Here is a 72,089-nt window from a genome sequence, read left to right on the forward strand (position 1 = left end):
CACATAAAAAACAGAATCACTGATAAAGTACATCAGGAATCAAATGCTCATTATATTTCATAAAATTTAATTTATTCTTTGATTGCATTTTTACACTATATTGAAAAACAGAATTGGGTGTTGAGTGTTTGAGAAATCAGGTTTAATTGGAAATGTAAGTGAGCCCATCTACTACTCTGTTTCTGTATTCTGATAACAAAACGTGTAAACATTTGGGGAGGCTCCAGGGATTTTCAGATTTCAAATCTTTTTTCAGAGATGCCTTGAAGCATCTTAAAATAATAAATACTGAAGATCCTTTTGGTTCCAAATGTTTTTAATTTATTCCCATGTTTAGACCAAAGAAACATATTAAAACCTGGCAATTCTTTTACTTCTGACTTTTTAAAACAAAATTTTAAAAGTTTCCATGGTTATGGAAAAGAGCAACAGTGTGGCATTTTACCTTTTGTGGCCATTTTCGAAGTATAACTAGAAACAAAGTTCCATTATTATAAAGAAGATAATGTGTCCAAAACAACAAACAAACAGTTGCTGTTTATCTTGGGGAAAATCAAGTAAAAAATTCTTGAAATATGGCAGTAGCTCTATTTTCATAGTGAGCAGTCCAATTTCTTGTCAGTTTTATTCAGGAATCTTCCAAGAAACTTTCTGGCACTTTATCTCACTCTGATGGAACAAGTGAAAGAAAGCCAGATTTATATACTAAGGTGATTGATCCTCCAAGTTGCATGCAACTTTCTGGCTGATCGATTTATACACCTGGTTTGTTTCTGACACAACTGTCTTCAGAGTAGTTCACCTCTTTTAAATTACCAGCAACTCTTCTGATAACCCATCCAGATGTTCACCAACTATGTAATCCATATCATGTATTACAATACCATAATTATCCTTTGTTCTATGTCTAGTAAATATTTTTACTGGTTTTGTTTTGTTTTTTTTGCCACTCACTTGAACAGTCTGTAGCATTTAAAATGACAAATTTGCATTTAAAATTTGCATGCTGATAGTTATTTTATAAGGCAGGCAAAATCTGGAAGAAAAGTTTGGGCAATCGGCAATCATCTTCCAAATCCCAAGAAGATCAGCAAGCGAAGGAGTGTTTATCAATCCATCTGGAAACCAGTGGCAAGGACCACCCCCCCCCCCCCGACTAGCACATGACAGCCATGAGCTAATGCACCCACCACCAGGCAGAGGGAAGCCGCTGGGGTCATCCCTGTTACAAACCCGTGAAATCTGATGACACGACAGAGTTTATAACCCTGACAGGCAAGGAACCTGAGAAGTCAGTCGAGGGGAGGCAGACAGGGACAGGGGTCCCTCCCTGCTCCACTTTGATCATCCTGTAAATATTTGGTCTAATTTCCGTATGCCGATTCGTTTCTTTCTATACCCAGAGGACAAGAAGACATTTTGCAGTATTAGATCTTGTTCATGGCAAATATCAAAACCTCAGTAATTGATTTAGAATTTAATGTCATATGGAGAAAAGGCTAACTCTCCTCTTGATAATTCTTCTCAATAAAAATAAATTGGCTCATCTCTCTCAGTGTCTGCACTGTTTAGTACTTTATTGCCATAGGATTATTAAAATTTGTTTCGAACCAACCAACCAACATTTTTTTAGTTAGTTTAAGATTTTCTAGGGGCGGGAGGTAGGTTGATTATCTCCTTTTGGTTTTGTTATTTTGTAAAACATTCCATCTTTCCAAAGTCAAGGTAAAAATTTAAAATATTCAGACAACTTTAGCTTCTAATCCTACCCCTGCTCCCTGCATCCTCCCTCTCCAGATAGGTGGTATTTTTATTAGCTTTTGGATTAACCTTCCATTGTTTCTTTTTAAAATAAAAGCAAGTATATGCAAACACACACATGCATACACAAATATGTGTGTACACACACATTCACAAACTGATTATTTCATAAACACTATTCTGAACCCTGCTTTCTTTCAAAAACACATCCTGGGATTCCAGATCCCAGTATATAAAAATATTCTTCATTCTATTTTATAACTGCATCGGCACCACTGTGTGGATGCCTCACAATTTATTCAACCCTTCTTGTCATGATGGATATTTGGGTTGTTTCTTGTATTTTACTGTTACAAATGATGCTGTAATACCCTGTGCTTACATCATTTTTCCTTAATTTCCTGCTAACCAACTCATTTTAAAGAAAAACCAGAGTTCACATATAATCCATGTGATTTGCAATTACCCATCAGGTGTTCCACACAAACCCAGAGGAACCATTTCAGAATTCAATGCAGAGATTTCAAGTGACGCTTCAGAAAGCTTATCCCACTTGAGAAAAACAGAAAAAGTGAACCGAGCACAGAAAAGTAACCAAGTTCTGCGTGGGTTTCCTTACAGGGAAGTAAAACCTGTGAAAGATGTGAGACCCCTAGCAGGCTGAGCCATCTGGTGAACTAACAAGCAGTAAATAACCATTACAGCAACACAGACCTTAGAAAGCCTTGTTGTATTACGACCCTTTATTATCCACCCCCAGCAACAACTGGGAAGTCAAACGGTGGCTTCTCTGAATTCATAAGAACTAGACAGAATGTGTTGAGGAAAAGTTCTGGTGATTTTTAGGACGAGTTTCTAGTAGATCCATTTCATCATCATCATCTCATTTTTACTCACCACCATGTAAAATAGTATTTCAAATAAAATAATGTGAACCCAAAATGCTGATGATGGTTCCATGTTTGGTGCTCTCCAAGAATAAAATTTATGATTTAATTTCAAGCCTTACATGTATTAAAGGGATTGAGATTTTAAAATGTTAAACCACATCCAATAACTTGCTTTTAAAGCAGTAGGAAACCCTGTAAGTTGTTCTTTCCACTCCATTTCTCTCTTTCCTTGATTTTTAATGGTGCATGCTTATCATTCAAGACAATGTACTCTTGTTAAAACGGCCATTGACTAGGTAAGCTGAGGAACCAGGAAAAAAGGCAAGGGAATTAAATTCAGTTTACAGGTGAGCTGAATGGCCGCAGAAAAGGTAGGAGTGTGAAGTCACAAGGCAATAATTCCCATCACAATTTAAGTGACCTTCAGCAAGTTACTTAACATCTTGGTACTTGTTTCCTCATCTGTAAAATGAAAATAACAGTAGTGCCTATCTCGTATGTTTGTTGTGACAGTTAAATGAGTTAATATTTGAAGCATTTCCTCTTAGAACAGAGTAAGTGTTCAATAAACTTTAGCTATTGTCATGTCTAAATTATTACTATGCTTAGACCCATATTGGAAGAGACATTGGTGGGCTCAACTGTAACCTTTATATCTTCCCAACTGTCCACATGATTGAGTGGAGACAACAGTCTTCCAAATTAATGTAGGCGCCTAGATGTCTAAAGAGAAAACCAGAACCTTCCCCAGGAAGTAGTACCAGAACACAACAATGCATGAAAAAAAATGTGCTATAGAATCTCCCAAATTCTCCAATATACAAGATGGCCAGAATTGTATTGAGCTGCAAAATTATTAAACAGTCGTTTGCATAACAGAGAATTCAAATGAAACTATCATAATAAGTTAGCTTTAAAACTTCCAGATTAAGCATCCTCTAGTAATGTATTTTCTGTTTCTGTTCTGTTTTGCTCCCTTCCACAAACCTAATTTAAGTTTTTCTGTTCTGTTTCAGTGTCAGTGCAGTCATAATGTTTATGCTGTTTACATCGGTGCTTTGGTGATACTCTTATTTTTATTTCTTCTTTTCTGGATTGAATGAGCCATGAGGGAAAGAATATTTATTCTGTTCACCACTATTTTCTTCATTCCTATTACCAAGGGCAGCTTTTGAAAAAATTACCTGATATTAACCAATTCAGTTTTGAAAAATGTTTGAGAAAGAAGGTATTGGGAGTTATAAAATAATTAATGTTCAAATATTTTCTTTGACAATTTTTAGTAGTTAGTATCTGTTAATTCCAAATTCCAAATTCATCCTTCCCCCATCCTTTCCCCTTTGGTAGCCGTAAGTTTGCTTTCTATGCCTGTAAGTCTGTTTCTGTTTTGTAAGTTCATTTGTATTCCACATAGAAGTGATATCATATGATATTTCTCTTTCTGTATCTGACTTATTTCACTTAGTATGATAATCTCTAGGTCCATCCATGCTGCTACTAATGGCATTATTCTTTTTTATGGTGGAATAATATTTCATTATACACACACACACTCACACACTCACACACTCACACTACATCTTCTTTATACAATCATCTGTCAAGTTCCACACTTGCTATTCTCTGGCCTTCTTAAGACAGTATCTTTGTCCTTTAAGCTGGATTGCATGCCCGGGCCAGGCTGAGACGAAGCAGGCTGGCAGGATGGAGTACATTTCACCTCCACCTCTTTGCTTCTGGTCATCATGAGGGCTTAGGACTGCAGAGAATTCAGGCAATTGAAACAACCTGCTTTTATTAAGAAAGCCAACAGTTAAGTAACTGTAAAAGTGAATATTACCAGGTCATCTTTTTAAAAATGGAGAAAATAAAGGAAGTAAAAAATTTAGGTCATCTCAGCTCCCTTCCAACATATTTTTTAAAAAGCTTGTTGGACGTTATGACTTAAACTGAAATAGGCATGAGTATTAGATGGTAACAGCCCTCTGCTGTCACTCTCATGCTAACAAAAGACTATTTTAAGTTCCATTATGATGAGAACACAGAGTTTAGACAACCCCAGCTTCTTGCACAATAATACACCTTTTGAATTAAGTTAATAGTCAATTCACGTAAGTTGAATCCTGCAGAAAGCCAAGTCTTCTTACTATTAAAATTCAGTTTTGCCTGCTGTTACTATTCACTTGAATTGAGTTTACCGTTAGACCTTTTATTCTCAAAAGTTTCTTTAGGGAAGTTGTTTTGCTGGCATCAAATACTGTGACTGGAACTATATCAATATGTTATAGGGATGTAATTCATCATCACGTAAAGAGGTATTATTTAAACTCAAGCACTAGAGAGAGAAGAGTTCCAAAGTCATATCCTTTAATCTTGGCAGATAAGAGTTGACCACATGTGTGGTAGAGAATACTGAAGAGTTGGTCAAATGTCTACTGACTGTCCTGATGTAACCTCACTGGTTAAACTTACCTCATTGGTGCAATGGTGCGCATCACAATGCTTTATGGGTAGAGTTTCAGGCTGTCAGCTGTCCATTATAATTTGGAATCATGTTTCCAAGCAGTGTAGACTTAAAATTTTTTTACTCGTATTTTGATGGTATATATACCTTCATGAGATGTATTTTTAAATCTCACTATATTATATAATCAATATTAAACTAGAATTCAGGGTTTTTTTGTCAAGGATGTTTGCATCTATGTTTATGAAGAATATTGGTCTTTTTCTGGCAACGTCTTAATCAGGGTTTGATATCAGAGTCATGCTGGCTTCATGAAATGAATTGGTGAACTCTTTTCTCCAAGAGTTTGTCTAGGATAGGTACTGTTTTCTGCTGCCATGTTTGGTAGAATTCATCAGTGAAGCCATCATGGCCTGAAGTTTCATTGTGGAAATAAATGCTTTTGTTTATGAATTCAATTTCTTTAATAGATATAGGGCTCTTCTGATTTTCCTTTCTTCCTGTCACAATTTTAGTAATTTTTGTCCATTTCTTTGAAGTTGTCAAATTTGTAGCCATAAAGTTGTTTATCCTTCTGTAGAATTGGTATATTATCTATTGCTGCATAAACAAAAACTTAGAAATTTAAAACAAGCATTTAAATCTCACATGGGTTCTTGGATTCTGGGTGAGGCATCCACCCAGTGTAATTAGCTGGGTGGTTCTGTCTCAGCCTTTCTCATGAATTTGCCGTCAAAATATCACCTAAGGCGGTGGTCATCTGGAGGGTTGACTGGGAATGGAGGGTCTGCCTTCAGGGCTGCTCATGCACAAGCCTGACAGATTGATGCTAGTTGCTGGTAGGAGTCCTTGTCACATGAACCTCACCACCAGGTTTCTTATTTGTGGTGCATGACAGCTGACTGCTCTCAGAGTGAGTGAGCTAATAGCTAGAAAAGTGAAAGTCATGGTGTCTTTCAGGCCCAGCCTTGGGAGTCACATTTGGTCATTTTCACAGTGTCTTTTTGGCCCTGCTTGTTATCTCTGTTAATATTGGAGAGAAATGCCTAAAGGAGGCAGGGATAATTAGGGCCGTCCTAGAGGCTGGCTAACACAGATCTATCATTCCCGATATTTATAATACGTGCTCTCTTACTCTGTTTTTTTCCTTCAATGGTCTAGCTAAAGGTATTTTAAGTTTTGTTGATACTTTCAAAGAGCCATCTTTTGGCTTTATTACATTTCTCTACTACTTGTCTGTTTTCTATTTCACTGATTTCTGTTCTGTTATGATTTTGAGGGAGTTTTTTTTTTGTTTTCCTTTAAAGAGTGTTGAGTTTTGTTTGACGGGCAGATAAGTGCTTTTCAGCGGAGAGAAGGAGCAATTGTAGGGCTTACCTCATTTGTTCCGGTTTTGTCAGGGGTCACAGTCCTGTGCTGCCTGTTGTCCAACATCTAAGAGCAGATTTCTTTCTATATTTTTCTCTTTCCCTTCTAGCTTATGGCTAGAGGGTGAGTCCTGTACCAGTTACTCCACCGTGTAGAAGCAAAAGTCCTAAACACACGGTTGAGTTATGGTCTGGCTAAATTAACCAATCTAGTAGTTTGGTTTAACTCTGTATATTCTGAAATTTGAAGATACTCTTTCATGACTTTTTTTTTTAAATCTGTGACACCATGACAAATAAATGTCCCATTGATGTTTGATTGTTAGTTTTTACTTAGTCAGCTCTGTGGCAGCTGGGGGCATGACGGTTGAGCACATCCCTTCAGAGTCAGAGCACTTTGGGGAGTACACCGCAAGGTTACGTGGTAAAGGGCATGGATAGAGCATGTGTGAAGAATTAGAACACGATGGCTATCAATCTACCATCTCAGAGATCAAACTGTTGAAGAAAGAAGATGACAAAATCTAAATTGGCTAAAATTCAATAAAATTCTGCCAACAAGAAAAAGAAATACAAGTGAGAAATTTAATTCAGTTATAGAAAAATAAAGAAAATGTCTTGGACATTTTGATGTGAATACTGAGGAAGATACACCTGTTCCTGCTCCTGTACAGCTGTGTCAATACAGGACATCCATAAAGAGCATGGACTGTCAGATCAGACTGCCTGCTTTCATATCCAAGATCAGCCACTTACTGCTTGTGTGACACGAAGACCTTAAAACATTTAATCTTTTAAGCTACAGTCTCATTATCTACAAAAGGGGACAATAGTTACCTCAATGGACAATGGTGAGAATTAACAGTGATAATGTTTCTAAAGTATAGAAACATTTCCACATATGTGACATCATAAACCAAGGTTCAGCAAACTTTTTATGTAAAGGAGCAGGAAGTAAATATTTTAGACTTTGACAGTCATACGGTTTCTGTTGCAACCATTTAATTCTCCTGTTGTCGTGTGAAAGAAGCCATAGATAAAGTGTAAGTTAGTGGGCATGTCTGTTTTCGAGTAAAACTTCATTTACAAAAATAGTCAGTGGTCCATATTTGGTCCATGGTCCATAATTTCCCAACCACTGCAAACTATAGTTAGTGGATCTATCATCTGTAACTCCATTTTAAATTACTGTACTTCAGAAGCCATGTCCTTATTTTGTTGTGTTTTTATATCTCCTCGCCAGTGCCTGGCATAAAATAGGTGCTTTACTCAAAGATTTTTTAAAAAATAATTATTTATTGAGCCTCTACCAAGCACCAGAGCACCAGTAAAATGCCTACTCATATTCTGATATAGTCTCTGCCTACTCTTGCTTCTCTCCCCAAGGAAGAAAGATGGAAATTCTACCTGAAGAGTTAGAAAGGACTGAGCCCCTTCTAATATAAACAGCCCTGCTAATAAGCTTTATCTTCTTCCAGCATTTAGATCACTTATGTTTCCTTTGCACCTTGCAGAAGCAGTTAACCTACTCCCAGTGCCACCAGGGCATGTTTTCACTCCTCATTATCTGGCCCCATTCTCTGGACAGGACATTACAAGTTTCCTTGCATGATCATTTCACTTTGAACCTAATGGAAGGGTGGGTTCAGTTTCTGATCCTCCAAGTGTTTGAGCCAGGACGGTCTGTGTAACTCTGCTCCATTAATGATGAGGAAAGCAATGTATAATGTTTAATGAAGAGGATATCCTGTCCCTGCCCTGTCCCCCATCCCTGCCTTCACACGCCCATCACACGACTCCGCTAACCTCAACAAATACACCCTGATGGGATTTATGTCCCTAAGGCTCATCCTATCACAAGGTTCTATTAACTTCTTCACCATGCTATTTCAGAGAGCATAGTAGAAAGTAATTTTCATCTTCAGCTCTCTTTACAGATAAAATAAGACAATTATAGTGCCATAAAATGGTCATTTTTGCTCATATTAAGAGACAGGGGGAGTCACTGCAAAACATCAAATTAATTCCATTGCTATCCTGGCCAATAAAGCAAGGATATGTAAACTCATAAATTTTCTGTGCATGTTCCTTTGGGGAAAAAAACGTAGATGGCTACATCACAAGCACTGAAAGCTCTATTCCAGTGTCCGTAATGTGTTTGTGTGTATGCTTGTGTATGAGAGAGGGAGAAGCTATAATATAAACACACTTAAAAACCGCTACATCTTAACCAAGGCAGGGTTGGCACCGCTTAACTGGCTTGGGTCATGTGGTAAAAATGACTACTTAGCCTTGTTTAAAATCAGAGCTTCCTATGTTGGCTGCCGGTGCAGATCCCACCTAGAGAAGCAAAAACAATGACCTGACAGCAGAGACATTAGGGATGGGTGTTGATGAAAAGATTTCCTTGTATTATTTTCATTTGGTTTCCTGCTTGCTTCATCGATGCTTGATAGACTTGGGTGCCAAAAAATAGAGATTAATTTTATGGAGCATCTTGTGAATGTATTTCCTCTAAAACTTGATGATCTTCACCTTAGTGATCTAACAGAGCACGGTCTCCACCGCAATTAGAAACAAATGGCCGGGATGTGCGTAATCACAAAATGCCCCAGGGAAATAGGCTGAGGCAGCTCAGATAAGCTCCCGCCCACCTGCGGTCATTGTCTTCCAAGCTCCAGCGGGATGCCACCCACGGCTGTGCTGGTACTCCTGTTGTCAGCATTCCTGGAGACGGTACTCTTCGTTCCAGTATGTGACTAGGACATATTTCTGCTTCACACTGGTAGCCCCTGTCTTCAAGTTCTGTGCGTTTCTCCCTTGGCCTCATTCTAACACCTGAGCAGCCCCATTCACTCTATACTGGGGTTTCCCAACTGCAGCATTTTTGACATTTGAGCTGCATCATTCTTTGTTGAGTGTAGTGGTGGTTACCCCATGCACTCTAGGCTGTTTAGCAGTGCCCCTGGCCTCCACCCACTAAATGCCAGTAGCTCCTCCCCAAACCCCTGCGTTGTGACAACCAAAAATGTCTCCAGATATTACCAAAGTTCCCCTGGGGGTGCAGGGCACAAAATTACCCCCGATTGAAACTTAGTGCTATATATTAAGTTGATTTTTATACCAGTGGTTTCCACAACCACATAAACTCTGACATAATTTATAATTTATCTTGTCCTTAAATAAGCATCTCTCAATACATCATTTTGAAAATAAGGAATGGAGATCCAAGGCGATGGATTCAATTAGCCAAGGTGACTTAGCTCACTGATGACAAAGCCAAGGCTAGACCTCATTTCATCACAGTGCTGCTTCTCACATGTAAAGAGTATGACACTTCTGCTCTGTGCTACACCAAAACCCATCATTAAGTAGCTATGTTCTAAGAGTTAGGATGAACCCCCACAGAGAATCTTCTCAGTTTCTAAGGTACTCTCAATTTATTGCTATAGTTTTTTAAGAACACATTTGGCACACAATAAAAAATATCGTGACACTTGAGAAGACAACATTTAAAAAAAAAAGCAGAATTAAATGGTAGTAAAAACAGATTCACAGGGAACTAAAATTATTATGCTTTTTGAGTTCCAGTAAATAAAAGACAGGATGAAGAAGCTGGACAGATAAGTGGAAAATATAAAAGAAGACAAGACAGAGTTGAAAAAAATACCAGTAATAGCAAAAGTAAGAAAGCAATACGTGGGTTTAAGAGCAGATTACCCAGAGCTAGAATTAGTGAGCTAAAAGGCATGTCAGAATAAACCATCCAGACGGAAATGCAAAGACACAGAAAGCTGGAAACATAGGAGAGAAGGTGACGGACACAGGGAATGTGGACAGTGGGTCCAACAAATAGAGATGGCAATTCCAGGAGAAAAAGAAAATAGGACAGAAGAAAACTTGAAAATACAGTGGCTAAAATTTCCAAGACTGCTGAAACATAAAAATAAGTTGAAGCAATAGACACATGTACAACAAATATTTTTTAACGTACACAAAGGAATATTATACTAACATTTTTGAAACCAAACATGAAGATAAAATATTAAAAGCAGTTAGAGGAAAAGGGCACTTTACTTTCAAAAGAGCAAGAGATGCGCTAATAGCTGCGTCTCAGAAAACACAGTGGAGACCAGAGGAAAAGATAGTGCTGAAATTACATTATGCCAACCTATAATTTTGTCAGTGGGGATAGCCTTCAAGAAAGAAGATGAAGTAAAGATACACTCAGATTAAAAAAAAAACAAAACAGAATTTATCACCAGCAGAAGTACACTAAAGAAATACTAAAGTGGGTTGATTGGAAAATAAAACTCATAGTTGCAGACAAGGAAATGCAAGAAGGAATACAGAGCAATGCAAAGGATAATTATGTGGAAAATCCAACTGAACACTGATTATATGACACAATAATTATAATATGCTATAGGCTTTTAAATGTATACCATTAAAATACATTAAAAACTGAAAATGTACTATTTGGAAGGAGTTAAATGAAAGCCAAGACATGTCACAGGTCCTGACCTCATCCACAAAAGGGGTAAAAATACAAGTCAAATATGACTTTGATTAATCAAGAGTGCATCCTATCATCTCTAAGTGACCTTAGAAAATAAGAAAACATAACCATGGTGTTTTAACCTAATGAACATGTTAAAAACAAAAACTATTCCCCTCACGCCTCAATCCTCCACCCCCTACCCCATCTCCACCCAAACTCTCCAGTAACTAACGTGTTTCAGAAAAGAAGTTGTGATCAGCTGTTCCAAGTGAGGGCCCTGGTTTGTGTTGATAAAGGTGGAGAAATGACCAAGAGGCTTAACAATCCAGAGTCACTGACGGGAGTTGTCTTAATGGCGTAGGAGGGTGCGGATTTAATGGGAATGAGTTCAGGATAGAAAGGGAGGAGGGAAAAGGGGGACAACACAAACAGACAGCTTTGGGGGGAGATTCTTCAGTAAAAGGGAACAGAACGTGAAAGATAGCTAGGGGTGAAGGCGAGATCAATGCCGAGTTACTTTTTCACTCCGGAGGGTAGTATAGGATGTTTGTGCGCTGGTGGAAATGGTCCAGCAGAGAGAAAACCTAGTTCTGTGGAGAGGGAGGGGAGAGATTTCCGGAGCAATGACTCTGAGAGCAAAGCGATAGAATGCAGTGCACAAGGAACGGGTTGACTTAGGAGGAGACAACTCATCCGTCAAGACAGGAGCAGCAGCTGACGGCTGCAGAGCCGAGTAGGTTGGCGGATGTGGGTGGGACCACGGAGGTTCTTTTCTGGTGGTTTTTATTTTTGCAGTGGTAGAAAAAGAATAAAATAGGATTTCCAGGCAGCATAAAAGATCACTGATGTAAAGTGAGACTAGCCAACCATGCTCCATGTCTTTCTTCAACAGCCTGGATGCAAGTTTAAACGAGAGGGGACTTAAGCAGGTTTGTAATTATTTCAGATGGTGGGGAGGGGAGGGGATGGCTTTATCACATGATTTAAACTGGGCAGGGGTGGAAGTGAGAAGCTCTGAGTGGTGAGGAGGGGGTGAAAAGCTGTTGGAATCAGTAGATTATGGGTCCTGATTAAAAATCACTAGTGTTTGGGTCCTTGAAGTAGAGACCTGGAAGCATCTGAGGTGGTGCTGGGAGACGTAGCTGACGAGAATAGTGGAGCTAGGTCGTGGGCAAAGGAAGTGATCAATCCATCAGTCTTAGAATTGTCAGCTAATACTCATTTAACAGGTTTTCAGATCATTCTAAAGTTCAAACCTGATTGTGCCGTTACTAGAAGTCCTTTAGGCTACTCCTCCCAAGCTCTGAACTAGTTTTCAGGATAAAATTCAGCCTCAGGAGGTTGGCAGTAAAGTTCCTTCATTATCTGGTCTCTTCTTCCTCCTCCAGCATCAGCAATAACCTCCTTCCCCTCCACCCCTTTCCTAGACTGTTAACTCTGGTCAAAGTACATCATGGATGCTACTCTTTCTGAGACATAGCCCCACAGCCACGTCCTGTTAAACTGAGCTTAGACATAAGATCTGAGTTTAAGCACTTAAGCTGCATGTTCACAATTAACAGCTTCCCACCAATCAGAAGCTCTTTGAGGGCACGGAGTTATCAGTTGAACTCCTCCTCTCCTGCTACCACTTCCATTTATTTGTGGGTTAATTTCATTACTAAGTGAATGAATAAATAAATGAATTAACCAATGTGCATCTACTTGAGACAGAAACCAAGCTAAGGATTTAGCCTTGAGATAGCAGTTAGAAATAGAGATAAAACAGTTCTTGCTGGTGAGAGGGAGTCTCTGGTGGTGGGAGTTGGGTGGGGGGGGAGTTGTGGGAAGAAGCTAACTTATCAGTGCATCCCAGTTCTTAAGAACACAGTCAGTAATATGTTAGTAACTAGTAGCCCAGTGGATGCAGTTGGACATTTATCAGTTAATTCCAAAAAGTGAGATATCATTCAAATTTAAAAAGAAGCTAGAAATGGTGTCAGGGTAGATTCTGTATAAATGCCAGCCACCTCTGATAGTTTTGCCTGTAAGGTGACCATTCAGCACCTCTGTTAATTTTTTCCCCAATCTCAAAATGGCTGTAGTACAATCTCAGTTGTTTATATAAAAGAAGTCATTAACGTTTGGCAAGAAACTAGAAACCATGACGTTAGCTCTACCTTTATTTAAATTCTATTAAGCATCTTTGGTTTCTATGTTCAACTGTTTATTGGTATCTAGGTAGTTATTTAATTAGCTACCTGTTTAGTGAAGCCATTTATTACTGCCCAGATAGCCATAATCAAGGGCAAATAAAGTATGAAAAAGATTAAAACCAATTCATCAGCCAAATATGAGCTCCTATACAAAGGAGAGATTTAATTATTTCAGGTCTGGTATTGAGATTAGCCTGATTGACTTTCTGACTTTGAATCAACAACCTATTATCTCATTTTGAGATAACAATCTGGTGAGCAGTGGTCATATCCCTTGTTTTGCAGGCACAGTCAAGGGAAGGTATGTTCATTTACCTACCATCGCACCTGGCAAAACAAATTACTGCAGCAAGATGGAACACACTATAGTTTTCACTCTAAACTTCACTCTACACTAATTTTCTGTGCTGTTTCAGGTCTTAAGAGGACCAGAGTTTGGGATTTTTTGTGATATTTATACAGAAAGTGTTTTTTTTTTTTTTTTTGCATTATGGCATTTACTCCAACGAACACTAATGTTTTGAAAAATGCTGACCTATGAATTGCAGGAGAAAAAGAATTACTTAATTTTCTTGGTTTTTTTTTTTTCCAAAAAATTTTTAAAAGGAGAAGTACAAACTGAAGAATAATTGAAATATTACACATTTTTATAAGACTCAAACTGAAAATATCAAACCCACAGCCAAAATATGTACATTTAAATCATGTACACATTACCAAATGATTTTCAAGTTAATGCAGGTTACCTCCACTTCTTTGGCTCCCCATTCCCATAAGATAAAGCTGCATCCTTACCATAGCATATCTGCCAGAGTTTCTTCTCACCGACCCTTCTCATATCTTCAATCCTGAGGCTTGCAAAATGCTCTGAACCCTCCATATCTTGTAATGTTCCTTCCATGATGAGACTAGTTTCCATTGCATGCAGAATCTGAGTTAACTTCATTTAAGAAGGAGATGTTTTTCCTAAGGAAGAGTCAGCATGGAAGTGCCAGGAATTAGGGAGCAGAAAGGCATGTGGCGGAAGGATTAGCATGTGCTTAAAGTGGAAACCAAAAAGGAAAACTCCAAGGAATTTAGTATGATTTTAGCACATTTTATTTTGTGTGGTTTTAGTTAACCAGAAAATTTGGTACCTAGAAACATAGTGTTATACAAACCAAACTGCATAGTGTGGGCTAAGGCTCTGTACACTCCAAGTGATTTTTTCCCCATATAAAACTTCAGTCTTTTTACCAACTGAAATATAGATGTATCATTAAATGTTCACTCCACAACATCGCTAAATCAGTTGGCTAAGTTAAGTATAAATAATGTCACTCATAGGATGATTGAGTTTTCCCCATAGTAATTTTCAATAAACTATCATACTGAGGTATTAGAAGACCAAGTGGTTGAGCTGACAGTTTTCAATCTCAGGCTTTTATCTTTGGGTAATAGCTTTAGAAATGAAGACTATGCACACATTCTGTCAGGAAAATGAGGGGGCAGATTGATACCTTCACATGGTGTATTTTTATAACCATTGTAACACACTGAACTTAGTTGCTACAAAAGCATAGTAGTTCACCATTTTATATCTTTCTCACCCATTTAAACCATTTTCAAAATTCAAGTAACTGCGTTTCATTCAAAATATATAGTATATGACTATACCAACTCACTGTTTTATTCAAATATCTTTCCTTATGACAACTTAGCAGTTGAGAATGGGCAACTCAAATTTTTTCCTTTAAAACTCTTGAACAAAATTGGAAACTTGGAAAGTTTATTGACATTTTTATTTGATTTTAATTTAAGATAATTTCTTTCATAGTCATTTAAGCTCTCATTTACACTTGAAAGCTGAGAAAGCTGCCCCAAAGTAAATCCTGCAAAGCTCTGATACAGAAGTATTTCAGCTCAGTTCAACTAGGATTTCCTGATTTCGCGTGCTGGACACTGGGAGATTACAAAAGGATTAAGAGCATGGCTCCTACCCTCAAAGGTTAATCTGATTGGGAGGGCACAGCATATACACGTGTGGTTCTGTTTCATACATGCTTATGTGTTGAATACCATACGTGGTGCTGTAACTAATTAATGTAACGGTGTGCTTGAATAGAGGTTCAGTGGACAGGAAGTTATTTAAATCTTAATAGCAAAATAAAAGTGAGTTATGAGCATTGATACCATAAAGCATAAAATAAGATGTTATATTAAAAATGATAAGAGATTAGATGTCAAAACTATAACAAGGCAAGCAAGAAAATGGCACTGCAGCTCCAAAATTCAAGAATGTGCCATGAAAATAAATTTTTATGTATCAACAGGTGAGAGGAAAATTATGGGCACAGCAGTATCATGTATCACTGATGTTGAGATGTGCAAATCTGAAGAAGAAGGATAAGATCTTAACCTTTTGGAGGAAAAAAGTTATTGCAGGAAAGGAAGCTTAGAGGCATGCATTACTTAACTATCCTGTGACCCACTCTCACAAAACCCACTCAAAGTATGAGGCTCCTCTAAAAGAATCCACTGTTTCCACCAGATAAGAGTATCCTATTTCAGCAGCATAGTTTAGATAATTGTGGTATAGCTCACATGGCTGCTTATGAGCTCAGATAGACCAATTCTTGTCCTCAAAACACTTATATCAATTCATATTAACTAATGTGATAATCTGCTTAAAATCCATCCCCACCACAAGATTGTATGATCCTTTAGTGTAGCACCTACCACCACAACTGGTGGGTAGGAATTCAGAAATATTTGTTGAACAAATGAATAGAGAAAGGAAGGCAGGGAAGAAGGAAGCAAGAATCACCCATTCTGTAAAATTTGAAAGACTTCTGCAGGAAGCCCTCTACAGCTTCCCCAGTTGGAAGTGATCTCTCTTCCCTTGTACCTCCATGTCCCTTGTTATCCAGGTCTGCTTTTTATTACCTTTAATTTATCCAAGCCCACCTCCCTCACCATAATGGAACTCATGAATGGTGACCTGTTTTCCCACAGCATCTACTCAGTATATTGAACAGCAAAGTTACTGAGTTTTTTTGTTTGTTTGTTTTTGTTTTTGTTTTTTTTCACTGAACTGAACTAGATAAGGTGATGGTAGCCTTCATGCATAATCTGTCATTTTGGGAGGCCCAGAATTTGGAAGGAACCATGCTGGAAGGCCTGGAGAGAACTGTATGCTTTCTTACAGCTAATTCAGAAATACGAAGTTCCATATGTAGCTTGCCTGCACACGCTGTTCTGCCATTGCAACAGCCCATTTAACAGGGAAACTCTCTAAGGAAAAAAAAATTCAAACATGCCAACTAAATACACTGTCTTCTGTCTTTAAAATATAAACCACATGCTTTTTATGTTTTAACAGACTCTGGACTCCATCAGCAGCTTTGAATACAGTGAACATAGAGTACCCCCAGGTTTGGAATTTCAAACGCATTGTTGGTCAAATACTACGTTGACCCATAGTAGGAATTCTGACTGCTTTCCCAGGAGTGGGACAGGGTTTCACGATCAGTCCACACTCTTTTACCTCATTCCTTTGTGGGCCAGAGCATCTGGGAGATGCATAATGTGGCTAAGGACCAAATCACCATCCACAGTCCGTCCTCCATGGACGCAGAAACCAGACCCACCAACTGGGTCTCAGCTCCATTTTCTTACCAACTGGGCCATCCCACCCACACTGAATTCATTCAGCTGTCCGCAGGAAATGCCATATTGGAAAATCAGCTCATCAGAATCCCAAAAAGGGATTCAAAATTTGGGATATTTTTGGCAGACTCTAGTTTAATACAAATTACTAAAATTTGTAATTATGGAATTAAGATAGCAAATGCTATACTGCATGCTGTTAGTAGTGTTTTCAAAAGATAACTTCTTTATCTTACTATTACCTAATTTCACAATGTTCAGAAATAAGAGACTTGGTCATCGAATGCTTGCGGTCCAAGGAGCCAAGGATGAGAAGGTGGTTGATCCACGGCCTGCACTACACCCTGAGTTGTTTCAGAACCTTCTGGCTATAGTGGGTTGCCCTTCAAGAACTGTAATAGAAAATTTCATCCTGTTCTTTTTACTAGGACCTCTGATGCCTTACTTTTATCTCCATTTCAAAGTCTAAGGGACAGAAGTGTACTGGACAAGAGGATAGTTCATCTCAAAACAATGTTATCTATTGTCCCACTCAAATGTAACTCCTCTTCCACCCTGAGGTCCCCATGAACCCCCACAGGAGCCACTTCCTTAACTAAAAGCTCTCCTAGCTTTGCCTGCTCTGTGTAAAAGCTAAGAGATACGACTTCCAAAAACTAAAAATAGAACATTCCTGCTTCTACCCCCAAAATAAATAAATGTCCAGTTCCCTGGCATTGTAAAAAATTAGACTTAAGGACCCTGAAATAGTTCTAGGGTATCATGCGTGTGGCAATTGATGGATTATATATACTAGCACTGATGTTTTAGAGACGGGGGAGGAATCTTAGATACCAGCCAGTCTAACCGCTTCATTTTCAAAGAAAGAAATCAAGCTTCCACAGCTAGCTGTGGAACAGGGACCAGAGTCCACATGTGACAGGTTGCTCGCCCCACACCCTGCCCTCAGCCCTGTACTGTGCCATTCTTGAATACACTCTGAAGGAAGCGAACAGTGGGTTCAATCTGATGGCAGATAATGAGCACCTCACTGCTGTCCATTAGAATAAGGTCTCAGGAAATGGGAGGAACAGAAAGGCCAAGTGACCCACGCAGAGTACGAAGGTAATTTGTAGCAGAGCTAAGATAGAATCTGAGCTTATTAATTCTTGCTGTCTTTAGAGGGTGCTGAGTTAAAGAGCCCCTCCTGATAGATTTAGATGTAGACATTTGGATCTCAACGGAAAATTGTGATCAGACTTCTAAAGCCCAGAACAGACAGCCAGTCAGGTAAGCAGCAAGTCTCATACGACGGGGCTTTGAAAAGGTGTCGTATTTCTGCCTCGTGTGACACACGCCATACCAAGTCCTTTCGTCCCAAATCTGAGAATCTGGAGTCTGATGTCCTGCAGAATAATTGTTCTCACATGATGCACAATGTATTACTCCTCCCTCAGCTTCGTCCACAGATGGCAATGAAAGTGCTTATTCCTGCTTTGCACCTTGAATTGTGAGCCCTCCCCAGCAATCTAATAGAACTGTAGAATGAAGAAATTGCATAATGTTATTATAATGAATGAGAAGCAGCACTACCTGGGGTCTCATCTATTTCCAGCCAACCTGGCTTTTCAACATGAATAATATCCTAAAGCCCAAACTGCATTGAGTTGCTTCATTGCCTGGTCTTCTGGGTACTGATAAAAATTACCATCTGTATTATGGTGTGATTTATCTATATTTGATGCCCTAAACAAAATTTTCTCTAGCAAAAAAAAGACTAATTGTGCCTAATGGCCATATCGCTCATATTACAAATGCTTAATTTCTGATAAATATTCTGGGAGCAATTCCAGAGAATATTGGCTGGAAAACAAAGTAAAAAATTTAAAAGGGGGCTTTGTAATTCCTACTTTGGCAAGCAGTGAAAAACATTTTAAACTTTTAAAGAAAAAAATACTACAAAGATTTCAGTGTAATGAAGTTTGAGATGAATGCTTAAAATTCTTTTAGTTTAGGAACCAAAATATGTAATAATGTAAATGGAAATGTTATGTAAGAATACTTCATGGTACAAACATAACTGTTTAAATAGCTTTCTTTTGAATTTTTACTTCTGAATGCTAATGACCCTAAAAAACATTTTTCCTAATATTTCTGATATAGTTACTCCAGAATGACAAGTGCTGTTTCATTCTGTCCACCTGCAAAATGTCAAGCTTTAGAATGATTAGTGCCATCCATATTCTTGAAGAACGTATATCTTTAGGCTTAAAGATTTTTTTTAGATTTCAGTGTTATTAGCCATGAATTTAGTACAATTTTCCGATACTGCTTGCAAGAAAAAAAGTGTTGCAAATATATCTAATTTTAAACTTTAAAAATTTTGCTGGTATTTGATTTTCTTTTCCTTCATACTAGCTACATTTATATTTGTTGCATTGTAGGATTGCCTTTACAAGTCCTGGTGCCTCCATAAAGAAGAAATCCAGGTTACGTTTTTTTAAATTCCCATACTTAACAGTTACTGTTTCCTGTAAGAGGAATTATCTTTAGGTACACTAGCACTATTAGGAAACTGAATATTATTCTTTAATTTTTGTTCAGTGCAAATATCAACCATGCCAGTTGCTGCATAAGTTTGAGTTGGATTGTGCCTGTGGAAGCAGGGTTTTTTGTTGAAGGTCAAGTGTTGGTGCTAACTCTCCCATTCAGGAAGAGAGTGCCTGGAGAATTAAAACAGTAAAATAAAGTCAGGGAAAGGAATCAAAAACAATGAATAATCTCTCCCTGCTCCTAAAACTTCCAGGTTTTAGGCTTGTTAATTTGAGCCAGTGGCAAGAACATAAGCCTATGTGGAAGCTCATTACATCCTAGAAAGTGGGGGTGATATTTCATGGGACTGTTGTGAGAACTGGAGGAGAAAACACGCAGAGAACATCGAAAATGTCTGGCACGCTGAAAGTCCTGACTAAAAGATAATGAGCATTTTCATTATTATTTATTGTTATTTCTAATAATTTACAGCAGATTCCTTCAGTTGAATAACCAACAGGAAAGTAAAAAGAGGGTGGATTGATCTGCTGGCAAGTTATAATTTACAGTTGCTTTTAAGCAGTAAGCTTTCTTCTTTTTTTAATTAAACCTGTGTCTCACTAGATTTGATAAACACAATGATTTATACACGCAAACCACTGGACTTCAGAGCAGTGTTGGTCTTGGGACTGGGACATCTTTAAGGGAAACGCTGAACAAGAAAGGGCAATTTAGAAAACGTAACATGACAATGAGACAACCAGAATGTCTGGTAAACAGTAGAAACGCCCTGTCTTCTCCGGTGTCTGTCAGGTCTTCCAAGCGCATGCTCAAATGATCGAACTTGATCCCATAAAAATCCTGTGAGGACAGCAGACCCCATTCGGGTGGTCAAAGCCAGGTTCCTGGGAGGCATCCAGATTCCCCCATGTCTCATCGGGTGCCCAGTAGGAGACTGGGGTCAGAACGCAGGTGTTCTCCCTCCTGGAATCCCCACTAACCCTAGGCTGTCTTTTATGAAGTGTTCACATAAATAACCATTCGACACATAAAAACTGAATAAACTTCTGAGCATTTACAGGTAAGACAAAAGGGTTCATTGCTTTCAGCAGTCTTTGTAATTGGGGGAAACACAATTTCACGAGGCACAAACTCACTTCACCGCTGCGTATGGCTTAACCGTCCTTGTGTGTAGAAGGAGACCACCAAAGAGGCCTCCATCATTTTGCCTCTTTTCTTTGAGTATGGAAGTTGTAAAAGGATAATGAGAGAAGAGAAAAAAGTCCGCAGGAGAACATGAAGCTAGAAACTCAGTAACACAGAAAGTCATCTTTAAAGATGCTCTGCTCTTCCTTCTTCTGGCGTGCTAAGGTGCACCCCTTTAACTTCCCTCTTTTCTGTAATACTCGTCAACTAAGGAAACTAAAAGGAGAAGGACTTACACGACAGGGAGGACGTAAAGTACAATTCATAAATTTATCTGGGCCCATTTTCTGCTTTAATCAAGCACAAGTGTAAGAGGTGGTCCGTTTTCACAACCTGTTGAAAGTGACTGTTTCCATCATGTTATTCATGTAACACAACCAAATGTCCTCTTACTACTTCTAATCTAACTAACCAGCTTGAGCTTGCTTGTGTCCCCCCCACATTTCTCTGTAGGTATATGTAACAACCTATCACTGCTTTAAACTGTTGAATTACTGTTTTCATGACATTATTCTTTCTGGAGTTAACTTTATCTTTGCTTGTTTGCATAATTCCTCTCTTCTTGTTTTAAATTCCTTTGTCAAAATATAGTCCTATTTATAACAATAAATACAATTTTTTTCTATTTGACAAATTTCACTGTGGCCAAATCAGGCAAAAATATTTCTGTATATATGAATATGCCAGTAACTGATGTCTATCTGTGATGAATTCTGGAGGAAAAAGCACATTTTTATAGGAACCTGTTAGGTATTAGCATTTTGGCATAAGTCACCCAACTGGGAATTGTCTTCTCTGTTATCATAGTTTCTTAAACCTATTAATTCAGTTCATTACAAGAAAATACCCTTTTTATGGAGCATCTAGCATATGAACATGCTTTTTCTTTTGAGTCTTGAGAAAAACAAAAGTAATCAAGCTGCTTTGAATTTTAAACAAGAAAACCATGCTCGTGAATTCAGATAATGAAAGTAATTAGTCACAAATTTTAACTCTGCAATGGAGTATGAAGATGAGATGTGAAATGGACGTTATAAACACTCCACGGACACGTTGCTGAGAATTTTTCAAGCTTTGCTGGTCACATGGCCATTTAAAATAAATCTGCCCTTAACAACGTTGACTCAGAGATCCTAAAAAAAAACAAAAAACAAAAAAAAAACAAGACAATTGTTCATAACATCAACTCATCCTTACTTTTAAAACAAAATAATTTGCTATTATAATTTCTTCTTAAGCAATGTGAGTAGAGATAACACTGGAAATCTTTTCCAAAGAAATGAGATTTCCTCTCATTGTGAAGATGAAAGCACTCCCTCTTAGTCACAGTGAGTAGGGGCAAAAATCAGTCATTTGATTGTTTCTTGGATTTAGGTGTGCCTTCTAAATTGGATGGCATTCTCAGACACTCAGGATACAAGACAACGACTTTCTCTAAACAGTTCCGAAATACAAAAATAATACTTAGTGAAGAGTTGTATGTTCAAAAGACAGTAACATTTAAAATGGCTCCTGAGGGCTCAAAACAAAAATCAGCTAATAAAACTAATCCCAAAGAACCAAACTGAAGTTTAGTATTCTCAGCTAGGTGACACTGTCATTAAACTAGAATTTTGGTTTTAAAATAAGATAGAAGGTATCTTTGCAGTGGAAGGGAACTCATTTCTGTAATATAAATAAGCCTTCTAATGGCAAGGGAGAAGTATATCGATTTTAAAGAATAAATGATACAGCTGTCATTTCCTAAGTATAACACTCTACTTTCTTGAGCCTTGTTTTACGGTGTATTTGCTGATCCTGGAAAATGATTCACGTGCTCTTGTGAAAAACGTGTATTTTGCTGTCGCTGGGTATAGTGTTGTACATATAGATGGATAATAAGTCAGCACTGCTCTGCATGCATATAAGATTTTAATAAAATTTTTCTTAAAAAGAGGAAAAAGATAATATGGACTTTCCAAAATTTGGGAAAATCTTTAATCTCATTAATAATCAGAATGGAAATTTTAGCAACTAGATACTGATTCTTTCCCTGAAAATTAGCGAAGATTTTTATTCCTATGTTTAATGAAATACCCAGTGTGGTTAAAGGTGCGGCACTCCCCCTCACTGTTGGTGGGAGCAATTTGGTACAACTCTTTCAAAAAACAATTTGGCATCCCATAGTTTTACTTTTGTTCCAAAATTATATTAAAGTGTTATTTGTAAGAGCAAAAATCAGAAATAACTAAAATGTAACTCTTTACAGTGATGTTTATGAAGAGTTCATAAGAAAACATGGAAAGGAAGCAGGAGATATTAACTATTATTTAATTTCTTAAATAGAGTTTGCCCCAAGAACGTGGCATGACAATGCTTCACCATCAGAAATCCTCTCCATGTAACTCACCGTGTCAGAGAATAACCATGTACGGTGACAGATAATTTCAGAACATTTCAATATTTCATTCCAGTTAACTTGCCTTGTGACTCGATGTGCCTTCAGAAAATGGATTGTCTAATCATTTCCCTCTCTTTGGGGCCCAGAGTCCATGCTTAGCTGGGCAACTGAGGAGCTAAAGTGGGGCAGGGTCCGGCGTCCGCGTCTGTGCCCTCATTCTTGCTCTTCCTCACATAAAGACTCAGCAAATAACAAAGTCAGACAAGAGACCTTGAGGCTGAGTGCATGCAAAGCATCTGTGAAATCTCTGCAGGCGTCCGTAATTTTTCAAAAGCTCTTTCACAAATTAGTAATAGAAAAGTGCTTATATTAATACTTCTGAACTCGTGGTGGATATGGAAAATTGACTCAGTGCCCATTTAAATACCCTCTGGTAGAATTCAGCTAAGGATCAGACAGCTAAAAGCTGTATTTTCTGTACTTTTATTACAGCTGGAGTTCTGCGTGGGACCTGGCTTCTGCTACACAGATGTATTACAGGAGAATGGAGGTAAAATGGTAGAGACTGGCTGGTGGTGGTGGCGGTCAGGTTCTTCCGGGGCAGCGGAGGCAGGTCTCAGAGCGTCCGGTCCCAGAAGACCTGGGTACTGGGTGGCAGGCAGCCGCAGTGGTGCTGTGCTGTGGTTGGACGTTTCCCAGGCTGGTCTGCTCCCAGTTAATCAGTAGCCAAGCCCAGGTGTCTGACTTTCTTGTAGATAATATGTTTTACTGAACCCTTTCCTGCTTAAATTGGCTAGATAGAATCTATGGTCTGCCCCAGAGGACCACAAATGATACAGCCACAAACCCCAAACCTCCACAAACATCATAATTAATGGAGGAATATTAGAATTCGCCTCTTTTAAAATTAGGTGTATACTAAGCAAGATCAAAAAACATAGTACTGAATAAAAAAAGTAGAAATGTTTAAAGAGTAATTTAAATGTGGAGAATGTGACTCTCACAATTATGCATGAGATTATCAGAGACATCACCTGACACCCACTACGTTCATGACATAAGATAATCCTCAGACTCAAACACAATTATCCGAAGAAAAATCATACTCCCAGGACCCAGGAAATTTTGTTGTTAAATATCTCAGCCAAATCTCATACTTACTGTAGGTAAGGACCTCTCTGGGCTCTGCATGAGGGAGGATCTATGGGGAAAATCTAACTTAAGCTTTTCCAGGAAGCCAATCCTTCTAGGCCAGTCGCCCAGAATCGAAGATCTGTGAATTTTATAGGAAGGACTCTCTGAGCAAGAGGCAAAGTTTGGCCGTCTGCCTTTACCACTTCTGGGGGTGAAACCTACTTACGCTTAGTGCCTTCCCTCTGGAGGGAAGCAAGGCATTGCTGCCTTCTTGAAAAGTTTAGAAATCTGCAAAAGAGGCAGTGTAGTCACCAGTCGTATTCAAGGTACCTTTCTTTTCCATCCATTCCATTAAAAATTGCTTGATTTCCGTCTCCTCCGAACCAGATGTTTCTGGCACCCCAATGATATTAGTGTCACAGTGTTTTTCAGACCTGGACCGCAGCGGCCGTTTGCACCGCCTCTGGCTGTTACAGCTTAGACCTAGAAAACCTGTTCTAGAGATGACTCCTCCCGCGTGTGCAGTTCACTCTCTACGTTTAATTTGAGAGCACGTGGTGGGGCCTGGCTTGAGAGCCACCGTACAGGGCCTGGAAGCCAGTGTCTTATCCTTCACAGCCCCTTTCTTGACTCTGCACGCGGGACGGACTTTGTTACAGCTCACCCGGCCCTGCTTACCTAAGCTTGGCACTAGTCACCTAAAACTAAAACCTCACTAAGCCTCTGTTCTGTGAAGGCTTGATTTCTGCTCTCTGTCTCCATAGAGTCAGCATCTTTCCTGTGGACAAGGCTGTCGTAAGTGGCAGTCACTTGTCAAGATCAAAGTCTCACCACGCCCAAGATTTAAAACCGTCCACCCAGGTGGAGGTGATGACGTGCCAACCCCAGGCCTGCCCAACATGCATCACAGTGGAGCGCCATGGTGACAACGCGGGTCTCGCGCAAGCTTGGCCAAGGTCATGAGCTGCGTTGCTTCTGATTTCCTCCACCTGCCTGCCAGCGTCTCCTGCCCCAGATGCAGGAAATCCTATCAGCCTCTTGATTTGAACACACCTTCCAAAACCTGCGAGCTCACCCATAGCGTCTATCCCCGCCAGCCTCACCTCCGGAGAGGCAGAGCGGACCCTGGAAAGAAAGGCTGCAGAGATATTCTAGTGACCTCAAGCGGGAAAGTTCCTTAAAAAATACCCCAGGCTGTTGCCTGACGTGAGGGAGAAGATTTAAGGAGAGGAACAAGCAAATGCGCACTGAAGGGACTGCATCTGGATGATATATTCTGTTAAGACAACAGTAAAGTTGTTCACGTACATTTTGAGAAATGCAGACTTACATTAAGCTTCCTTGGAGGAGGTGCTGTATTAAAACGCTTAAACATTTTTCACTTTATGGTTCAAATAACCCAAAGCACAGAAGAATGGACACATCTGTCTTTCTATCAACATCTACACTGATTGAAAAAGGAGACTCTTGAGTTCAGCTGAGCAGACTTCAGTTGGCTTTATCTGAGCTTCAATAGCTGGAAGAATGGAAGAACAATCAGATGAAGAGGACTGATCTGGAATCTATCATTTATGTACGTGCAGTCATCAGGTGTCCACTGACCAGAGCAGACGGGGCAGACAGCAATTCACAAGGCAGGGAGAATGAAACGTGCCTAAGATGGGGGAAGGAATGCTGGCATCTTTAGGGTTTGGGGCGAGAGAGAACTGCATTGTAATCCTGCATTACTGAGGGGATTCCCGGGTGAAGAGCTCCAAAGACAGGCGATGTTTCGGTTGCCTTGCTGATTTTGAACTATTTGTCCCTTGAAGGGCTCTAATCTAGGCTGTGTGTAGCTGTGCACGCGGCAGTCTTGCGCCATCTGAGGCGGTAGCTATATACATGGACAGTTTTCATTTTTCCATGAAGCCCATGTAGAAGAGGCAGTGGGTACAGTCACTGTAATCAGTGACGCTGTTTTACCTAAGTTTTTCATAGCACGGATGTTGACGTATTACGAAGCTCTCAGCACAGAATAAGCAGATGAAAGCACTGTTCCCCTTTCTCACTGGGGAGGAGAATTAATTTTAGGCTTTAGTACCTAAAATCAAATAGCTGGAACAGTGTTTAATGGACTGAAACCCTGAACTCTTAACTGCTGCACCTCTACGATGTTTTGAGATGCTTCCACTAAAGTTTATTTTTTCCATTTCTTCGGCTGTACCTTAATGACCACTTGCACATGAGCTAAAACTAGTGAATGCCCTGAACTAAACAGCTTCGAAGCCCTGGAGTTGTGTATTGTTTGTGCTAAGTTTTTATACTTCCTAGCATGGGAGGTGGACTGAAAGGAGATACAATAAACATTCTAGAAAGGGAGCAACTGGCAGGCTGGGAGATGGAATTAGACGGTAGTAAGAATTAGATGACTTCTTACTCACTACGTTCAGTGAGTTCTAAGAAAACTCTCCCGTCAAAACCCGGTGAAACATTCCACCCTCTATAGTTTTCACCAAATCACTTTTGGATTCAATTGAAGGACTGATTTCTGCACAGATTCCTGCCAGGATGCCTTTTATCCTGATCACCCTTTGTGAAAATTAAAAAGTGATGTTTCAGTCACTCCCTGAACTCAGATAACCCTTCTTGAGTTATCTCTCCATCCAATCAATGCCTGATGTCTCTGCTGACTTCCCTGTAATAGCTGAGTTGTTTACATTTTCTCAGGGCATATTTTACAGAGAATTTATCTGTTTAGCAGTGAGAACAATAAGGGATAAAAGAATGGGTAAGCTGGTAAGAACTACAATTTTGTATTTGACCCCACTGTCCGTATCATCCTTCCTGTCCATACCGTCAGAAGTCTCACAGGCAGATAATCTACCTTTACATTTAAATTATTTAATACAACACTTAGTAAATTTAATAAACCTTCATAACTACTGCTTTCAATTTGACAGTATAAAAATAAGGAGAAATAAATAAGAGCCATATTTAATTCTCACTGATTACCTACCTGCATGAAGACATCACAGTCAGGTTTTGTGGCTCTTGGGAATTCATTATAAGGCAGCTGTAGTAGAGCATGACAGATACCTTGACAACAAACATTCTTTCTTGAAAGTGGATTCCAAAAGGTTATAAATATAACAGGCAAGAAGAATGCCATGGGTGACTTCAAAAGCCAAAGATTACCAACATGTGGGCCAGAAGTAGTAAAAACAGCCTGTACGTTGCATGAACAGGGTGTAGTTGCTGGCAGTCAAAGTCAAAACATAAAGGAACTCAAAACCTGAAGCATCTGTTAATAAAGAAGGAAAACACACATTTCGCCAAACGTGGCAACAGCACTGATGAATGATTTACACTCGTATTATCAGAAATATTATGCTTTGCACCCTTCACGATGAGAGAAGACCATCCACCAGGGAATCACACTCAAAAGGCGTTGACTTTGAAAGGACGTGTCTGGTACGCAGATCCTGCTGATTCAGAATTTTAAAAACATACATTAAAAGTATAGTAATTCTGAGAATTCTCAACAATGGAGTGTCATTAGCTAACACTGCTGTCTACCTTATCTATCTAAAGATTCCATATAGGAAATACCATAGAGCTGGTACACTCTGCACGAGCAGAGTTCTCTGGTCTTCAGTTTAATACACTTGGGCAGAATCACCTAGTTAACAAACACATATTCACGGGGGTCATGACCCACAAGAATTATCTACAAACCAAGAGAGTAATGTTCCTAGACTATTCAGAAAAGGGTCACAATCCCAGTAAAGTTCCAGAACCAGATTCCCTGGTGTCAGATGCTGGCTGTGCTCCTTCTTAGGTGTGCTATCTTAAGAGAGTTATGTGTTTTCATTTTCTCATTCGAAAAGTAGTACTAATCTTATAAGTCTACTGAGAAAGAATGCTGCAACAACAAAATTAACAAGTGTGTAATGAATGTCTATAAAAATAATATACTAAAATTGTTTCTTTTTAAATATGTCATTACACCAGTCAGAATGGCCAACATTCAAAAGTTCACAAATGACAAATGCTGGAGAGGCTGTGGAGAAAAGGGAACCCTCCTGCACTGCTGGTGGGAATTCAGTTTGGTGCAGCCACTGTGGAAAACAGTATGGAGATTCCTCAAAAGACTAGGAATAGACTTACCATATGACCCAGGAATCCCGCTCCTGGGCATATATCCAGAAGGAACCCTACTTCAGGATGACACCTGCACCCCAATGTTCATAGCAGCATTATTTACGATAGCCAAGACATGGAAACAGCCTAAATGTCCATCAACAGAGGACTGGATAAAGAAGAAGTGGTATATTTCTACAATGGAATACTACTCAGCCATAAAAACCGACAACATAACGCCATTTGCAGCAACATGGATGCTCCTGGAGAATGTCATTCTAAGTGAAGTAAGCCAGAAAGAAAAAGAAAAATACCATATGAGATCGCTCATATGTGGAATCTAAAAAACAAACAAACAAACAAAGCATAAATACAAAACAGAAATAGACTCACAGACATAGAATATAAACTTGTGGTTGTCAAGGGGGCGGGGGGTGGGAAGAGATAGACTGAGATTTCAAAATTGTAGAATAGATAAACAAGATTATACTGTATAGCACAGGGAAATATATACAAGATCTTATGGTATACACTGGAATTTGACACAACATTATAAAATTATTATAAATCAATAAAAAATGTTAAAAAATAAAAAATAAATAAAAATTTAAAAAAAGATCTTATGGTAGCTCACAGAGAAAAAAATGTGACAATGAATATATACATGTTCATGTATAACTGAAAAATTGTGCTCTACGCTGGAATTTGACACAACATTGTAAAATGATTATAAATCAATAAAAAAATTTAAAAAAAGTTTACCATTCTTACACGTGACATTTAATGTAGTACTTTGTGTCACCCTACAAAGAGTAAATCTAAATTGAAGAAGCAAAAAAAAAAATTGAAAAAAAATTGCGACTCAGATTCTTCCCCCTTTTAAGTCCTATATACGTATGTAATTTCTAATAAGCAACCATAAAGTTTTCTCAAAAATATTAACTGGTTATATTTTAAATAAAATCTTATCACCAAATAATTTCATAAACAAATTTAAAAACTATTCCCAAAGCAAAATACTGTTTTTAGCATGGGATGTGGGAGTATTTTAACCTAGCTGATAAGTTGAGGATTACGGATTCTAAAATTAAGCATGCCTAGCATCTGAAATAAAGTGTGGCTCAGGAGATGATAGAAAACAAGGAATCTAGTGAGAGAGATGATATTTTGGCCAAAGGTGAAGATAACATACACAGTTCTTCATCCATTTTTCTAACTGTTCATTTCCAATACACATGCATGACAGTATCTGAATTGTTAAGCCCACCCACCAAGGGAACCAACTTTATCAGCTGCAGTCCGTGTATGCAGTTGCATTTTTGCTTTTAGTCTTACAGGCCCTGTTCATTTCCAAAGTAACTTAGGTCAGCACCTTTGTCCCACCCCTTCAGTAAGGATGTTTCATATATATATGTGTATGTATATATACATATATATACACACACACACACATAGATTATTTTGTTACACTCCCCACTTCATCCTGAGATTCCCCCACTTCCACAATGATGATGTAAAATTAGCACACATTAAGGTTCATTCTCTGCTGTAAAGTTCTGTGAGCTTTGCCAAATGCATAGTGTTATGTACCCACTATTAAAGCATTACACCGAGTTGTCACCACCCCAGAAACAAAACCCTGTGCTTCCCTGTGCTTCCTCTATTCAGCGCTCACCCACAGGAACCTCTGGCAATCACTGATCTTTTTATTATCTCCGTAGTTTTTCCTTTTAAAGAGTGTCATATGATTAGAATCAAACAGTAGGTAGACTGGCTTCTTCCAGTTAGTAATATGAATTTAAGTTATTCACATCTTTTCGTGGCTTAAAAGTTCATTTATTTTTATTGGTGAATAATATTCCATTGTATGGGTGTACCAGAATTTGTTTATCCATTCTCCTTTTAAGAGATACCTTGGTTTCCAGACTTCGCTGATCATGAATTACGCTGCTGTGAGCATTCGTGTGCAGATTTTTGTGAGGATGTAAGTTTTCAAATCAATTGGACAAATCAAGGAGCATGATTGCTGGACCTTGTAAGACCATGTTTACCTTTGTATGACACCACCACGCTGTCTTCCAGAACATCTGTACCATTTTGCCTCCCCTCCAGCAATGCATAATTGCTGTTGCCCCACAATCGCAGCAGCAATTGGTATTTTGAGTTTTTTGGATGATAGCCATACTGAATAGGTGTGTAGTAACATCCTTTTGTTATTTTAATTTGCAATTTGTCTAATGAGAAATGATTTTTGGCATCTTTTCATATGCTTAATTTCCATTCGCCTATTTTCTTTGCTAAGATGTCTTTTCAGATCATTTGCCCGTTTTTTGATTGGGTTGTTTGTTTTCTTATTGTTCAGTTTTAAGAATTCTTTGTATATTTTGGATACAAATTATCAGATGCGTGTTTTGCAAATATTTTCTCCCAGTCTCTGGCTTGTCTTCTCATTCTCTTAACAAATTCTTTCACAGATAAAAAGGTCTTTTTAAATTTTATTTTAATGAAGTCCAATGTATTAATTTTTTCTTCCACGGATCATGCTTTAGGTGTTGTATCTGAAAACCATCACCAGATTCTAGGTCATGTAGAATTTCTCTTATGTCTTCTTACATAAGTTTTATTCATTTTTTATTTAGATCTATGATATATTTTCAGTTAATTTTTATGAAATGTGTGTGGTCTGTATTTAGGTTCATTTTCTTGCTGGACAAGCAATTTTTCATTGTAAGCTCATTGAATTGCTTTTGCTCCTTTGTCAAAGATAAATTGATTATATCTCATTTATCAACTGTATATTTTTTTACCAATGCTAGCTGTTTTTATTGCTGTTACTTTTATAGTAAGTCTTGAAACTGGGTAACGTGAGTCCTCCAACTTTGTTCTTTGTTCTTAGTGTTGTGTTGTTGGCCAGTGTAAGTCTTCTCACTTTCCATATAAACTTTTGAGTAAGCTTGACAGTAAATGCAAAATAGCTTGCTGAGACTGTGTTTGGGATGGCATTGTATTTCCTCATAAATTTCAGAAGTACCACCATCTTCATAATTTGACTTTTCCAGTCCATACACTTAGAATATCTTTCTATATGTTTAGATGTCCTTTGATTCCTTCCACCAGAGTTGTGTTGTTTTCCCTTTATAAATGCTCTACATATTTTGCTAGGTTTTTATACAAGTATTTCATTTGGGGGGGGGTGCTAGTGTAAGGTGTATCATTTTTCATTTCAAATTCCAGTTGTTCACTGCTAGTATATAGGAGAACCATTGACTTCTGTATATTAACCTTGCATCCTGTGACCTTACTGTATTCATTTATTAGTTTGAGGAGATTTTTTTTTATTTGTCTGTTCTTTGGGATTTCCTACATAGACAATTATGCCATCTACAAATGAAAACAGTTCATTTCTTCTTTTCCAATCTGCCTACATTTTATTTCCTTTCCTTGGATTATGCTGTAACCAGGATTTTCAGTTATGATGTTGAACAGAAGTAGTGAGTGAGGAAGAGCACAGTTGTCTTATTCCTAGTATTAGGGAAAAGAATCCAGTTTTTCACCATCAAGTAGCTGCAGAATTTTTTGTTGATGTTCTTTATTAAGTTGCTGAAGTTCCCCTCAATTCTTTATTTACTGAAAAATTTGATAATGAATGGGTGTTGGGTTCTTTTTCAAAGGCTTTTCTTCTTAGAATACGATCATAGGCATTTTCTTCTTTAGCCTATTGATGTGGCAGGGTACATGACTGATGTTGACCTTTGGGCCAGCCTTGCATGCCTGGAGTAAATCTCACTTGTTTGTGGTGTACAATTATTTTTATGCATTGTTGATTCAACTTGCTAATATTTTGTTTGTTTTACGTTTGTGTTCGTAAGAGGTATTTGTCTTTGGTTTTCTTTTCTTTTATGTCTTTACCTCATTTTGATATTTGGGAAATGCTAGCCTTGTGGCTGTTCAGGACGGTTGTATCCTTACTGATTTTTTCACCTGCTTGATCCATCCATTACTGAAAGAGGGGCATTGAAGTCTTGAATTTACTCCCTCTTCTTGCTGTTCTGTCAGGCTGTATCCAGTCTATTTTTGAGCCTACCAAAGATATCCTTCATTTCTGTTAGTGTTTTTATTTCTAGCATTTCCATTTGATTCTTTCTTAGGTTCCAATCTTCTTGCATTACCAAGCTGTTCTTGCATATTGTGTGCCTCTTCCATTACAGCCCCTAACTTACGAACTCTATGACGTTTCTTGCCCGGTAATTCCAACACCTGTATTCTGTCTGCATCTGGATCCAGTGATTGCTTTGTTTCCTCAGACGGTGTTCTTCTGTTGCCTTTTATCCTGCCTTTTAACTTTCTGTTGAAGGGTAGACATCCTGTATTGGATAACAGTAGCTGAGGTAAGTCAGCCTTTAGTGTGCGGATTTACGTTAACCTGGTTAGGACTCGGGCTTTCTTGGGTGACTGCTGTACTTGAAGGTGCCGAGTCTGCAGCTGTTGTCCTTGTTTTGTTTCCTCGCTTGCCCTCGAGCTTCCCTAAGTCGTCTTCCTCAGAGAGCATCTGTGTCTTCCGACTCTTTCCGCTGTAATTCACTGTTATTGTACTGGACCCCAATTAGTGTGTCAGATGTGTGGGAGGAACGTTCTATAATCTGATGATAAAATCTCAGTCTTTCAGTCGGCCTGTATCTCTGGGCTGTGACCCTCACAGATGTTTTTACCACCTTCCATAAGACAAGAGGGCTCGAGGGTAGGGTGGGAGGAATGTCCTGTCCGGCCAGGATAGGGATAGGGCTCTGGTAAAGCCTTTTCCCCTGGGGAACAGGCAGTTGCTATGCAGAATACTCTGGGAGCATTTAACATTGGTTACTTTGCTCCTCCCCCTGCCAGAACTGGGAGGGGAAAGTTTTTGGATCTTCACCATGAGAACTTGATGAAATTTCTAAAATAAACCTAGGAAAGTTTGGTTACCCCCTAAGACTGCAGCCCCCAGGAGTTTTCCAGACTCAAGCTGGTCTAGTCTTGGCCTCCAGCAGTTCATCAGAAGCTCCCCTCCAGTGTTGCATCAGCCTAAGGGCCTAGCTGTTACAGATCTCAGCTGTGACTAATACTCACTTACCCCTCTGGCTTTCAGGGTGGCAGTAGGCCCTCAGTTCTCTAATGGGTTCAAGAAAAGTCATTGATTTTCAGTTTGTTCAGTGTTTTCTTGTAAGTATGGAAGCTGCAACTTCCATGCTCTCCTATGTCACTACTGAAATTGGAAGATTGCCCTAAATGTTCAAGAGGGAATTTTAGATACTAATTTCACCAACATCCACTTAATCTGTGGTCCATGGATCACCTAAAAATGCATGCAAGTTTGTACAGCATACGTGGTGTGTACTTTTCAAGGGGTCTAAAGCTCTTATTAGATTCCCAAAGAGTTGAATGACTTGAAAAAGCTAAGAACATCACGATAGAGAGTAATTCCTTTCATTTTTGTATGTAAACCTGCAACTCAGGTTTCCAGCTAAGGAGTAACAAGAAAACATAAAATACATCACTTTTTGGTTTCATTTGAATATCTTTTAATAGTGCATGTAAAGTCCAAATTAAAAGGCGGTATCTGCCATATATATTCAGTTTGTGAAAAGTTATCCTGCTTCAAAGCTCATCAAGTACTTTTGACAACACAATTTTTAATTTGGATTTACATAAATTCATCTTAATGCCAGGCAAAATATTTTTTTAAGATGTAATTGAAAAGCAGACTTGTCTAGATGCAGGACTAATACAGGGTTCTAACAAGGCAAAGAAAACACTCAGTGATTTATTTCTTTTTAGCTTTTCTAAAAAACAAGGACTTAGCTTCATCAGTTCACGGATGAGAGTAAGCTAACAATTCCAAATCTGATGTTGGAGGTATCTCTCACACTGTATGTTGTACAAATACTGTTAGCAATAAAACAGCAAGATAAAAGATTACTTTTTAATTTTGTATCACTGTGTAAGTCACTGTACTTATTGTCAAGTCTGATTAGATGGCATTGGTGAGAGAAGGTGAAAAAAAGAACTTACATGTGAGCATTAAGTTAAGACAACTTTTATTAAAAGAACATTACGGTGGCAATATCAAATCCCCAGCTGTTCTCTGTCATCTCTGGCAGATAAAAAGGAAAAGAAGCCCCACTGTTTGCAGGGCCACATCCTGTGGCTAGTCCATCACCATTTGCTTTTGCTCCGTATTTTACATTACCATCCAACTTCCTACAGGAGTCTCTGAAAGATGAAAGTGGACTCTCACTGAGAATTTCACACAAATGGATTAATTTGTGTCACCATTTTTGGCATGTCGCCATGGATACGGCCGTCTGACGGCCTCAGTGCAGCTGTGAGTTGATTGACGGTCCATTCACAGTCCAAGGCTTTCAAAACCGGTAACATGAAAGAACGCTCATTAGTGGACAAAGACCCCACTTACACATGTGGGTGATGCTTCAAAGAGTGAATGCTACCTCTCAGTAAGTCTGACCTTCATATCAGTATCACCAGTGAGAGTAAGAATTGTGCCATAAAAGAGTATATTTAAAAATGCAGAATTAGTAGATATTTGATACCTCTCCTTCTTTTCTTTTCTTTTCATTTAAACACAGCTAAATGACAACAGAATAGAAACAGGAACAGAAGAGCATTTGTGTTCTAAATCCTATATTTTCTAAAAAAAAAAAAATTGAAAGAACAAAATGCCATTTCCTGTTGTAAACTTGTAGACTGGTATATACTTGGATTAATAAAAGGGAATACTTTGTATCGCTCACTGTGAAATGGAAAGTCTGCTTTCTGCACATGTAGCACATTGTGAAGTGTAACACTGGTATTTTACATTGCCACACATGCAAGTGTGCAAAAATGTAAATGTATTTCTCTGTCGTTAAACTTAGCTTGTGTTTAAGCAGCCCCAACGCTGCTTGGTAGTGAAATAACCTTCCTGGTATACTCAAGGTAATTCTAGCGGCCAGGGTTGATCACTCTGGGGTAGCTCCCATCGGTTCAGGAAGCTTCCCCCTCTCATCTCTGATTCTTTTCTCCGGGGGTGGGGTCTGGGTTCCTAAAGTGGGAGGACAGACTGTCCTGACTCACTGTGCCCTCACTGGCCCCTGCAAGACCTGCCCCTCTGGCCTTGAGCACTGGCCCCAGTCCTGCCACCTCTTCTCTGATACTGACATCTTCTGCTGATACTGACATCCCTCCGTGGCCTCCAGTTGTGTGTCCTTGTTTCCGCATGCTCCCCAGCCTCCACGCCAGCCCCTCTGAGTGTCTGCTCAGCCACTTCTGTGTACTTCCTGGGGTGTTCAGAAATGCTTGTCCACTTTCCCAGGCTACAGGAAGGTGCCTGAGACTATGAGGCTGACCTCAGACCTCACTGCACAGACATCCCTGTACCTGAGGCAGAGAGAAAGAAGCCTTTTGGCTAATGGGACACAGAGGAACTTCGTCAGACTCCATTGAATCACAACTAGTTCTAACTCTTCCCTTCATGTCTCATCAGACTAGTGAACTACGTGTGACGTTGATTTTGACACTTTGATGTTCTTTAGCCATGAGTCTCCCTTTATTTCTATCAAAGGGCCAGAAATAACAACTCCTTCAGGACTTTCAGTGCTCAAGATCCCTGCTGTTTTCCTTGGAATCAGAATCAAAAGACATCATTTGGCACGTAGCCCATGTATAATGTAAGCTAATCCATCAACACGACAGCATAAATGAAACTGAGATCCTACTGTCCTCTCCATTTGATGAATCCAGTAGGATTTACTGTTCTACATCCTCTCTTTTTCTACTAAATTGGGCAGAAACACCAAATCAAAGTGAACATTTTGGATCTGCTTACTAAGAAATACTTAATGTGAATTAAAATTTTAGTACTGAAATGAAGCAGAGCAGTGATCAACTACAGAATGTAGGAATATTTGTGCACATCATGCAGGTGCATCTTAAATTGAAATACTCTTTGTTAAAACAGTATAATGAATCCATCCTAAAGCAGTGGGATTGAGTAAACATAATGTGCATCACATATGGAAATAAGTCGTGCAGGTAAAATGTGGATCCTGATGGGATATGAAGGATTCCCACTCTATGTCTTTTTCTCTATGTTGTTGTTTACAAATTATCCAAGTTCATTATGGAACTTGGTGGTTCAGAAAGACACCAGAGAGGAAGGGGGAAGCAGCTGGGGGACCTAATCCATGTGATGAAAAGGAAAGGCAATTAATGAGGAGCAAAGAGCTCAGGAGAGAAAACCCATGCGGCAAGATAAAGAGTATAAGGTAGCATTTCCAAAAGAGAGCAAGCAGTAGGCAGCACAGGGAGAGGCAGAGCTTAATTTCCAGCTGTCTGGTTTGTATCTGCTGTAAAGGCTGTTTTCTCCTTCCTCTTAGGTAGTAATGCTACCTCCAGACCTACTTCTCTCTCTTACACTTGTGTTTGGAATCCAGTGGTAGTTAACTCTGAGACGATATTTTGAACAGGAAATAGTAGAAGAATCTTTGTATTCAGTTTTCGGTGAAGCCTCAATCCCAAATCTTTGAAAAAGAAACATGGCCAGAGAAAGGTCAAAAGTCCCAGGCTTTAAAAATATTAAATAACCACTAAATAAAGGAAATAATGAACAACCATCCACTTGGAAAAAGTTGTTTCATTTATAACAATCGTTGTTATAGATGGAGAGGTGGCCGACATGGGCTGTTTTGCAGGGGCTGACTTTTCCATTATATGCAGTTAGAGAACAGGAATAAGGGAAAACTGCTCTTAAAAGAGAATTAAGCAGTCTTTCATCTTAGGAAGGCCACAGTTGGAAATCTCTGTGTGTATCTTTTAAAAAGCTTTAGTTCTTTCTTTCATATGTGAAACCTCTTGGGTGTCGAAAGGGTTTTGAGCAAAATAAAAATTGAAAAACATAAAGCTATGCATAGAAAGTTATAAATTAAACGTAGAAATACATTGTTCTAGATTATAATAAGCACATGGGTAAATAGCTATTAATTTTGCTTCTGGAAATTTCTGATTGTTTTCACCTTTAGTAAAGGAGCATTTTAGTTATTTTAAATTTTTATACCTATCTGTCCAGACAAAGTCATGACATTTCTCTTTCCTAAGACCTTGCATGTCATTTATCAAAACAAAACATATTGGTATCTGGCCATGATATCAGTATTGACTCCTTAATATCATTAATTTATTAAGAATCAATATAACCATATTACTGGCTGAAATTATAATTTTAGAGGGAATTATAAAATCCCTCTTATATATTATTATTACATATTATTATAAAATCTTAGCATTGGTTGTGATGACGACACATTCAGCAGTTAACAGCAAAGCCTAAATATTTATGTCAATAAGATACCAATATCAATAAATTGATAAACAATAAAATATCAATAAAATAATACAATTGGATAGTGTTTATGAAAATCTTTTAAGTTAAAATCAAAAATAAAGATTCTTAAATGCTTTGCAGATATTGAAGGATTATGGGGAAAGAAGTCCGTTTAGCAGCTCAGAAGTAGCAGTGGTGGAGAGAGGAGTGGTTTAGGATGTGTGATTCCAGCATGAACGCCTCGGCTGAGGGCAGGTGCGGCACTGACTGCGGGAATTGTCAGCTGTACCTGCGTCAGTGGGCCTCACTGCCTGTCATTTTAAGAAATTGAGAGCAACAAAATGCCTCAGAAACACCCAATTTATATTTCAGAGTAAAATAATACACACTTGATACATTTGAGGAGAAAATTTGACATTGATTTTTAAATAAAATTATCCATAAACAATTTGAACCCGTATCTCAGAGTTTACATTCTCTGTATCTCAGAGTTTGTATTCTCTGCCCACAGTTTACTCTTAATTAAATACTTGGCCTGACAACTTTGAATTTCACAGATTATTTTCTTTCTCTGCCAGTCGCATTTTACTTCCAATTGATATATATATATATATTTCTTTTTAAACCAGTAACTGTATTTAGTCCAGACAGAGTAATATGAACTAACATTTCTTGAGTAGATACCATTGCCAAACACTCTGCTTCATGCTCTATGTACTTTATTTTATTTAAACCTCATAGAACAACTATACCAGGCACTGTTAGTGTCATTTTACAAATAAGCAAATTGAGACACAGAGAGTTTAAACAATTGGACTGAAGTTTCAAAGCTAATAAATGGCAAAGCAAAGATATGAATCTAATTTTGATTATACTTACCACTTGCAGACAAAGTTCTTAAATGTTCTTGAAGTCTTATTGTATGCTTTATTAATATATCTATCACTTTATTGATGAAGTAGTTTCCATAAGCTTGATTTAGACTAACTAAATGTGATTAACTTAGGCTAAACTAAATATGAGGGTTACATTTTAATCAATTAAGATCAAAAGGCATCAAGGGAAAGTTTTTCAAAGAGGCTGTCAAGTATCTGGGAGCTGAAATTTTAAGAAATGTAAGTATACAACACTCGGGCTGAAGGCAATAACGTCTGTCTTGAGAGTACACAGTTTAGCCCTCAACCTTCATATATGGGGCATGGAGTGTGGAATGGTTTCATGATCTTAGAGTCACTCTTGTTCCAGTTTCCTATTCCTGGTGAAATCCGGGTCACACTCATGTCGTGCTCTCTTATCTATCTTTTCCGCTGCATTGACCCAAAGAAGGAACACAATTTTTTCTCTTTGTTTCCCCAAGCAATTAATATCAAAGCCCATAGTGTGTGATAGAATTTAGCTGAGTATTTGAGAGAGCGTTAGCAGAGTCCAGCTAACGTTTGAAAGGTGAGAATTATAGCGGCCTCTGATTCAGATAATCATTTTGAAATCCTTGTTCATTCCTGAATATCCAGCAGAGCTGAGTGTCTCAGTGAGTTTTCTGTGTTGAAAGCCAGCCAAAGAGGTCCCTTCTCACGTCTGGCATTCCCAGATAACAAGTTACCTTCAGCTTCACGTCTCCCATCCAGTACGATGCTCACGACAGTTCTCAGAGAGGCAGCCCCATGACGCTTTGCCTTAAGAAAACAGATACAAAAAGCAAAACTAAAATGGCAGCCAGTAGAATGTAGTAAAATATTTTTTAATCATAATAACGAGAGGGGAATGTATTCCAAGAATGAGAAAACATTTCAATAGGATGACCAAATTTTCTTTAAAAAAAATCAACAAAGTTAAAAACTTTCAGAATGGACTAAACAGTCAGTGGCCAACAGCAGAATTCTATAGAAATGAATAATTTAATGCTAATTTATAGAAAAATTATTTAAAGGAATAATAAATAGTCCCAATAAAAGTAGTGAGAAGAGACATGAAATACTTAAGTGGAAGTGTGTATGACGTAAGTGAAGAGTAAATACAGACAGTTTATGTTTATGCATGGAGAGATTCAATCCTGTGGAGATGTCCATTTCCTTCCCACGACTCCAGCATTGTAATGCGGTAACAGTGTAATATCAGCCTCAGGGCGTTTTCCCCCAGTGGTTTGTTTGTTTTCTTTTTTATTACAATTAAAATAATTTGATAATTCATATGGAAGATATCTCTGACCATATATTTCTGTGAACTATTGTATAAGATATTGGGGATAAAATAAGAAACAATAAGAAAAGACACAGCCCCCAAGTCTTGTGGAGTTTTTATTTGTAGTGTGAAAGTTAAAAAGTACACAGATAGATAAAATTACAGAATGTGATGGATAATCAGGTTACTATGGTAACAGGTCAGACCTCATTAGACAACAAAGAGCTCTCTGAGAAGTAACCTTTAAGCTACAACAAAGAACATCTAGAGACAGACATATACATCTAAAAAGACTGAAAATCTATTTACCCGTTCTGTTGAGAGCGATGAAAGGTGTTGGTAATGTTTTCTTCTTTGCATATATTCTTTAAAATTTCTATGATAAACATGAAAAATGTCTAAGAAAAAAAGACATTAAATTCGTTTTTTAAAGAACCATAAATTAAACAATTGTGATTTTTTCTAGAGGGCCCTTTATGTAAGCCACTGCCTTAAACATCAATATATTCTTTAGTGCCTTTCATATAAAAAATTAATCAATGAATGAATATAGATACAGATGAAACACACTTTCTCGTAGTCTCTGTTCACAAACATACTCAGAGTACTCTGAGTACTGAAATATCTACAGTCTTTATTTCAGCAATTTATATAATGTATATATATAAATTTGATTAAAAATACAGAATATTACTACTTACCTGATTTTTTAAAATATTCCATATAATTTCATTATGTTATATTTTTTTAAATCCTAGGTTCAGTTAGGCACTAGAAGAAATTAGATGGGTCTCATTTAATTTATTACTTAACTTTGTTTCTATTCATATTTTTAATTTTTTATGAATGTTTTGAATTCATTTCTTTGAAATTTCAGGAAGATATGGACATTGGAACAAACCTTTCACAAATTAGAATGGATTAAAAATTAGTACTTACTTCTAATATATTTGGCCAATGTAAGCCCATTTATGTATTTTTTTTCCTTCAAAATATGGAGATTCAAACATATTATCGTGTAAGTAGAAAGATCATTTTAATAAGGGTTTTATTTTTTTATTTTTTTACTGAGTAACCTTAAGGTCAGGATAGGTAACAACAGATATTTTTTATATTTCCCTTAATTAAACAGCCAATGTCTGAAAAATACACCTCTTACAAATATTGCATTCTAATGCCTTTCAAATGGTCATTTTAAAAGATGGCAACTTATTTGGAATTTCATGTTCTACTAATGTCTCTTTAAATATAATCTCCTATTAAATAGCCCATGAGGCTTCCAAATAAATTCAATGGGTAAAATCCTAGACACGATGGAATTAAAACACATTTCAGCATTAGAGATGCACGGGCCCATGTGAGTTCTACTTCAAGGGATTGCTCCTTAGAGCAGTAATTGGCAAGTGGTTTAAAGCAATCAATTAGAAGTTTCCACGAGTAACTAGGAGCCAAAGCATTGTGGTCTTGGCTCAAGAATACCCCTGTGGAATGAACGTTTAAATCCATCATGAGCGAAGTCCACTTTGTTTTACATGACACTTGTATACCTCATCAAGGGAAGTACTAATCAACATGCAAGAGCTTTCATTTCAACATTTAAAGCTTATAAAGGAGAAGTCGTGGTAGCTTTTCCAAATGATCTCCAGGAGAGGAAAGAGACGCCAGAATAAGCAATGCACGCCTGTTGCCCCGCCAGTGACCTTTATCTTGAGCGAGAGTTACTTCCTGATGTAGATGTTGGAGACGGTTCATTTTGTGTGTGACTTCAGGCCAAACCAGCTCCCTAAAATGAGGTGAAAATGAAACTTTCAATCCTTTGGACCCAAAGGAGGGGGTGAGGTATGACGAGTGCTACTGCTAAACTAGGCTCACTGGTACTTCTGGCAGGATTTTCATTCTCCTCTTGCATAATATGGGCCCCCCTTCCAAGTGTCAAGTAGAGGAAAGACTATGTGGCATTTAAATCCAATTTCAAATATCTTCAATTCACATTTGCTGAACAAGAATCAACAAAAGAGCTCTATAATGAGAGACTTACTGCCAGAAGTTTTCCATAAAGATCTGTAACAACCTGTGTCTAGAAATCCTTGTGCCAAATAGGATGGGGAGAGAGCTGATGAAATGAGGTCATGGGAATAGAAGAACTTGCTTGGGACGTGTTATTAAACTTATTAATATCTTAGTTTGACTCTATGACATAGAATCCAGCTAGCTTATCTTAGCTGGTTTCCAAGTCAATAGATCTGTGAATGATCTTGACTTACAGCTTGGACCTTATCTGCCTCAAGCTTCCCAGGAAACCAGGAAGTCCAGTGCAGAGCCCTCTTCAGCCACAAAGCTTCCTGCAGGGTGGGAACATGACAGTCACTCCATAGGTATCTGATCCGCAAATTTAGGCCCAGAGGTGACCTAAGTCTATTTTTTTATTTCCTCAAAGATTTGAGGAAGAAAGAATGGAAATAGGAAAAAATACCTCTAGGGGTATTATTGATTTCAATCATCAAAATAGTTAGATAATGGAGAAAAACGGAAAAATGATAAATCTATCTCAGTCTCATTTTTCTGAAAAAGAAAGGTTAATCAGAGTTGATTTACGAAGTGTCAGATTTAAAGAAGTTATATCCTGGGAGAATTCACAATTTCTCTTCCCATCATACATCACAGAAAACTACCTATAAAGGATACTGAAGGAAGAGAAAGGCTTTACAAGTATGATGAATCAGAGTTTGTAAGCCTGGGAGAAGGCTGACATCCAGGAAGCAGGTGCTTTTGCAAAGGACTTCAAATTTTAGTTGAGGAGGGGGTAGACTAGTTGTGGACAGGACTAATAATATAGTACCAAGAGCTTCAGAAAAACAGGGTGAGAGGCTCCTTAGTAAGTAATGTAATAGGAAACAATGGTAGTGTTTTGAGGAATTTGAGCACCCAGTATATTCTCTTAAAAACAACTGAGGGATGGAACAAGGCTAACGTTTATCGATCACCTTCTGTATGCCTGTTGCTCCACTAGCCACATCTGTCCACATGAGGTATTGATTAATTGTAAATCCACTCCATGCGGTGTGGACTTAATGGAATTTGTTCTTCCATTTTAAATGAGGGGGTAGGGAAAGACTGATATTCAGAGTCAGTGTCTTGCCAAAACCCGCACCGCTATTAAAGACCAGGTGGGCTACATGGCACTAGTGGCCAATCATGGAAGCAACTGAAGAGAATTAGAAGCAACTGGAGAATCTGAATTAAATTCAGGAACTTGGCTTCATCTCAGTCACACTGTACTGCTTTCCTTCTCTGGAAACTTGTGTTCTCTGGCCTCTGGATTCTCAGGATGACTTATCCTGCCTGGAAAGCCTCCTTCACCCTCCCACTTTCTCCCCCATGTTCTCTTGGCCTCTGATGCTCACACTGGGCACTTCCTTCAGGAGCCTGCACCGCTGTCACTGGGGAAGGTGGTTCTCCCTGAGCTCCTCCCAGTCACTACACTCACCAGCCCACGCCTTGACGTCTCTTAACTTGTCTGTTGACCCCTCTTGGCAGCTGAGCTTCTTAAGAGCAAGAATTGTGTCTTTTTCACCGTTTTAACCATGGAGCCTCATTCAGTGCCTAGAACATAGAACAAGTTTTACACAAATTGTCATTGAAAAGGGTGTGGTATTCAAGATAAAGGGAAGAAACGTACTCAAACGGAATTACCAAGGTAAAAAGGCAGACCAAGTGTAGACAGAAGAGTAAGGATATATTCTTGCATGGTTTCTGAGCAACAGGATGGCTGTGCCCTCTGAAGGGGGCTGGGAGGGCATGAGGGACCCTCCGCAGTTCAGGGAGCTTAGCGGAGTGCTTGGTGGCAGGAGGAGGGAAAGGAAGATCTTTGAAAGACTGACTGACTGTGCCTTATCCTAAAGAGACTTTCCATTAAACTTGAAATGATTCGAATTTTTTTACCACCCCCCCGGCCCTCCGTGCTCTGGTGCCTAGCTGCTTCTCCAGCCTCGTCCTGCAATTCTAGTTACCTCTCCTTACCTTTGCTACAGATCCAGTGGCTTTCTGGCTCTTTCCGGAACATGCCGAGCATATTCCTACCTCGAGTCTTTACAGGGCTGGTTCCATTTTAGCATTCAAGTTCTCACCTCTTCCAGGAAAGCGTCAACAGTGACAGTACGTGAAACGTCTTCCCCCACCCCCAAGGACCGTCATGCTCTTTCATACTTACTGATCTCTGAATTTATATTTTTTATTTGTTTTATGAGATTTACTTGCTCTTCTTTCATCTCAGCCCTGGAATTTTAAGCAGCATGAGAACAGGTAGGTTCTTGACGGTTTCCCTCTTGAACCCCCATGCCTGGTGCATAGTAAGTGCTTCATCAGTATTTGTGAATAAGAAAAGGAGTTGACCGGCCACCCTGCCATCTTGCTGTGTGACATCGTCAGTGAAATGGATAAACTTGAAAACAGCAGCTAATAGCAGTTAACGTAGTATTACCATATTACTATATTCTGGGCACTGTTCTCAGTGCTTTATGTGGATCCATATATTTAATCGTCAGAAAAAACCTTAAAGTGATCCCAGTTTTGCACGTGAAAAACTAAGGCCCTGAGAGTTTATATTGTTTAGTATAGAACATAGTGTAATGTAGGTACAAGGGAATGTTAAGGTGCATGAAATGACAGCATCTGGTTTTCTGACTTACCATCTGGCTTTTGCTACAGTTCCTAAAATTCATTGCCTGCACATCTCTGACCTTCCCACCATGGAGGAAATTTGTACTTTACCTTTAGGACTTTGCAGCCACTACACTATTTTATCTAAGGTGTCACCTGCAGCATTAGATGTGCCGAACTCTGTTCCCACAGAGCCCTCCACCTAGTTGTGTTAAACCTTACAGCCCATTTACATGGAAAATGTGTTTCCTTAACTATCTCTTGGATGAGACTGAATTCTTTGAGGGCAGGGATGTTGAATTTTTGCCCTGCTATCATTCATCCTGTCATAGCACTGAATACAGAGCAGATTCTCAGAAAGTGTTTCCTGAATGCCATTGTTCATAAACCAAAACATTTTTACTTGTTTATTCCACCAAAGGTAAGAATCCAAATTTTCTGCAGGAAAAAAAAATGTATTTTTAAATAATTAATCTCAAAATGACTAGTTTGATCAGAGTAGTATTTTTTTTTACTTTTTATTATGGAATAATCAGGTTAATTCAGTCACATATATCATATTTTAATCATATCAGAGACGCGCATCTTGCAAATATACATTAGCCTTAGAAATGTACATGAATGTGGCTTTTCTTTGGCCGCGTTATTAACAGCATAACTGTGGGGTTTCAGGTTCCCTCGTTGGTAAGCAGTAGTTATCAGACCACTCCCCTAACACGCAGCTAGTTCATTCCAGATCGGAAGCCCTCTAGCAGTTTAACCTTGGGACTTGGTTAAGCAGATCATCTGAAACAGTGGATGTTTTTCTAAGGCTTATCTGATTAATCCAAACCTCTGGAGTCTACTATACCAGACTAGAAATCTTAGGAGGAGAGGTGTTCTCATAATATTTTTCAACACAATTTTGTTTCTGGCTTTAGCCAAAAATAATGTAAAAGAGATCTGTTGACACATTAAGGTCCAAACTTAGACTTTTTTTTTTTTTTAAGATTTCAAGAAAAAAAAATGTCTTTGACATTCAAAAAAGTTCCATTCTGGCTTGCAGTTCAAACAAAATATTGACGCCACAACACAAGTGGTGAGTGCATTGGGCATTCCTCCTTCATTTTAACAGCTTATGGTGCGGTTCCCTTTCAGACAGGGACAGAGTCCATTCAGTCTTTCCCTGCCTCTGGCAAATTCATCTCAACTGAAAGGACTAGGAGATGATGAAAAGATAAGAACTCTAAGGAGGGCAGCCTATAATAAGACACACAATAACAGGAAATAGGTGGTGGACACACAGCATTAAAATGTGCCTCAAGTGTGAACTTGGGGGTGGGGAAAGTAAAAACAAAGCCATGGCCAAGGCCAAGGCGCAGAGCAATTCTTTTGTCCTATGAAGGAGGAAAGGTTTGCCTGCGTATTTAGAGAATGTTAATTTTCCCCTGTCAGGCAACTTTAATTGAACCCGTGTTCTAGGAGTGACTAAAGCAATATAAGGTACCATCTGGACTTGAACTTAGAATCTAGTTTGCACACCTACAGATAATTTAACATTTCCAAAAACATTTTAAATGGTTTGAGTAGCATAGGAGCTATTTTGCTTTTAGTGTTCTGCAAAGCAAAAGCACAATTTAATTATCTCAATTTGATATATTAAATACTTGTTTGAAGTGGACTAGAATTCCCAGAAGCTCGTAAGACCCAGCTCCAGTGACAGTAATTAGGGACATAATTCTGTGCAAACCAGAGCGTAAATAAAACCACAATACACAGAACCTGCATGAGAAGAGAAAAGAACCTACCAGTCAAGAGTCAGCCTCTTCAGAGAGTCATTCTGTAAGGTTACAGCATTATCCCAGTGATGCTATGGTGTAAAAGACCATATGGAGAAAATCTTTCCCATTTCCCTTTATTTTTTTAAACAAAGTTGGTATCACCTGCCATGATCATCCACCTTATTCATTGGGCTACTTCTATCTTTGGGTTCCCTAAATTAAAGTCTCTCCTCAAAGAACAAGTTTCTGTCACCACAGGAAATATTCAAAAGACTCTAAACGCGACTTTAAATGGACCCCCAGATCACACGAATGGAGGAAAATGCATAACATCTCAAGGGAGGGAGGGAGGGTGAGATGACAAGAATGTTGCTAGTGGTGTTGCTTTTCCTTTCTCTTAATCCCCCATATTCACATGATAATTGTAAGGTTGTATTTACCCCTGATTTCTAAATAAACCACTCCTTTTCCATAGTTCCTGAAACGATTTCAAGCAAAACCAAGTACAGTTATAAGATGTGCATCTGTATAACCCACCGGCCCATTTGTGAAATGTGGTGCTCATTACTGACAGTGGAATTGGGAGGGAATTTGAAACCCATTTAGAAATGTTAGGAATTATCTCAGGAGGAGTCAGAACCTTATCTGGACTGAAGCTGTCTGGAAAAATATGAAAAGAAAGACTCAAGGGCTAGATTGCTATTTGTGCATCTTAATGCATGGTAGTCACCGCACAGTTGGGTGGAGGTGGCTCATTCTGCTCTCACGGAGGGGACCAGGGAAGGGAATCGGGGGCACTGCCTCAGTGTCCTACCAGCTGCCTGCCTTTCCTCACCCGAAGCAGCAGAGGAGGCTAAAAAACCTGTTTACGGTGGAGCGATGTCTTCCTGCTCACACTGCATTGCACACAAAGCTAAGCATATCATGGAAAGGTTGGCTGTAGTTTTCCTTTTCATTATGTTCTTCTGAATCCTGGGAGAGTTGGAAACAAGAATAAAGACAGAGAATTACTGCGTTGAAGACAGTAAGGAGTTTCAGGGGGATGGTTCTGCCCAGAGCTCTTTTCAAAGCATAAATAATAATAACCACCAGGGTTTGGGAGCTGCCTGGGAGTCCAAACCCGTGGAACCTGGATATGTCTCTGTGGTGAACTGAATTGGGGTCGCACATACAAACAGGTCAAGCCACAGGCCGTTGGCAGTCTGTCCAAGCCACTTGAGGACAGGAGGCATCCAGAAGCCTTTCTGATTCTAACACCAAGTTGGGGATTCCCAGATGAAGAAATGTGTCATTAGAGTCTTGTGGTGCAGACAGAGGGCTAGGCTGGCATGACTAATCCAGAGCAATTTTTGGACTTTCCCTCCACCAGATCTGAAGCATCTCTGAGAAGTCTTCCCCGATGGCCAGGGCTGGTCAGTGACTGCTTCCTTCTCTGACTTTCCCTTGGGATACACTGGCAACAAACCCCAGCAAGGACCCGGCACCAAGGGGCAGGAAAGGAAAGGAATTAAAAATAAGGTGAAGACAAGATGTTAAACAAATATCCAGCTAGCCCCTTTGATGACAATTGCGACAAGGCTGTGAAGAATTAGAGGACACTGGGAGGCACAGCTCCTATCCGCTCTCTCCCATTCGTCACTTAGCATTCAACACTTCATTGCTTTCTGTGGGTGATTAATTTCCCTGCTTCTGAGAGGTGCCCCTGACCTTTCTGGCTAGACTGTAAGCTCAGGAGCAGCAGGGACTTGATCTGAGAGAACATTATCGAGCAGAGATCCTTGCAACAGCCACTGGAGAAGGCACGATGGTTTACTTTTGCTGAACTGAGTCGTGTTAAAGGACACATTTCTGTAACAGAGGAGGGGGTGACTAAGCAAGCTCCTTGTAGCTGCTGCCCGTACTGGGTGGGGCTGTTGAGGATGGGAAGTTTCTCTGGAGGTCTAAGTGGCCACACCCTTCTCGTTTACTATCTGAAGTGTGTGGGAAAGGAAGATAGAATTAACTTGAAAATCCTCCACCTTCTGTACCTTTAAAGGAGGGACCTATCGTTGTAGCCATTGTGCAGCAGAGACCGACCATGAGCCTTCAGAGGCGCAACGGTAGCAGTGGAACCAAGAAGGGGGTGGAAAGATAAAGTTTCTGGAACATAATTGAGGAGAATTAGTTGGGTTGGAGGAATGCTGGGGATGTAGTGAAAGGAGACTTCGCACCCCCAACTCCTTGTGCTAAACCTCAGATGTTAAGTAATGTTTTGAAGGAGAATCAAGGAAAACAGGATGCACTCAGCATCCAGGGAGTTTTCGTAAGACAGAATCACTCAGATGTCAAGATGACTTTTTACACTCATTACTTCAGGGGAAGCAGGAACTGAATCAGCGCTGAATCCATCCTACCCTCTTCCACCCGGCCCCTCCCTGGGCCCACGTAGCTAGTGCTGCGGGACCTCCCCACCCTCATCTGCATCCGGGCCAACCTGTTCCCTCAACCAAAACTGACCTCTGTGAGTACCACTCACCCAGGCTCCTACGTTCTGCTGGGTTATCTGTTGAACTGATTATTGCTAAGGTAGCGGTGACTCACCCCCCACCCCCGATAACCTGTTTTCTTTTTAATAAGAGCATGAAAGATCTTATCTGAGAGGAATGATGATGGAAGTGACGGATTTGACTATGAAGCCTTCTTAATACCTCTCACATCATGTCACACAGGCCCACACCTGCTTCAGCTGTAAAGCACTAGCTCCGCTACGCCGTTCACCAGAACTCTGCACTGACGTTCCCAGGTTCACGCCAGGCACTTGGCACAGCCCCCCAGGTACTACCTTGCATCCCGGAGCCACCTTCCAGCTGCTAGAAGGGGTGCCTCTCTTCAACTATAGCATAAAGAAGATGCCATTCAGGAGGTGCTGTCCGTGAGCTTGCGGTCTTCACGCACATCAGCCAGATTTATTCTGTGCTTTGCCCCTTCATCAGTGAACATGACAACGACCACAAGAATTTTCCATAATTCTGGCTACAAAGCTCTCCAGAAATAGAGCATCTGTTAAGTTGGCTTTCAGAGTGTAATGTTAGAAAGACCAAAGCCTTCTTAAAACCGCAGAGAGAACAGAGTTGCAGAGTTCGGTACTGTCGGGGAGGAGCTCCAGGCTCCCCACCAGCTCCAGCCCTGTGGTGGCAGTTTTTGTTCTTTCCAGGTTGGCTCCTACCTGCCAAGACCTGCGCTGCACACATAATGCTTATTGTTTTTCTCCCCCACTGTTATTCATGATTGAAATGGCTCGAGAAGGCAGGTGTGGGAAATGAAATATTATTGAAATATAAGGCGGTGATAACCATTCGATTTCAAGCTAAATTTTCTAACTAGGACTTAAATCTTTTAAACTTCATATAATTTCAGAGCCTACCTTTTTTTCTTAAGAGAAAAACACCTTGTACGTTATTTGGTAGATTCAAATATATTTGAAGGAAACCAGAGGAAATTATCTTTGACTGGCAGCGAGGATAAGTGGTTATATATTATAGCTGTCAAATATAACTATTCCTTATAAAGCTGAATGGCAACTGCTTTTTTCCCTACCCTTCTTTTCTCTTGTTGTTTATTCTCAGATGAGAAATTAAAATATATTTCAATTCTGGCTTAACTTGCTCAGATATCAAATAGAATGTGCAAGGTCTCCTTGACAGGGCACCATTACTTGTTAAATAAGATTGGCACACACGGTTAAGAATTCCTTTAATAGTCATGCAAAATGAAGTAGATCGTGGACCATCAATGCTCTCTCTAGTAAGATAAAAATGAACCTCAGCACCAAGAACAAAACCTGAGACCAAGAGAGGCGAAGATCTCATCAAAGTAAAAATGTGACTCATTCGCCTCTTCCTCTTTAAAACAGGACACCATCTAGAAAGCAGATGTCAGTTGCAGTGGGATGATCCCATACACCACGAACTTAACTGTGACAGTCGGGTGCATTTGTGATGGCAACTACAATGGCTAATAAATGTGCACTCTCTGTTTGTGGAGCCAGAGAGTATTACAAAGATAAGGGAGCTCTCTGTGGTCCTCAAACTGTGCTCTAGAAAAACAAGGATTCAGAGAATGTTCTAGGCCACTGCCAGGCTCCTGGGGTCAGTCATCCAAGAAGACAGGTTCCCACTCCTCAGCTCCACGTCCACCTTATCATCTCTCCTTTGGTTTATTTTATGTGTCATGCTCCAGTCCTGTGAACAGGGCCCAGCACATAGCTGGTACTCAGTAAATGTTGAATGACAGAAATTGAGATTCTACCTAAGATTACATATTTAAAGGACCACAGCTAAAAGGAAGGGAGGAAGGGAGGAAAGGAGGAAGGAAGGGAGGAAGGAAGGGAGGAAGGGAGGAAAGGAGGAAGGAAGGGAGGAAGGAAGGAAGGAAGGAAGGAAGAGAGGAAGAAAGGAAGGAAGGAAGGAAGGAAGGGAGAGAGGAAGGAAGGAAGGAAGTTTGAAACACCCTGATGGGGTTCAGCACCTGAGGGGTGAAGTAGCTTGCCCAGAGTTACAGCAAGTTATTGTCTGAATCAAGTCCCGACCTCCTGATGGTCTTTATGACACACTTGGCTGCCCTGCACCCTCCCTTCACAGAGTTACAGCTCATGTAATTACGATGCTGTGTCACCCCAGTTCTGCTTACGAAGCTCCAGGCTTTCCTCTGTCTCAGTCTTCCAAACCTTGACTCAAACAGTTTGTAATGGAATTACAGTCAGTGACGCGTTAAGTTAGTAGCCAAAGAAAATACCTAAATACCGTTTTATATGTGATGGCTGGTTGAGGACCACAAGTCATAAACCTTTCTCCTTAAATGAAGCAGGAGATGCTGAACACCAAAACCACGGTTTGGCTGCCTTTCTCTTGTTTCAGCTTCTTTTATCTCATGATTCTTGTAGTTGTGGAAGCAAAGGGCTAAATCCCCCAAAACAGGGCCTGTTAGGGATGCTTCCACTCTGACTCAAACAGGAAATACCAGAAAGGTCATGAGGGAGCTGGTTCCTGAGAGATTTTTAGCCAGGGTTACAAACCCCAGAGAATGCAGTGTGTTAGATAATGTTCAAAAGAAAAATGGCACTGAATTGTAGGGGTTACCAGATAAGTCCCTTCCAAGTCATCTATTACTAATACTTGGATTTCGTTTAAAACCTTTTCACAGTAAATCCGTTATCTATCATCCTTTTGTATATTTTTTTTCTTTAACTGTAGCCTTGTCTTAATTAGGAATTAGTTCTTATTGAATGATCTGTAAGTTATCAATCACCATTATACCAATGCAATATTAGTCCTTAATTTGCCAGAATTACTAATAGTGTAATTAGTAATCCACACTGAATGTGTTTCTCTTTGGTCACACCTAAAGCTAGCACAATGCCAATGCATTAGCAAACAGTGGACTTGAATGACTCTAAGAGAATCTGGAAGTATAAGAAAGAAAAAGCTATCACCACTTTCTTAAAACTAAAAATTAAGCATGTTTTTTAGATGCTGGAATCTTTGAATATACCCTTAATTCTGCACAATCAAAAGTAATTTTAAAAATTTTATTCGTGCTAGAAATAGTAATTTTAAATGGTGCCTTCCAGATTTCTAAATATTCTGAATAAAACTAATTACTCTAGTCTGCAGTTTAAATTACAAGAAAATAATTTGAAATAAAAACAGCAGTAAATATAAATGGGAACCTAAAAGAAGTGAGCTTTGGTATTTTGGAACATGGGGCAACAAGTGTTTATCCAGGTATACACTTCACTAGTGTTCTCACCAAATTACTCTTGATCATGGATTGTGTATCTTGGCTAAACAGCTTTTGAGAAAAAGGAAACTCCACTTTACCTCTGGATCCAGTTCTCCAGTATAATGCGTTAGTTCAGAGTACACCAGTGTTGACCTCGCCCAGCGCTGAAAGTTAAAATTATGCTGTTAAGGTCGCAGCAGAAACATTTGAAATTGCTTAGTAGGTGATTCACTTGCTTCTTTTTTTCTCTCAGCAGGAATGAATACTGCTTTTTGCAAGCTGTTCTCTGAGTTTTTATTAAATACCAACAAAAGTGCAACAGTATGAGACAGTGCTTCAAACATAATCACTGCCATTAGCTAGAGTAAACAACAACCAAGGGGCTAGACCTTGGTTTCAACCTACGGCAGGTCTTCAAGTAATCTTGATGCAGAGCAGATTGTATGGAAGGCGGATCACCCGTCTCACTGAAAATTAATATACTTTACCTCTCTAGGACCACCTCCACACACAAGGCTGCTTGTTTTTCACAAGATTATGTGTATTGAAGGAATTCTAAATCCGTCTGCCAGGAGCAGTTTCTAAATACTGATTAACTTAGCATTCAAACAACATCCTCCTGTTATGGCTGTAACACTGACCAAGGCAGAGTCCAACCCTTGGGCAACCTTACCCCGTGAGGATGAAGTGAACCTCTGGGGAGAAGACACAGATTTAAAAGTAAATGGGTGATTCCAACAAATGAAACAAGTTACCCAGTTGTGGTTCTAAGAAGAGGGAGGGGTAAGTGGGTATTAACTTTGTCCTCAGGACAGTGAGGTCTTTGAAAGGACTTGAGTAAGAAAGGATAGCCACATCTGCATTTAGGAAGATGATTCTGGAGGCGGTACAAGGAATGATGCCTCTCAGCCATTAGAAAGCAGCTAGAAGGGAGAGAATGATTCAGCGAAACAAAGGCGGTGATGGAGGAAGATACTAAGAATGAGATCATTTAAAACAAAGGTGCATGGAATTTACAGAGTCTCAGACTGTCTGGACATCAGGGTAATAGAGAAGGAAGATTCAAGGACGGTGCTTCCTGACATTTCCTGGGTTATCATGCAGACGGTGGTGCCATCCAGTGAGAGAGTGAGTATCGAAGAAAGAGCAAATTCGTGCAGCAGGAAGTTGATCAGCTGATCAAAAAAGCAGTACAAAGTGAGACTTACTAGAAGCACCTTTAGAAAATATAGGTAGGATTTAGAGAAATGGCCAAGTCGTTATTACTGTTACAACAGAATGCATTCATAGTTAATTATCATAGTAATTATAGCCAATTTCATAAGAACAAAGCTTTTTCATAATATTGTTTCCCTCATCCTCACTTTTTGCTCATTTCTTATCATCTCAATACTAATCATTGGTCGTAATGATCTTTCCATCAGACCTTCAGATCCTCAAATCTCTAACATAATTAACACGTTCAGATATGAAGAAAAACATAACACATTTTGGCGTCTAAAGTACTTCATGTAAATTCATGTAAATATGAGTTGTCTAATGAACACATTTCTTGTCTTATGCCTTCATATCCCACGGAGTCTTCCTGTCTTGGTAGTTAACACCGGACTACCGGTTACAGAGACAGAGGGATTATTGAATGAGGTTTTAGAAAGAAACCAGGTCCTGTGAACATCAGTCATTACTGGCATCGTGTGTAAGCACAGTGCTGAGTTCTGGGGAGAAGTGAGATGTAAGAAGTGACCCCTAAATAGAGTCCACCACGTGTCTCCAGGTCAGGAGAATAGATGCACGGATGGACGGATGGATGGATAGATGGATAGACAGATAGATAGATAGATAGATAGATAGATAGATAGATAGATAGATAGATAGATAAAGTGACTTTTTGACTGCCTAAAGTTACATGGTGATATAGAACACACATACCATTGAATTAGAGAAAAATGAGTCCTCTCTTATAGGAGAGTTTTTTCCACTCTGCCACTCACACTGAGAAATTTTAAAATATACATAAAGAATATATTCAACTTAAATGGTATACATATACAGACTGTTTGGTATGTAACAAAGAGATGCTTCTGGGGGAGTAAGAAAAGGAAGAGAGGAGACATGATTCCTGTACCCATTACAAATTCAGCTCAGCTGATTAGAACAGAGACCCCACGACGGCTGGCGATCTCACACACACGTGGTCCACATGTAGGAGGGATGTGTACTTAGGAGTAAGCCCCAGTGAGAACGTCAAATCCTCTTTCCTGCCCTTGTACCAGTGTCATGGCCCCTCACTGGTGGCTTTCATCCTTGTTGCTAAATTGTGGTTATTGTGTTTCCTTTTCTGTTTTCTCGATTTCATCTGACTCTGTTACTTGAATGTAAGACCTGTAAACCAGGAACCAGGTCTGTCTTTTTTCCCTGATGTCCCTGAGACCTAGCACAGAGTGTAACACTTGGTAACATATATACTTGTTGAAAAATACTAATCTTAGGATTTTGACATTAAAATAAAGACTTGTCATTCTTTCACAGGGAATCATGGTTATTCCATATTAATCACTTTGCTTTCAGCTTTTTTGTTGTTTTGTTTCTTGTTCTTATTTAAGTAGAGTTGATTTACAATGTTGTGTTAGTTTCTGGTGTACAGCATAGTGATTCAGTTATACACATACAGATTCTTTTTCTTATTATTTTTCATTATAGGTTATTACAAGATATTGAACATAGTTCCCTGTGTGCTTTCAACTTCTTATAAATTAATCTCATGCTCACTAATAAGGCAGGGCCAACAAATCTATAGCTCCCCAGGTTTTTTCTTCAGTCTTCCTGCACCCCAGGATCTTCAGTGGTATAAGCTGCATTTTATTAGTCTTTATCCTTTCAAAGTTTGTTACAGCATCTGACACATAATAGGTGTGTAATAAATATTTATTTTTCAAAGAAGAAAAAAGGAAAGATAGCCAGGGAGGTTTTTGGTTGTACTTCATTAATAGAGGCAATGATTAGAGGAAAAGTACTTTTTATTTCAGTGGTCTACTGATGACTTTAAAATTAATAGTTATAAATAACATTTAATAATAATCTGCCATTATTAAACATTTAATATTTGTTACTTATACACTGATTTTATTTTTTATTATTTATATATTTATTATTAAACACTTAATAATGGTTGGTCATCAGTCCTAAGCTTTTACTTCCAGTAGGTTTTTACCAACATGTATTTGGAAAAATGTATACACTCAGGGATTATGAAAAAAACTGCTGACATGTCTTACAGTTAAATAAACAGGCACATCATGGAAGATCGTGTTCTACTTCCTCTTATTTTATTCTGAAAGAAGTGACAGTTCTTAGTATCTAAATACTTTTCACGTTATTTCCAGGACCAAGTTTAGCTGTTTTACAATGTTTATCCTCAGTCCTTCATCACCTTTTGTCACTAAGCTGTTTGAAAGCATGTTAGATGGTGAGAGGTAATCTGGTTCCCTCACGCCTAAGCCTGCAGTGTCTCACCTGTCTCGGAAGTGAGGTGTTGAATGAGAATATCAGCCCTGAGTGTTGTCAGCTCTGGGGAGTCGGTGCCTCTCCGTCTGCACCTTGTGCCAACTCAGGCTGAACACACTGATCGTAACATACGTCTTGAGAAGGAATTCTAGGGAAACACAGGGATCTCCTTGACTTAAACCCTTAGCGCACCCAAGTACGGGAGCAATGATGGAACAATCATCCTAGACACATCTATTGCATGATAAATGACAGTACACCCACTTTTACGCTGAAGGATTTCAAAGAAATTGACAAAAATCTATGATAAGAACCAATCTACCAAGAACAGATCTTTTAAACTGAAAGTTGCATTAGACTTCATATTTTAATGAATTCATGTGAATGAAGAGATTTGTAAATTGTAGATCAAAGTTATACTTATTTTTAATATTCTTCTCTGACTGTTAAAGATAAATTTAAGCATGTACATATTTATATAGTTGCAGCAGAAATGTACAGTGTGCCGTAATCCTAAGCAGTATTCTGGAAGCTAATTAAAGACATGATCTACTCTATTTAATGAATAGCAGTCCATTACAGTTTTTCCTTTGGAAAAATATGATGTGTAAATCAACTAATATGTTAATGATTGTTTATTTTTACCTAAGATATTTCGGTGGCAACTGGATCTGTATCAGTCTAGTGTATAGTAGCTTAAATTGAAGCAAATTAAATTACTTTAGTTGGGGTGAGTTAGGCCAGGATAGGTATGTGCTGGTGGGGTGGATATTTGTCTCATGGGTAAAGGAGGAGACTTTCTCCTCCTAAGTAATGATATGGGCTCAAAGTCATCAGATAAGAGGAAGTCACAACATGCTAACCTGCAAGAGGCATGTCACAGAATACGAGACCATTTGACAAACAGCAAACAGAAACCTGGAAATTAAACTATTTCCCCAAAGCCAGACCGAGTAGAAGCAAACTGCCAGAGCTCTTCCCTGTATGACCTTTTCCTCAGTGGTACCCAGGGAAGAGGGCGGGCCTTCCGAGGGCCACTGCAGAGGGAGCGCTGGTGGATTCTCTGCTGGGGCAGCGCACGTCACCTTTGGAGCTAACGCGTGGGGATCTTGTCACTGTGTAGATTCCGGTTTTGTAGATCTGAGATGAGGCCTTACGTCCTGCATTTTAAGAAATCTTCTGTGGAACACGCTTCAAGGGCCATCTTCTAGGTGAAAGGAAATTCTCTTTCTTTTTTTTTTTTTTACTAGTTTCCATCAGTTCCCCAGCTCACTTACCTCAGAGCAGCAGGTCAGGAAAGGCACAGCTTCACAACAGCCTGAGCACAGATAAACCTTTGAAAAGGAGGAATTAGATTGACTTCAAAGGAATTGCTAAGAAGAGAATGGACATTTATTTAAAAAAACCAAAGTGCACTCATTCAGACTAAAATAAAAGGATAACCTACCTTTTCAGTGAAACTGCCCAGCAAAAAGTAGCCGTCACATTCTTTGAGAAGGAAAATAAGGCTGCACCTCGGGTCTGCACTCAATCTTCTTAAGTTTCTGCACAGTCCGTTTGAGAGGAACATTATGAAGAAACTTCCAGCCTGAACCTTCCTCCTCCTCCCCCTTCCCTAAGAGTCTAATATTCGCGTTTTCTGCAAAGGGAATTTTTCTATTTTGTGGTCGGCCAGGATTAAAAGCTTACTCAGGCCAGAAACATGCTAAGATGAAACACAGTTGTAACTGAGCAAATCCTTCCCCAAAGCCGTATTCAAGAAGAAATGAATATCAGAAATGTTTAATCCGTACCTTTTCCATTTGATGGCCTTTGCAAATTCTTGCTACTTTAAATACAAAAGTAATATTCATTGGGCTACACTGTTTTTCAAAATATGTGCCTATAATCGATTGTCAAATCCTCTTCGAGTCTGTATGGGCCAGTGTTGGGCTCCTTGAATTTCATTAGCTCTATAGTGAAGCACTAGGTAGATAATTTAATTTGGGACTAATGAAATGTATATATTTCCTCAAACAAGTTAAAAGCCTGATGTTCTAACAATTGTTGTATGAAAATACTTTTATTTAAATAACTATAGCAAAAGTAGCTTGTATTCAGTAAAAAGAAATCACAGATTTGAACTGTATGTGTAAATTGCATTGAAAATTTTTATTTTTGCTCCATTATCTTATAAGTCTATACTTTTAACGGAGGGAAAGTCACAGAATGTCTCTATACACTGGCCTTTTCAATTTACATGAACTGTATTCAAAATTCAGAAGAATAGCAGGAAATCCTAATAGATTTAGCACTTGGAGTCTAGGAAAACAGACACATTTGGTAATAACTCCTATATACCCTAATGTCTGAGCAGGCATCAGACAGTTTACTTTGGTTAAGTAATTAGAAATCTATTACATTAGGGTATTTTGGAAATGGGAAATTAAGAATCCTTTTCTTTGCAAGTGGTTATAAAAGGCAAGGAGTTGATTGCTGTTGATTAAAGAATCTGTTACGAGAAGTAGTTTCTCCTTTCTCCCAAAAAGTTGCATTTTTCCCAAAGAGATACTGCAGGCAACAAAAGCAACTTAGGTAGACTTTAACTTGAGACATGAATCTTACACATTAACAGCCAAGAGCTTTAAAAGTCTCATGCAATCCCATAAAAACAATACTGATTTCATTAACGTTGACATAAATGTCAAACTTGATAAACACAAGTTTAAAAGATCTATACAAAAGATATATGCCCATACAGTAGCCTCCCTTACTTATCTGTGGTTCTGCTCTATGAGGATTCAGTTACCCTCTGTCAGCTGCAGTCCAAAGACACTAAAGGGGAAATTTCAAAAGTAAACAATGCATAAGTTTTAAATTGCATGTCTGTTCTGAGTTGTCTGATAAAATCTCTCTCCGTCCAGCTCTGACCTGCCTGGGATCCCCAACCACGGACATCGTCTGCTCCTGACATCCAGCCATCCACTCCGTCATTGCTGATGATCCAGGGTCACTGGGAGCAGATGATTCTCCTGATGTGTCATCAGAAGGTCCACACTAGCCCAACGCTAAATCACAACGCCTGCGTCATCCACCTCACTTCCTCTCCCATCATCGCGAGAAGAAGGGTGAGTACCAAACAGTAAGACCTTATGAGAGAGAATGGTGACATTCACATAACTTTCATTACAGTATTTGTTCTAATTGTCCTATTATATTAGTTATCGCCGTTTGTCTCTTTGCCTACTTTATCAAAGGTGTGTATCTTTATGTACAGCTTGGTACTATCTGAGGTTTCAGGCATTCACTAGAGGTCTTGGAATGCACCCCAAGCGGATAGGGAGGGACCACTGTACCCAAAAAAAGTAGACAAAAGATGTATAGCTCTATTTGCCAGAACAATCTTTCAAGTGAGGTAGTTTGTTATGATTGAAGACAATGGCCATTGTAAGGAGAGGTAAATTCGCAAATTATATATTGTAGTTCTGTTTATAGTCTTCAGTTTCTCAGGCAAATAGTTTAATAAAAGCTTATACCTTAATGACAATTGAGCCAAAAAAGATACATGTCTATACAAAAGATCAGAAAGTCTGTACTTTCTTTTTTCATTTATTCATTTTTAAAATTTTTATTCTTACACAATGTTTAAAGGTTACTCTCCATTTACAGTTATTACAAAATTTTGGCTGTATTCCCTGTGTTGTACAATACATCCTTGAGCCTGTCTTACACCCAGTAGTCTGTACCTCCCACTCCCCCACCCCTGTTTGCCCCCCCACCCTCCCCACTGGTAGCCACTAGTTTGTTCCTTACATCTGTGAGCCTGTTTCTTTTATGTTACAGTTACTAGTTTGTTGTATTTTTTAGATTCCACATATAAGCAATCTCATACAGTATTTGTTTTTCTCTGACTTATATTTCACTTAGCATAATGTCCTCCAAGTCCATCCATGTTGCTACAAATGGCAAAATTCCATTTTTTACGGCTGAGTATTATTCGATTGTGTGCGTAGATATATACATGTGCACCACATCTTGTTTATCCAGTCATCTGTTGATGGACGCAGGTTGTTTCCATATCTTGGCAATTATAAATAATGCTGCTGTGAACATTGGGGTGCATGTGTCTTCTGATATCAGAAGTGTTCCAAAATTTTGAAGTAGACTAAAAATTACCATCATGTCTGTTTTAAGATATTCTGTTCAGGCATAACTATCCATAGAGAAAATATAAAATGAATAAGATACATTGTCTCAGTTATCAGTTACTACATAACAAACCACCACAAATCAAGTGACTTAAAGCAACAATTGTTTTATTTGCTTGGAATTATGTGGGTCAGTAATTTGGCCTAGCTCAGCCGGCAGGTTCCCTCCCCCTCGTTTTATTGAGATATAATTAGCATACAACATTTTTGCCTGCAAAACTCCTGAACTTCAGATAAAAGCAGTAGAATTCTGTAGCGTCAACAATAACAAGAAAACAGAACATAAGGCCCTCCCATCACACCACACACAGAAATTCCCTGTATGTGAATCATAGACCTAAATGTAAGAATTTTGAAAAGTAAAAAAATTTAAAATAAATACATACAATAAAAAGGCAAACCACATACTGGGGAAAATATTTGCAAAGCACATATTTCATAAAGGAGTTATGTCAGAATAAAGAGCCCTAAAAATTCAATAATAAGAAAACAAATAAAAAATGAGGAAAGATTTGAATAGACAGTAAGGTCTGAAAAAAAAAGAAAAGAAAAGGAGAAGAGATCAGATTTGTGGTTACCAGAGATGAGCAGTGAGGTAGGGGGTATTGGATGAAGGCAGTCAAAAGGTACTTCCATTTATAACATAGATAAGTACCAGGGATGCGTGTACAATGTAATAAATAATAATTAACACACTATATGCTTTATGTGCAAGTTAAGAGAGTAAATCTGAAGAGTCCTAATGACAAGAAAAACTTTGTTTCTGTTTCTTTAATTTTGTATCTGTGTGAGATGAGATGATGGATGTTCACTAAACTGATTGTGATGATCATTTCCTGATGCCTGTAAGCCAAACCATTATGCTGTGCAACCCGAAGCTTACACAGTGCTCTATGTCTATTGTATTGCAATAAGACTGGAAGAAAAAAAACTATAAAATTTCAAGAATAAAACATAAGAGACATCACCATGCTCTTTGGTTGAGCAAAAAATTCTGAGACAAATACCAAAAGCACAATCCATTTTTTCAAAAACTTGATAAATTGGACTTCATCAAAATTTTTAAAAGACACTATTCAGAAAGGCGAGCCTCAGACTAAGAGAAAATATTTGTGAATTATATATCTGGTAAAGGACTAGTTTGTGAAATATATAAAAATACAACTCGATAATAAGATGAAAAACAATTAAATATGGGCAAAAGATTTGAATAGACATTTCATCAAAAACATATACCCAGCACATGAAAAGAATGTTTAGGGGAAAAAAGAATGCTCAGCATCATTAATCTTCAGGGAAATGAAAATTAAAGCAGCAATGAGATACCATTACATACCCTCTTGAATGGAATAATGGATGGACAGTAGCAAGTGTTGGCAAGGTTGTGGAGAACTTGGAACCCTTGAACACTGCTGGTGGGGATGTAAGAAGGTGCAGCCACTTTGGGAGAGAGTTTGGCATTTGCACAGAATGTTAAACCTGTACCACACGACTTGAAAATTCCTCCCTGTCTATTCAGGAAAACACTAGCGTGTGTCCATGTAGACATCACATGCTCACTACTTGTAGAAGCTGTTTTTATTCATATGGTGTAATCTCACAAATATTGTGGCTAACCTGGTTTTAGCCAATGTGGGAAAATTAAAACACAGATTTCTAGTTTTTAAAGTATCATTTAATTTAATTAACTGTTGCTACATTGAAAAAATATCAAATAGGAACTACATGTGTTGTACATCTTCATAAGTTTGTCAGTCAAACAGAAGGAATTACTGTCCTCTGCACTTCATACGGTATTTTTTTTCATGTATCTATATTGATGAAATGACCAAATAGAGAAAGCCAGACTAGGAAGTGCAGCAGGGAAAAAGGGCTGGGGAACGCAGCTGCCAGCAGGTGCGAGGGCTGAGGTGGAGAACACACATGGAAGGTGGGGTCTTTCATGGGAGGGACGATGCCTTCAGTTGAAAGGAAGGACAGCAAGGGTCCTGTTGCACAGAGGTCCGTGGTTGGTGGTAGGAAAGGTGAGGGAGGAGTCGCCTGGTGGTTTCTGGTGTCTTCTAAGTGGTTTTCTTTCTAATGCTTTATTTTCTAATGCTGTTTTGATTTCAAGGATGTATGAAAGGAGGTCATTAGATGGAAACGTGAGTTGGAGAGCGTTTCGAGAGAAGGAAGATGACATGAAAAGTCATCTGTGATAGTGGGAAGGGGCGCTTGAGAGAGAAACTAAGCAGCAGGTGTTTTGCTGTAGTGTTGGGGCCCCTTCAAAGGTTGTGTTTGTGAAGGTTCCCCCAGAATCGCACGCTGGGCGCCGTCCCTATGCAGAGCGGCTGCAGACGCCGTCAGGGACAGACTCAGTCACCATGAAGAGCAGGAGGGTGGGCTGACTCAGGAAAGGAAGGGGGATGCTATTCAGAGAGTTCCCGGACTATTTTGGAGAGGTGAGGGAGGCATCTAGAGACTGGACAGGTTGTGATTGAGCAAGAGAGAACAGGTCACTATTTAGCTGTGGAAATCCTGTCGTATTCCCCAGGCTGAAGTGGACTAGGGGTCGGGGTGGGGCCAGTCACCTTTGACGGTTAAGACTGTGACATTCTATAGCTGTTTGCACTGTTCCCATTTCATCAGAAGGTGATGAGTGATGAGGCCAGGACTGGAATAAGGGGGGGTCTGCCTTCCAGTATTTGGTTTGGTTGAGTTTGATTTGACGGTGATGTATTGCCTAAGATCGTTATTTTGAATCGTTTGTTATTTTTAGCTTTTGCTTTTCCTTTTGGAACATAAATACTGAATGTTTACCATGTTATCAAAGAAGATCCAATCTATGGCGCTGTTATCTGACTCTCCAACCTAAATTAAATGTAATTTGAGAAATTCTGTGTCTCTTATAGGAGATTACAGAATGGCCTTATTCAGCTTCACCAACTTAGAAAAGACCTTAGAAAGAAAAAGCACATTTTTTACTTACTAATTTTCCCAAATCTGAATTCTAAAAGACTTTCTTAACTTAGACAATTCTCCATCCTGGTTCTAAACAATAAAATTTTGCCATTCTCTATATTACGGACAACCTATTAAAGTGCTATCCTCGAAAAAGTTGACAAATTCCAGGAGAATGAGGGCCTCATTTTATCAGTGCTTAAATATTTAGTTCAATAGCCAAAAACCTCTAAGGATTGCTTCAGGAAGATATTAAATCTTGAAACCCAGAGTTTGCTTTGAACATTATTTATCCACTGAGAAGCCATTTTCAATAAACTCTAAGGATACTTAAATCAACAAGTACTTACCAACTGTTGTAATTGGGCGCCGGGTCCTGATCATGTCACCGGCATTGCTAACAGACCACGTGCTGCTACTCACTGTCTTTCCCCGAAATTTACTCTACAGGAAAAAAAAAAAAAAAAGTACAGGATCCCTTGTAAGACCTTTTAAAATTTAAAATTCCCTCAGGAAGTAGCTGTGAGCAGAGGTGTTCACTGAAGCTGGTTGTAAGTTCGCTTGTCATTTGTCCGTGGAGTTTATTTTCACTCTGTTAGTTTTTCAGGCTAATGGAAAAATGACCAGTGACTGTGCATGTGGTCCCAGGGAAAATCTCTGGAAGAACTAGAAGGCAACCTCTAATGTCATAGCTCAGCAGCATAACCGTCACCAGCAGCATAACCGTCACCAGCTGCTGAAAAACACCAGTAGGGCTTCGAATCCTGAAGAGTCAGTTCTTGAATCCCAGAATGTTCTTGAAATCCAAAATGGATGAACAACTTAATTTTACACCTTCATTTTTGAGTTTAAATTTCACTATAAGCCAGTCACTTTGAAGTTTTTGGAAAATCACTTGCCTAGTTAAAGAATTATTTCGAAGGAAAAAAATTAAGGTCGGTTAGGGTCAGTCCTTTATAGCATGTTTATAGGCTTCATACTAAAATACCTTTAACTACATCCTCTTCAGGGTCGCCAATAATCTCAGTCCCTTTAAGTTGCTAGAAAATCCTTATAAACATTTATATATTCCAGAAAAGATCTGGTGTTATTTCTAGCCAAATAGATTTCTAGCCAAATATCCAATCAAGTAAATTATTTGCATATTTGATTTAATGTTTTTTTAAATAAAAAAAACAAGTAAAACTGTATGTGTATACAAGCCAGTCTTCACCAAACTCTTTTAATTACTAAACCAATAGAAGTAATGTCAAAATGACGGAAAGCTTAGTTAAGCAAGTATGTCTTTGTTTACTTTTAGATACTATGGTGTGTTCTTGTGATAAACAATACTAGAAAAAAAGGGACTTCAGGTCTAAAAATGTTAGTTCATCAAAACTAACTTGTTGCCTAATGTTAGGTTCAAGACTAACGTAAAATAAGGTAAGGGTCATTTCAGGAAAAGCAAATAAGCAAACAAACTATAATCTGGAATTTGGCTAAAGAAGTCTTAGGTAAATTTAATTTTTTTTTTTGCCAACTTATCCAACAGTATTATGGCCATAACTATGGCCCTAATTAGAGAATAGCTGATATATTATACTGTAAATGGGAAATTTAGCCAGATGGACAGATTCTCTGGTTGCACCTAACCTTTCACAGACAACAAAGAAACATATTTGGACTTCAGGAGCTGCTTCGGGATTTCAAGACCTGAGTTCTTTTTGTGTTGCTTTATGAATATTGTCTTACGTTGCTTTTCAAGCACTCATGTAACATGATAGGCTCAGAAGTATTGAAGCTGGCTCTTTGGAGGCAATGCCTGGCAATTTTTAATTCCTAAGTCTTAAAACTGTCAAAAGCTTCGAAGATTAATTGTATACCAGTTCTCTAAAAATGCCAGTGGCATTCAATGCTAAGAATAGGCCATCAGAGAGCAAACGTAGTGTTTGTGTTACGTGTTTCCCCAAGAAAGTTAAGAATGTGTACTTTCCTAGACAAAACTTCATCTGGATCACTCTAATGCTGTAACCTAGGCACTGATGTAAAGTTGGAAATAACTGATTTATGGCAAACCCTCTCTTCAAAAAACCCAAATGATATTGTTACCATCCCTGTAATATTAGTAATTTCAATGAACTACATCAGTTGCATTCTAACTTGATACCTTCCTGCAAAAATACCATTTGCATAGAAACTATATGGAGGGAAAAAAATTAAGCACTTTTAGAGTATCACACTTAATATGTGAAACATTAAATTGATTCATTTCTAAAAATTTTAGCAGAAACAAATATTTTTGGGCAATGTCAGCTCAAAATCTGATGTGTCTCCCTTTTTCTTCCTTTGAAGTTAAAGAACATTTTGTGTATTTTGTATATTTGTTTCTTGGTTTTACTTTTGCCACAAATGGGGCTAGATTTACTGTAGCTGAAAATGAGACTCGTTGCTTTATGTGTGTGTGTATGTGTACATATACACAGACAAAAAGCAAGGAATCAAATGGGCAAGAAAGAAATAAAATAAATATATATAAATAAACCTTTAGGTTAATGATATTTGGTTTTAGTTTTTACTTTGACAAAACAGTTTAATCTACTGAGGCTTTGGTCTGAAGTAGATTTAATTATTATATTGATTTCAAAAGATTGATGCAAGATGTAAAAAGCAAATCTCATTCTCTCGCTTTGTGGTTATTAGTTAAGAGGATAGTGATGGTGAGTGGTCAACAGGTGTCACTGTGAAGGTTGAATGGTGCCCTGCAGAGGTTAGCAAACTTCTCTGCATAAGGACGCATAGTAAATATGTTAGTTTTGCAGACCATATGGTGCCTGTCACAACTGCTCAGCTCTGCCACCATCACCTCAAGACAGCCAGTGACATCATATAGCCAACGAGCACATCTGTGTTCCAATACATTATGCTCATGGACATCGAGATTTGAATTTCAAACAATTTTCCTGAAGGACGAAATATTATTCTTTTGATTTTTATACAGTTTAAAAATGTAAAAACTATTCTTAGGTAACAACAACAACAACAACTTGCTGCAGGCCTGAGGAGTGCAAAGAACGTTGAGTCAACCAAACCGCAGCTCTGAGCTGGGGCTCTCCGAGCTCTCCACTCTGCCACCGAGTGAGACCGCCTCCTTGGGCCTCAGCTTCTTCATCTACAAAAAGCTGAGAAGTCTCCTTCAGTTTTAACTTCTAGGGAGTTCAGTGAGATCATCACCCCATAGTTGATAATTAATTAGTGTTACTGACAAGATATGTCATGGCGTTTATAGTTTGCAAACTGCCTTTGTGTTTTATCTCAGTTCACCCTCAGAATTTTCTGTGAGATGGTGTAATTTTGCCAACTTTTTAGAAAAGGAAATTGAGTGTTTAAGAAATAATCTTAAGGTCACACACAGCTAGTGATAACAAACTCTCACCTTGAACCCAGATCATCAGACTGTGAAGTCTCAGGCCAATTCTAATATTTTGAGAAAATTGTCCTTAAAAACAACGCTTTAAAATATTTAACACTCATGTCATACACATACACACACACACACAGACACACACACATCTCCAAGGTATATATATATATATACACACACACAAAACTCACTACATCACTGGTTTATTATAAAAGGATAAAATTCAAGTCCAGCAGGTGGAGGAGCTGCACAGGGCAACGTACAGGGAGGGGTGAGGGGCTCACATGCCCTCCCCAGGCAGGCCACTCTCCCCGAATCCTCATGTTCTCAATATTTTGATCACCTTGGGAAACTAAGTGAAACGCTTTCAGTTGAAATTCTGAAATATCTTTCTCAAGATACAGTCTATAATTCTGAGAAGGAGCTAATGATGTCAAAAGAGAGAGAGAGAAAATTACCTGGAACAGGTCGTAAAACGTCTGTGTCTCGTCCACATGTCTTGTGAAACTGAGGCACTGGTAGACACTTACATTTCAAGGTAATAAGCATTACATTTTTTCTTATACCCTCATAAATCCAATGCTCATTTCAATTTGCCTATCAACATGATGGGCTATATTCTTCGTGTAAAGATGGTATCATCACTAAACAGAAATACCAGATCTCTAAGAATTTTGTACTGGGTTGACTAAAGAAAATCTGCATTTTAGGCCTTTTCTTCATTCTTGACCAATTCCTTGACCTTTAAAAAGTTACAAATATGCTATAGGCCTTGGTTTAGCTATCAGATTCTATGAATAAAAGAAATTTGTAGTATTTATAATTATTTGGGGTGAAAACATAGAACATATTGAAGGAAAATAAGCCAATAATACCTTAATTTTCTGATCTTAAGTGTGGATAATATAATTTATCTCATTACAACTACATCCCAAGAAAATCCTTTAATTGTTAACCATTTATTTATTAAAGGACATCCCTTCCCCCAGCTCATTCTTCTGAAACGTAACTTTCGCCCGTTGACGCAACTCTCCTTTTCCTCTCTCAGACCAAAGTTGTGGGTTTACCCGCGTCCTCGAAATTCCCAGTGCTTCAGCTTGTGCTCCACCGTTGTCAGGATCTCCTCTCAGCCTGTTGCATCAGTAGCACTTTGTCAAAGCTCTCCAGGACTTCTTGAGGGCTGTGACCCCCTATTTACAGGTTTCCTTTCCTACGATCCTTCTTGGTGATTTTTGCATCCCTGTGAATGAATCGTGCAAACCTGGACGTCACGCTTTCTTGTCCTCCTCTGCGTGAGTTCCTGTCACTTCTGTGACCCTTACAGGTCACACAGTATACCATCTCATCTTCTTCGGTGTCTCCAACTACAATGGTGTGTTCTGAAATTATACCCTTTAAAATAACTTCCTCTCCTAATCCTTGGACCCCCTTTCTCCCTCTCAAGATGTTCTTGAACCTCCCTTGACCATAAGCTCTTCAGTGCTTTCCTGTTCTCTCAAGAGGTCAACTTCTAGTCATTACCTCATTCTTCATTCAGTCGAGAAACCATAGCCCATTATTTCAGATAGACACATAAATAACTCTTGAATGAGCCATAATCTTTTGACATGTTGAAATAAACATTCCATCATATTAGTTACCAGAATGAAATATCTTTTTTCTTCATATGGCAAACCCCACATACCTTTGAAGTTTAATCAACTCATGAGAAGTATTATTTCACTGTAAGTACAGGATCTTTTAAAAGCTTAGTTCTACCTAAACTTTGACTCGTGAGTCTAAGATGCCATAAGAAAAATCTAAAGTAAACTATGTTGCCCTTTTAATTGTCTTTCTGCTTAACATGTTTGAGTTTTTTAGGGGTAATATCATGTATTTGGCTGTAAATATAGTCTAGCATTCCCTATTCTTTTATATGAAGAAAGAGTTGATGAGAATAAACATAAAACTGAAATCAGAAATTTTGTTAAGGCATAAGAAACTCACCCCCATGGTTTGGTAAATTAATCTGTTATATTAAAATTAAAACAACCCTAAGTGGACTCCATCTTAAAAGCAAAAGTATCAGTTTTTAATCAATATTTATTGGATATGTCCTTATGTGAATTATGGCAGTCAGTTCTTAATCTGGCATATTTGTAGGCTGTATCTTATGTTATTCAGATAAATTTATGGCATCATTGATTTTCATCTGCCAGTGGGAGAAAATGTGTACAAGTATAATGTATTTCAGAGAGGACAGATCACACTAGAAACTAAAATAAAGGACTGACATTTCCCCTTTTGATTGGGGTGCTGTAAGTTAGATTATTCGTATGGAGTATTAGGTCATATGAGCAAACCTAATTTAAAGATTACAGAAAGCTAATAAGGCTCTATTTTTGGTAGGTCCACAAAAACACTGAAACAGATTCTGTTAAAAGGATTTGATAAATTAATTGAAACCGATTTGAGGAGTACAGAAACCTCAAGATGGCTGAATTTGACAAACAGCTTAAAGCAAAATATAATCTAACCTATAAAGCCTTAGCAACAGCAGTTTTCAGCATGGTTTTGATCAGAATACCACTTTTTCTTCTTCAATTAAATCATCAAAATCAAGAAGTGGCTCCCTGTAAGCCAGGCATTGCCTTAATGTGATCTGCACTTGCCCTTTGGATTTTACATACGTTACAGCATCCAGAGGGGATGATGTAGTTTATTTTTGCTCTGCGGAAATAGTATGAAATCGCCTCTCTAGAGTCATGACTAACCATCCACCATCATGGGGCATGTACACAGCGGAAGTAGTACCGCCTGTGGGCAAGCTGCATGGTGACTCGGTGGGCGTCGGCCACGCTGGTCAGCCGCTCTGTGTCTCGTATGTAAAATTGTATCCAGGTTATAATGAATTGTTGTGCATATTTAATGAGCTAATACACTGTAAAGTGCTGAGTTCGTGTCTGGCATGTAAAAAGTGCTCTACATATTAGCTAAGGGAAAGGACATAGGCACAAATAAAAGTAGATCAGATCACACACGTGAGGTTTTAGCTTCATTGTTATGAACAGTTGCTCTTCAGTAAAACCGTCGAAGGTTCAAATGTTGGTTCTGCCACTTACTGGCTTTGTGACATGACATTTAATCTTGCTAAGCCTCATTCTCCTCATGGATCTTAAAACCTAATAATTTCCCAATAAATGATTGTAATAGTAGCAGTGTTATCATTATCACCAAAGTAACAGAAAGAAGTGATTATTCTGATCAACTGCTTTTAATACAACAGTCACTGAATAGTTCTAAGGTTTAAACTGGTTAAGTCTTCCTTAGATTTTATTTAAGTCACTTACGCACAGAACTTAGTAAACTGTCCCTGCAAACAAGAGTCTGCAAATTGGTCTTGCTGGAAAAGTAAGAGGATGTGATTGCTAAGTGATCTACTCAGAAATCAGCTCCTATAATAACTAGATTTGGGTCATCACCAAGCACTGACAAGGAGGAAGGTCAGAAGTCCCCCTGGCAGAAGGAAACCTGTAAAAGTGTAACAGACCGTAGACGTTAGGATGGTTCTAACAGGCGCTTTCATTATCTCCACTCTGAACGTGAAGTATAAAAAATACTGCAAGAGTTTATTCACAGCTCCACAATAACGACTCAATAAAATTAATCCAGTGAAAGAATAATGGACTTCCTAAAGAAGTCCAATCCAATTGTTTAGGACAATTTAGTCAAAATCACTACACCAGTTTTCCACCCCAAAACTACCGCAGTCACACATGTGACTAAATGCACAGTGTACCTGTGTATTGGAGTTTTAATATTTGAAGCACATGGACTTTTAATTAGATCGATTTCAGTGAGAAATCTAACAAGAGGAATCTTTTTAAAAATCATTCTGCGATATACCAAGATTTCTGAAATACAGTCTTCCAAAAGTCAAAACGTGGTCTTTAAAAACAGTAGCACTGCACTGACTCTGCCAAAATGTTCATATTATGGTACATTCCCCTAGGGAAATAGTTGGACCAGCCTTACGCTGTTACACTAATCCACTGAATCCACTCTTAATTGTTAAATAAACAACTTAGCTTTACATTAGACGTGGGAGATGGAGGAAGTAATAGATACTTGGAAAGACTGGAAAATTATTTTACAAGATTATTACAAGAAAGAATCTGAGCGAAGGATAAAATAGAGTACACAGGACCCATTTGAATTATAAAAAACTGTGTAACTGCGTGAAATGGTTAGTTAACTTACAGCTTTTTGTGCCTTTTTGCCTCCACAATGCTTAGCACACTGACTTGCACTTAGAATACCCTCAAAAATATTTGAGAAGCTGTCATATCGATAAATGCATTATTGTGCACTTAGAGCAAGTTCACTGGAAGCATTACATGGCATTTATTTTAATCTACTCCAGTTTGGGAAAGGATAAAAATCCAAACAGCCGTAAACATGGAAGTTCATCCTCAGGACACCATCTGAATTTGAGGATTTCAGTAAAAAGAAGCCCTGCATTAGGGAGATAATACTCAGGCAACAAAAACTATGGCACACTTTCATGACAGCCACAGGGTCAGAGGGGAGCCAGCTCTGCTTAGGCCAAGTCTTTCTGTCTTCCTGCTGGGGGAAGCCTGATTTGTGGGCTGCAACCACTACCCTGATTTTTAGAAGTAAATGGGTCCTTAGTGTGGTCACATGGCCCTTCAGCGTTCCGCGCCCACTGCCCACTGCTCGCTTCCACTCTCCCAGGTCCCAGCGGCCTCTCAGTACCGCTTGTTCCTTCTTCTGGCTTGTTGCTCTGTCTGAAGTTGCTCCGCCTACCCAGCCTCCTGCAAGACCAGCTCATCCGTACTTCTGATGGAAACCCTCTCTTGCCTCCCCTTTGTCTTGGTCAGTAACACTAATTAGAATATGTGCTTAGCTCTTACCGCGCGTCAGGAAATGCACTCTTCCTGTGAAGGAAGAGTAGGATCGTGATCAGAAGCGCAGACGAGTCAGCTACCTGGGTTGTCATCATGGCTCCATTATTTACTAGCTGCATACCCTTTGGTTCCTGAAGTAACCTCTCCATGCTTCAGCGACTTCCTCTGTAAAATGAGGCTATTGACAGTACCTACCTGCTAAGGTTGTTGTAATACATGCCAAGGGCTTTGTAACATAGTAAGGACTCTGTGTGTGCGTACATGATGTCTCATCACAGTCCGTTTCACACATGAAGCAATTAAGGCTTATGGTTAAGTAACTTAATAAGCTAGCAAGTGGTAGAGATGGGAATTAAACAAAAAGCTCTCCACACCCAAAGATTTGGATGCACTCAACCATCGCATTGTCCTGCCTGCAGGAATAGGTTAAATTGCTCCAGATACCAACGTCTCTTAAACACGTCTGTGTCAGTGCTTTCCACAGGCCACCATCCTTACCTGCGTAAGTACTGAGCACCTTGAGAGTGGAATCTGTGGTTTATTTATCTCTGCGTTGGCAGTCACACTTGGATCACCCACACCCCACACCATGTCAGCACAATGCAGATGTCCGATAATTGCTGGAACAAACAGCTAAGTGAGCAGTGAGGATGAAGAGGTAATATCCAGAAAGTTCTCTGTGTGTGCCACGGTCTCCAAGCTGTGCCTGCCATGGAGACGGGTTCCTGTTCAGGACGGGACACCTCGCTCCTCTGCAGCACTGTGTGTGTGGCTCCTTATGTCTATCCCGTGCAGATCCCTGGATTCAAAGTAAATGTAAGCAGTACGCTTACCTTATGGTTGTTATTTTATGTTACCAACTATTCTCAATATGGAATTTCATAAAATCTGTACAGCAAAGGTTCGAGTAACCAGTAGTCTGTCCTGGACCCGTGTTTCCCTGTCTGTGGCGTCATGAGGATTAAGGAGAGACGTTACCCTCACCTCCCTTCTCCTCCAGCTGAGCCCACACCGCCCTTAAAGATGATGCTCCAGATACACCAGTTCCAAAGCCCCTGTCCCGGGGGCTCCAAGCTTGCTTCAAAGATCTGTTTGGGCCTTTAGCCCACAGAGTCCATACACCATTGGTATCTACACCCCTAGGCCCCGGGGGAGGCCACAGGCCATCTGTTTGTTGGATGGGGAAGGTCTAGATGGAGTTTAGAAATGCCTCTGAGTGAAGTTTCCACCCCCATATGCCTGAGGCCGGGAAGAGAAACGCCCAGT

General features: G+C 39.0%; 2 long non-coding RNA genes across 2 annotated transcripts; one reads left to right on the top strand and one right to left on the bottom strand.

Moving 5' to 3' along the window:
* The first annotated feature begins 11,729 nt into the window (after nucleotides 1-11,729).
* On the top strand, nucleotides 11,730-28,084 carry LOC106728851. The gene is made up of 3 exons (XR_001365122.2): nucleotides 11,730-11,912; nucleotides 23,416-23,473; nucleotides 24,822-28,084. It is a non-coding gene; the product is annotated as an uncharacterized LOC106728851 (long non-coding RNA).
* A 13,322-nt stretch (nucleotides 28,085-41,406) lies between these two features.
* LOC116660013 lies at nucleotides 41,407-43,953 on the bottom strand. The gene is made up of 3 exons (XR_004315370.1): nucleotides 43,194-43,953; nucleotides 41,971-42,048; nucleotides 41,407-41,489 (listed from the first exon to the last, which is right to left on the bottom strand). It is a non-coding gene; the product is annotated as an uncharacterized LOC116660013 (long non-coding RNA).
* Nucleotides 43,954-72,089: the final 28,136 nt, after the last annotated feature.

The sequence above is a fragment of the Camelus ferus genome, chromosome 26, assembly GCF_009834535.1.
Source record: "Camelus ferus isolate YT-003-E chromosome 26, BCGSAC_Cfer_1.0, whole genome shotgun sequence".
NCBI classification, from domain to species: domain Eukaryota; kingdom Metazoa; phylum Chordata; class Mammalia; order Artiodactyla; family Camelidae; genus Camelus; species Camelus ferus.